Source organism: Aphelocoma coerulescens, chromosome 7, assembly GCF_041296385.1.
Source record: "Aphelocoma coerulescens isolate FSJ_1873_10779 chromosome 7, UR_Acoe_1.0, whole genome shotgun sequence".
In the NCBI taxonomy this organism is placed as follows: domain Eukaryota; kingdom Metazoa; phylum Chordata; class Aves; order Passeriformes; family Corvidae; genus Aphelocoma; species Aphelocoma coerulescens.
The window spans coordinates 15,489,883-15,561,971 of NC_091021.1; the positions used below are offsets into that span (position 1 = coordinate 15,489,883).

At 40.5% G+C, this 72,089-nt stretch overlaps 1 protein-coding gene across 4 annotated transcripts; it reads right to left on the reverse strand.

The window, feature by feature from the left end:
* Window positions 1-3,071: 3,071 nt before the first annotated feature.
* UBE2E3 (ubiquitin conjugating enzyme E2 E3) lies at window positions 3,072-57,179 on the reverse strand. Of its 4 annotated transcripts, none has more exons than XM_069020497.1 (6): window positions 56,974-57,179; window positions 55,491-55,693; window positions 53,288-53,338; window positions 6,627-6,759; window positions 4,753-4,900; window positions 3,072-3,716 (listed from the first exon to the last, which is right to left on the reverse strand). In XM_069020497.1, the coding sequence occupies exons 2-6, from the start codon at window positions 55,682-55,684 to the stop codon at window positions 3,619-3,621; spliced, it is 624 nt and encodes a 207-aa protein (XP_068876598.1). In that variant the 5' UTR covers window positions 55,685-55,693; window positions 56,974-57,179; the 3' UTR covers window positions 3,072-3,618. The 4 variants fall into 4 exon arrangements, with proteins under 4 accessions (XP_068876598.1, XP_068876599.1, XP_068876601.1 ...); XM_069020498.1 differs by lacking the exon at window positions 56,974-57,179 and adding an exon at window positions 56,517-56,583; XM_069020500.1 differs by lacking the exons at window positions 53,288-53,338; window positions 55,491-55,693; window positions 56,974-57,179 and adding an exon at window positions 31,447-31,536.
* Between the last annotated feature and the right edge of the window lie 14,910 nt (window positions 57,180-72,089).

Below are 72,089 nucleotides of genomic sequence, written 5' to 3' on the forward strand. Positions count from 1 at the left end.
TTTGCTGCTTCTGCCCACGCAGTCAAAACCCCAGGGGCAGAAGTCCACAAGCTCTATGTAGAAGCTGCTCTGGTCTCCAGCTCTCTTCCCTCCAGCTCTGTGGTGACCTAGGCAGGGCCCTGGTGAAGCCGTGCAGCCACGTCTGCCCCCTGGCTCAGAGCTGCACCCAGCCACTGGAAAGCCCCTCAGCCAGAGCCCTGCAGCTCTCCTGTCAGGGTGCAGGCAGGTGAGAACACCTCTGAGAGGCCACAAATCTGGTTCCCACACATGAAGCTGAAGAAAGGAAGAAGCTTGATCTCACTTTTTGCAATACACATGGCCACAAATAAGCCGGTACAGAGCAGGAACTGGTGTACCACAAAGCCTGAAGAGTTTCCTTTTCCCCCAAGAGGTAGGGAGGGAGCATAGCAGGAACCAGACCTGGTTCAGTTGCTGCTTTCCTTACGAGGCTGTGCAAGCCTGGCCCGTGGCTTGGGCTGCCCTGCAGTCTTGCTTTCCATGACCCCCTTCCCTTCCTGCCTATAGACTTGGAACGATCACTACTCAACATTGATCAGTGAGACTGTCTCCGCATAAGGCACACCACACATCACTGAGACATCAAGAACATGTTAGTACAGAAATAACAAGGCTGATGTCTATTAGCCTCTCCATTGTATGCAATATCTTTATTTTTAAAACACTTACCTTTACCCATCTCTTCTCATTTGCTCTGAACGTAGCCACCAGCTCAGCTGAAGAGATGTTTGCCCCCCACTGTTCCTCAGCAGTGTCACAGGCTGGGACTGCTGGTTTCCACACAAGATCTCCTTATGCCAGCTCATCCTGGAGCCCAGTTTGGGCAACTTCCCAGACAGCTGCATGCATTCCCCATTCAAATCCCAAAGACAACAGAAAAAGAAAAGCCCATCCAAAATGGAGAAGAAGAGGGCACGTGCTGTATCTTCAGCTGGTCTTTTCACAAAAATGTCATTTCAATTCACTTTTTCCCAAACACAGTAATTGGTGATAAGAAAATAGAACAGAAAATTAAAACTGTAAGAGGATCAGTGCCATTCTTTGGTAGCATCCAGTATTCACCCCAGCACAGCCGGGAAGGAAATAGTTTGAAACACCGGATGCTCTTTGCAACTTGTGTTTTGGGTGTATTTGGGTTTCTTCCCTCCCCATGAAAACAGACACACATTCTCATTTAACAACTAATTGATTTATTTAACAATACAAATTTCTTTCTACTGCATGGTTTAGCAGAGAGAACTTGAGAAACAAAATTAGCTTCTTTTCTTTTTCTTTTAAAGTTTAAATGTTTACACAAAAACAACCTTTACTTCAGTAAATATAAAATTTACACACAAAAAAAATCTACATTAAAAAAGAACAGAATCATGACAAACCAACAAAAAAAAAAAAAGAGGAAGGGAATTCAGTGTAAAGGATCCAATTGCAAGGAAGGCAATATGGGGCAACACTAACAAGGCATCCCATTTGTACACCTAGGTATCTGAAGTTGTAGGTACAATACAAACCCAAAATACATTAAAATTAGAATTAAAACCTGTATTTTTATACCATAATATTTTATGATATAAATATCTGTAAATTCTGTAGGCAACACAGTTAATGTGTGAACTCCATAGCTTGCTCCCCACTGGAAGGTCACTGGAGTAGTGTACGAGCACCATGTTGCCCACAAGTGCACTAATGGTCAGCAGGGAGCAGACTTTAAATGTGCAGCCCAGATGTGATAGCCCCTTGTTTCTTTGCCAATCTGTGCTATTTCTCACATGTTTAATGACATGACGAGAAATTCTGGTCACCTTCAGCAGTGATTTCCAGCACTTCATCTCCTGGCATTAGTCTGTTACCTGACTTGGGCATATTCACCTGCCAGATCCTGTTTCTCATTCCCTTTTGCACTTTTTAACCTGAACTGTAAAGCTATCTTGTAGCTATCAAGAGAGACTGGCTTCTAGGTTGAGATATTTGGGATACACAGTTCTTCAAGCCACCTTCAGGCATCTGTAGAAATATTTAAAGTAGGGTGGACAATTCATAGTCAAAGGTTATGTGATACAAAAACCAGGGACCTGTATAATATTGATTAACTTTAGATCTAAATTTTTAGCATTTTTTCTATTGCTTTAATATTTAAACTTAACATTCAGTTTTCATATATTAAATGAGCAGAGCATCTTACTGATGGAAGTGCTACATTATCTCCAAAAACACCATGTAGTAAGGGAGACCATAAAGTTTAAAATTAAGTGTAATTTTAAAAATCATTTAAAGGAATCAAGTCTCTTTTTTTTTTTTTTTTTATAATCAATATTGTGACTGGCAAACTATAAAAGCTTAAATTATAAAACTATTAGTGACTCTACTTTTTAAACTGTATGTACTCTAAAGCTGTATTTTTGTACTTACAGATGTTACAAAATTTTCAAGCCAGAAAGTGAAGGGGGAAAAAGGTAGTCTCTAACACTTATACAGATTTCATTTTTACTAAGAAAGGTCCATTTCCCCCACAACTGTTTCTATGTCATATAAATCTGATTAAATTTATTGTACTCCTCTCTTTTCTGGGTAGATGATACAGTGTTCAATCATGCTTTGGAAGACCTTTTTCAATGGATAACTTAGTTCTCTAGGTCAGCAAGTCCAACTTGCTTTACTCAGAAACAAAAGCACCAGACTATCTCTAACTTGGCCCTCCTCCTGCAAAAACCTTTGTAGCAAGACTGAGGCAGTCTGTTCTGAGAGCAGGACTGGCCCTGAAGCAACCAGCTACATTAACTTCTGGAGTAAGCATATGAAATGTGATCATTTCAAGTTGAAAAAGAGCTGAAAATATTAAATTTCAAAAAATTGTAGAAATTTCACTTGTTCTGTTAAAAACAAAACAGGGAAAACTTAAACAATCCACAGGTGTGCATTAAACATTTAATAGCAAGCCTTTGCTTATGAATATTAATTTAAAAATTATCCACAGGGATCTGTGATACATTAGCCTTGCCTTGTTACTATAATTAAATTTATTAAAATATTAATTTAAAATAGGAAAACAAAGAAACTACTCCTTGGGGAACATGTTTATTGTGTTTGAGATGATACACTGGGTGCTCTCTGAGCTACAAAGGGAAAAAGGAAATCCTTTCATTACAAACTGACAAAGGTAAAAGTTAAAACAGTTTTCACAACAGCATGTACCACATATTGGAAATAGATCTGGGTTTAATACAAATGACATAATTCCTAGTAATCTACAGCTACCTTTAATAACTTCATACAGATAATGAATTAGGCTAAAATGCACTATAATATTTGGTTGACTTCAGGAACAGTATCCTTAGTACATCACAAAATACATTTTGATATCCCAAAGAAGCAAGACTTGCAAGTAGGCATTTTAAACATAACTAATCTACAGCTACAAACTTCTACTCTTGATAGCATTTACCTTTTTTGGGGGGGGGCAGTATCCCAGTCTTCAAAAGGATAAAAGCAGAGTAGAATCAGTATAACATATACACAGAAGTCCGTATTGTAAAGGCTATAAAGATTTGTTGCACACTGCAAAGTTGCCTTCTGCACCTTCACACTGCACAAGTAGTTTGTCATTTATGTTGCATATCTCTTGGTCCACTGTCTGGCTATCCTGTCATGTTCTGCTCTGTTGGTCAGGTACTGAGTGGCTATGCTTCCAACCAGAGGATCAGCTGCAAAAGGCAGGAGAAAATGGAAAATGCATCACAAACCATCCCACTAATAACAAAAATCCCCAAACAAAAACACATTTTAAAACACAGCATCCATTCCAAAATATAGTTTAGACCAGAAATACAGTGGGAGCTCTTATCATATAAGACATTTCCAAGCAAGCACACATGAACAAAGCACAACCAACAGAAAAAGAAATCAGAAAAATCTATTGTTGTTATCTGCATATGAATGAATCTTGCCTCAGGCAGGTGCTCTGCTTTCATCCCTTTGGGGTGCAGGGGACATTCAGCGAGCTGCCTGGCACCCTCCAGTCAGAGAGCTGCCCAGGACTAGTGTGAGTTAGTGCCAGGGCTGCAGAACACACCGAGGGGAGCCACTTTGCTTCAGAAGACATCAAGCCTTTGTACCAAAGAGGCTGATCCATTTCTCCCTAACTGTGACCACCTTCTGTAAATGAATGGCCCCTTAGCACTATTGCTCAGTTCCTGCCCTGACTGCAGGCAATTAGCATCCACTGCCTAATGACACTGGTCACACAGTTGTTGCTGAGAATCTGTACTGCTTCCAGTGGAGCTCCTCCCCTCCCCACAGGAGCAGGAAGTCTCTTTGAAAAAGGGAGAGTTCTCTCTGAACATCACCTTCCTTACACTTGCAAGATTAAACCTTTCAACTGCTGTCTTAAGAGAAGAGACTTCCTGCGGCCCCTTCCGACAGGCAGGATTTACAACTCAGGACAATGTCGCTCCTTTCCTGGATCGAACACTCACTGGAGCTCCTGCAATACAGACCTTCATCAGCTTATTTTCTCTATCATATCTTGGAAAAAAAGGACTTAGCACTATTTACTTTCTATTGTGTCGCAGGAGTGAAAAACACATTAAATGTGGGACCACATCAATCTGGAGTGCTTCACCCCCAATTTAAAAAATATTAAATTTTATTTAATCTGCATGCAATCAAATATACAAATTACATTCCATGGCAATTAAGTCAAACAACTAAGAGTCTCTCAGTGAACTATCAGCTCCTTACCTGGGTTGCAATCTGTCAGAAGAGAACAAATAGACAGCAGAACCTTTGAAATAGTCAAAGCAGGGCTCCAGTTGTCTTTCAGGATATCCAGACAGATGACTCCCTGACTGTTGATGTTGCAGTGATAAATTCTGGTGCGGAAAGTAACCTGGAAACACAGCATAAGAGACAGAGAGAGTCATTCAGTGCTGCCCAGGGATGGTGCCCCTTGGCTCTGAGAAGCCTGTGGGACTCCCAGTTCTGCAGAGCTTCTGCAGAGGCAGCTCCTCTCTGCTCAGCTTCCAAACCACAATTGTTTAACAGAAGAGTGACTATTTTCTGTAGCCATGGCTGCCTTTAAGAAACCTACCATGATGAGATTAGGGGCATAAACTGCTTTCACACAGGCCCTTTGTATGGTATCCACAAAAATTAGGACCTACTTTATAATATGGTAGCTATGAACATACTGCATGTCAGGAACATTGTACTCACAAATGTAACTTTACTGTGGTTTCTGAAGCTGAATAAGTAGACAGAATTTGTCTGCATGTGCAGTATTAGTTAATCTTTATCTTTCTTTCCAAAGCCTAAATACAGACCATGAAAATTAGTCTTGTTAAATTAACAATGAAATCTTTGTCCTTACCCTTCATTAGGCACAATATAATATACAGCCAAAACAATGCTATTACACTAAATCCCTCCTTGTTTTTAAATTATTTCAGACTAATATTGAAAGAGCATGAGAACATTCTGCACAAATAAGAAGTGAGAAATATGTAAGTGCTTTAATTCCATAAAGCACAAGAAAATACCGAAATATTTCTTTTTCATACTGATGGGGCTGGGGGTGGGGATCCACAATGTATCCTGAAAATTCCAAAACTATCATGCTCTAAAAATATCTACAAGATTTGAATGAGGAATTTGTCTAAAACTGTGCATCACTTCAGTATAACATTCTTAATTCAGAACATATGAAATGCTGTGGGCTACAGAGAAGTGTGAAATACAGAGAGTATATTCTTTACATTGTAATCATTCTGGTAATGAAAAAAGGTATTAAATTTATAGTAACAAAGTTATAGCCCCCAAAGCTGTAAGTTATAGAATGCTGTGTGGTAGAATGCAGTGAAGTTGTGAGAGTTTTGAAGCATCTTTTCTGGTGACTTGGTCAAGAGTTGTAATATGCCATTAAGGGAGGGGAAAAGGGAATGACCTTTAAATTCTTTCATATCCATTAGTAAATTACAATTTATTAGGTGTCCATACTATTTCTGAGCAAGGAATTGACATTTTCGTTTAAGTTAAGATTAGTTTAATTTAATAAAAATAGCTTTTGCTCAAAACCATTATCAAACAAGATTGCTGGTTTTAGCAGTAGTAAATAGACATTTTAAAATAATGGAAATTCTTCACTCTAATTTACCCAGTTTTAGGTCACAATATAACACTCCAGTTTTCTATGTGAACTTATTTTAGTTGTTTTTTCTTTTGTTAAAATTACACGATAATATTTAATATAGAATCTGGTTCATAACAGAAAAGACTATTATACATGTATTTTAGTAGCTAGAACGAGAAGAAGGAAACATAAGAAATTCTTGTGTTGTCTTCTAATAGAACTACAACTTCTTGAATCTTACCTCTTGATCAGAATTTTCATCTCATTTATCACTTGGTGAAGTTTGGAAATCAGTATTGACTGGGGTAATCAAGAAATAAATTAGACAGGATTTTTCTGAGACTGCAAGCCAAGATTTTGGACCTTGTAGTTTTCAAGAGACCATAAACAAATTTGATATTCAGAAAGTGATGAGCCCTCACTTGGCTGCAAGCCACATTCTTCTCACATTAAAAAATGATAAGCACAATAAAAACCTTACCCTTACCTTTGGTGGCTTGAATGGATAGTCAGATGAAAATGTGATATCCAGGAAGAAAACCCCTCCTTCATATACAGAACCTGGAGGTCCAAGTATAGTAGACCTCCATTCATAAATGTTATCTCCTTTAGGACCGGCACTGTGTAAAGAAAAAAGAGGAGAGGGAAAGAAAGAGTCAGATGTACCTTTGCGGGAGGCATTTTATGGATTTCCTTCAGCATTCATTTTGTTTAATAAAAACCGTTTGACTATTTTTAACACCTACCCAATTTCCAACAGATTTCAGTGGACTTGGTGTTTTAAACTGGCACAAAAGCTGGGACTCTGCTGTCCCTTTGGAGAGACAGCAATGAAACAGAATGACCATGAACTGTGGGACTTTCACTGTCTGAAACCTATCCCCAGATCTATTTGCTTGAGTATGTAGTTGCTCTGAGGTTCTACATCACTTTCATCACCCTTTCTACATCACCCTCTCAATGCCATCATATTCACACACAAAAGGAGTTTTACGTCTTGACCACATTCATCTTCTCCAAGCATTTAACAGATCACATCTTTATAAAAAATGTGGTTTTCAAGCATATGGATACCCATTTATTGCTACTTGTTTTGTAGGCTAGAGTGAAGCGTTACACCCTTGGGCAGCAAAACTAGGGAAGGGAGAGAGAATCAAGTAACATGGAATTGAGCTTCTTACTGCACTGTCATTCCAAATAACTGTTTTCTTCAGGATATATTTGTGTTATGCCTCTGGGCAATCGGCAATGAGACGAGCCAAAAATACTTTATTTTAAGAAGTACAATACTGAATGCATTTCTCACTCGGGGAAGGGTTACTGCATAATTAATTACTAAAGAAAAGCTTTGAAAGAATGGATAAGGGACCAGAATTTTCTCAACTTCTGAGCTATCACTAATACTATTATCATACAATAACCATCTAACCTCCTCACAAAAAACTTTAACCAAACAATAAACCCCTTCCCCCTCCTCCCCCCCACAGAAACCACCACCAAAAAAAATTAAATCTTTAAGCAAGTCTAGATAAAAAGTAACCTAGCCTTTCACAAAGGGCCCTGAATCTGCCCTGCTGAGATCCAAACTTACTGAACTGACTGCTATGGAGAGCAACAGCACTGAGCTCATGCTGGATTGACACAGTGGATTGATCACATCTATGCAGACAAGTCAATAACACAGCACTGCAAAAGATCCTTTCAATTCTCCCCTCCTAGACAGTTTTCCAGGTACCACCTCCATTTCACAGACATGCTGAAGCAGCCCCATCCTTCTCCCTCTGTGATGCCAAGGAACAGGCCCCGAGGACTGTCACATGTGACTGCACATGGAGCGAGCGACGAGGCATGGCACCACACTGCAGCCGGGGGACTGGCGGCTCTGGAATCGCGGACACACACAGGAGCCTCCCTACAAGTGTTAAGGCTCTTCCCACACCATGTCACCCCAGGTACTCGCCATGCGTACGTTTGCAGTCTGTGACACGCCGTGCTGGACACTCGTGCTTACTGGTACTCAAACACCGAGACACTCATCAGAGACAAGGAACATGAGCAGTCTGCACTAGGGATCTGCAATCCCCCCATGAAAAATTTAGCTATTTGTACATTAACATAATTGAGAAAAAAGCAAATGCTGATTTTGATTATGAATTCTCTTTCAATTCATAATTTTCCAAGATGTTTTTTATCTTGCAGACATTTCATGTACCAAATGTTGCAGTTCTTTCACAAACAGGATAAAATAATTATGGAATTTGGATGACATCCTATTTAATTAAAAACAAAAAATTGTTTTATGAAGCTGTAGCTATTTTCCTGCTGCCAAAATGAAAGTAGGTAACAAGAGAATGATGGCCTCCAGAGCACAGCTAGGAAAGAAAGCATACAAGTGCTGTCAAAAATAAAGTTTGGGTCTAAAATCTTACTTTCTATTTGCAACGCATGCATAAAAATGGAAGAAAAATACTAGATGCATTTTAAAGAAAAAAAGGGAAATCCAGAAGGAAACAGGTCCATTTTTGGTAATGCAATGAACCATTTGTACCTTCAATCACTCCAGAAGATAATTTTATTCATGATCCCTAAAAAGCAATTAGTGTAAGAACTGAAAATATTGGGGCAATAATGACAATATTTAAAACCCACACAGGCCATTGAAATGTTTCAATTAATTCTTGACATTCATCAAGCTTACAGCTAATTAGTATTGTGCTTGAAAACCAAATTTCTGTGGAGCAATTCAATTTCAACATTATATGTCCTAATGACTGTTTTATAGTTTAATGCAGAGGTTAGTGCTCTTGCCCTGCATGTCAGGTACTTTTCTTTCATACACCTCTAACAGCTGGATGCAATTCCATCAGATTAATGAAATGGATGTATCAAATCAGTGACATATTTCAGCCCAATGAATCAGTCATGATTAAGTGCAGCACCAGTCCAGGGCCAAACTATTTGGTAATCACTTACTAAGTCAGAGCGTGGGCATCTATGAGCTGGCAGCAACAAGCCCAGTGCCATGGCCCTCTGCCTGTTACTATCTCCTCTCCTCCTCCATGCTACCACCAGAAATATAGGAAAGGATGGGGCTATAATACGAGAAGAGTTGCAAGGCCCTAACCTTGTAAGCAGAAGAAAATGCTGTTTGAAACTCATCCTAACTGCTGAGGAAACATTGCTGCAATGTCAACAGAAACACAAAGCTGCAACAATAAGTGTGCTCAGAGAAAGGAGAAAATTTTAAAATGCTGAGTTATTATATCTGATTGAGATTTGTTAAATTTGTATTTAACAGCCAAAGTTAAATCAGGGATACCTGATTCAGATAAGACAAAGGATTTATAACCATGCTGTAGCCAAGCTAGTCCACTGAACAGATTTAATTTACAAGTGTGGCTTCAGACAGTGAATTTGAAAAGACATGAGGTTAAACTTTAGAAGCCCAAGGGTTCACACCAGGTCTTTCAAACCTAACTCTGCTGAACCCTGGCTCTCAAGCTTCCTGAAGATAAATAACAGCTTTTCCAGCACCGTGTTAAGAGCATTCAAGTGGATACAGCAGCATTCACACCAGCAAGAAGCCTGTTAGACTCCCGATGCAGTAGTTACAGAAATCCAAGTTCAGCTTTCGTTACAATTCATTAAATCAAAACGCATTGAAGCTGCCCATATGGAACTAACTGCAGGACAAGAAATTTCCAATCTACATGATGTTGGTAGCATTTTGCTTTCTGCACTTGCTAAATGCACTGTCAACAGCACTCCTCTAAAACACAGGGCTCTAAATTTGGCGACAGAATGCAACTTCATAGTACTGAGACTGTGCTAAATGAGAAGAAAAAGGATGAAGACAAATGTAATTTGGTTAGATTTGTTGTTAACTCTGTGTTATGCTTTATTATGATACAGAATATGGGTCTGCAATAGCATACAATTGGGGGGCTGGGTGTGTTTGTTTTTAGAAAGCTTCCAACAGTGAAGTCTGCCAGACTCTAGAACAGTCTTACCAGAAATGTCTGTGGTATCATAAAACTAAAGGTACTGCTCTACACCTCTACATGGCACAGATTTAAGTGGTAGAATATTTTCACACATTCTCCTCTCAAAGGCTCCACCCTCAGGTGTGCAACCCAAGCAGGAAGAATCATAGAACTGTAAAGGCTGGAAAAGATCTCTACTGATGATCACACAGGGGGCAGCTAACAAACCAAATGGGGCACCTGGGGTGAGAATCAGGTAAGGAAAGAACTGCCTCCATCCTTCCTAAATGTTTATTTCAAAATGAGATTCAGCAAAATTTACTCTTGAAGTTCTTCACAGACTGCTTAACCACTGCTCTGTCACTATGTAATTTTTACAGCAGTGTAAGTGAAGTCAGTGCTCTAAGAGAGGAACAAGATATCATTTTTGGATTTTTCTTATTTCAATTGAAGGTACTAAGTAAAGAAAGAAAAATGCCCTCAAGCATGTTCCACAAACTTGTGCTTGAAAAATCCACTTCATAGTGCTACAGTAGAGTGAAGTTCTGCAAAATCTTCAACACAGCTTTGGAAATTGACCTTTACAATTCCTGCTGGAACACAGGCATACAGGATGTTACCACCACAAAAGGCTGTGTTTTGGACACCAGCGTCTCAGCTACAGCTGTTGGATGATCTAGTTCAGTGCAACACCACGAGATGCTAAAGGGGCAGAACAGATCCCATCAGCATATACAATTCAGGCAAATACACAGATCCCATCTGGAGGGAGTCTGCCTGCTTCACCATCTCAGCTTCTGAGCTTGATGAACACATTTCCAGTGAAAGAAAAATGCCCTAGGCTCAAGTAACACCAACTTATCACAGAGGTGGAGATTCATATCTACTATGCAGGATATCTAGTGTGGATGCTGATGTTTGCCCCTCAGACTACCCTGACAATCAGGGTAGAGAGAAGAGTGACGGCAGCATAAGGAACATCAAATACTCCCTAACACCAAGGTTTTCCATCTCCCTCTGGTGACACCTACTTTTCACCAGCAGCATGGGGAGCCTGGCTCCTAATTCAAGCTGCTAAACTCAGCACTTGAGAAAATCCTCCTCACCTGTCCATGCAGTGAGAAAGTGAGTGAAAACAGAGCTAGACAATGCTATCTTGTAGCACACTACCTTTTTATCTAGCTACAGATACACACTGTCATGCTGCTGGTAATCAAAGAACAAAAAATAATCTCACAAGCAACCAAATTATCTGGTGCAAGCTGTCTGAGAGTTGCTCAGTGAGAGCCTGGAGAAAGCACAAATCACTTACCAGTAGTTATGTTTTAATGTTAAGCATGGGAATAGAAAGATGCTCAAATTATTTTCTTGCTTTGATATTTTCAACATTTTGAAAAAAATTTGTCCTCTACCTTTTTTTCTTAATTCTCTTTTTCAAGTGTGGAGGCACTCTTCTGGTTTTGGTTAGAGGGCAAGAAAGGAAGTGAACTTTAATTAAAAGACATATGTTTGTGGGTGGCTTTCAGTTCTGTGACCTATGACAAGCATGGATAACAATTTCCATTTTCTTTATTTTTCAATGCCTTGTTTACAAGGCTCTCTGGAGTGCTTATTCTCAGCATTCATATTATCAGTACCAGTGCCTAAGCACCTCTACTTACAGAATCTGGGAACTACATTCTCTAGACACAGAAAGCATACTGGTTTCACTGGCAAGAGCTACAAGTATAGCCCTAATGTTAGGACTGCAGCATTTTTCTAAGGTTGGACACATGAGGGCTGCCTATAGCAATGTATCAAACCCATCCAGAAAGCACTTTTTGATAAGGTGCTCACAGTTGTTAAAGTTTACATGTTATGTGCAATTTTTTCACAACAAAAAGTTTCAGTCTATTGTCTTCTTTATATAGCTACTTATTACTACTGTCCTTATTTTACCTGCCACCAAACTACCTGCTACATTTGTTTGCTGGAAAAGGTTTTTACTGCTTCTAGTGGAAATGAGGACACAAGGATCTAGTCCAGTGTATGGGTCTTTCCTTCTGCTACTTTCCTAAAGTCTATCATGTCCTTATGAAATCTAGAAATCTTATGAAATCTAGAAATTAGTGTTAAAAAAAACCCCAACCAACCTACTTTTAACTCATGGAGCCCCTGATAACTCAGCTGGTTGTAAAGCAGTGCAGGACTTGTGCCCAAGGACATGGTTCCATGCAAAGCAAATGCAACTTGAGAGCTCCTCAAAAGCAGTGTGGCTACTCAAAGCAAAGTGCTGATCCAGCCTAAACTAACTTGGCCAAACCATACACGTTCAGAAAGCAAGTGTCATTTGCCCTCCTGCAGCCAGAGTAGGGCATGAACTTTAGTTTGCTTGCTCTGTTTTGTCTGTAAATGTAACCATGTAACCATGTGGCTGTACTTGGGTCACGTCACACTGTACCATCAGGGGATCCAAGCCTGTGCAGATCTGCTGTTAATCACCCTAAAGGGAAAGATATGTTTCAGACCAGTAGAACCTCCAGTGCTAAACTTGCCATTAGTAGAAGAATATACACTGTTGTTACCAAAGGAAGCTGAGTAACAAATCATTTGCTAATTCCAACAAAGGTGTAATATGTAGAAAACCCAAGCAATGTATTTTGGAAAGCTGACAGTTTTTCCAATGCCTAAATTGGTTCATTGCTACAACAGCTTCTTCCTCCTTGTATTCCTAGTTCCTAGGACCTTTGTTGCTGCTGTTAGAAGTTTGTGCAGGTACTTTCCATCTTCCAGAACAACCCTAGCCCATTACAGAGGCAGAATTCCTGTAATTTTTCTTCTGAAAAAATAACTAAATACCAGAACACAGTTTGGTAAATTACAACAGAAATACTTAATTTAAACCATGTAACAAAACCTATCAGATTGTCTATGCCTATGCTCTTGACAGAGGAGCTGTACCCAGGCAATACACATAAAAGTTTACCAAACATAAGTTGTTTCTGAAAACAGAAATCCCAGGACACACAGGCATGAAGAAATTCAAAATAAACCAAATGCTCAGCAGGAACTAACTTGAAATATGCACAGAAGTCCCTCTCATATGCCTACACTGGAGGAATTATCCATACTACCTAATAAAACACAGAGCAGAACAGTCAGTAAAGGGAAACACTTCCTGCTACTCCACCATGTGTTCATAATAACAAAGCTGTAATTTAGCATAAACTAAAAGATCAGCCCCCTTTCATCAGTGTTGAAAGACCAGTAGTACTAGTGTCAAAACACTATTTTCTTGCTGTTGATATAAAGCTCAATTTGTGCTAGGGCCAAATCACTTCATTGAAGAAATTTGTCTAACAGGTACACAGTTCCCATTTTTGTTCCACTCAAAATTAATGATGAACCTGGGTTTAGCAAACATGGAAAATTTTGCTTTTCTTCTATGAGAAAGGATCTTTCTCAACTCCCTAACACAAACAAAACTCATTTGGGATACAAGCATATTTTATCCATCAGTATGTTTAGCCTCCATACTGATTCTAGCAATTCACACTGAAAGAATCACATGGTACCTGAGAAGTTTTGCATCCTTAGTTTAAGGTGTCCGCCTACAAATACATCCAGAAAATGTGTGCTGTGGAGTATGACTGCAGTGCAAATCTCCCAAATCCCAGACCATCACCTTACCCTGTAGACTGGACTGAGATTACACTATTAGTAAGTCATTCAGTTGTTCTGTGGCATCAAGGTGTTTCAGACATCAGTCACCTCCACCCTTCACTGCAAAATCTTCATGTCAAAAAGCTATGTGACACTGAGAAATCCAGTTTAAGATTTCCTACCAATACTTTCAATGACACTTCTAATGTCAACAGAGATTATGATTCCCTATGATTCCCAACATCCCTTACGCACACCTTTCAGATGGAGGAAGAACAAGCAGTTAAAACAATTTCACTAAAGGACCTAATTAAACTAAAAATACAACTGTCTTAAAAAATGTACTAAACTTACAAAGACTCATGCCTATGGACAGTAAGTGGGCAATTTTCAACAGACTAAGCCTGCAAGTTAACTAATGAAATTAAATTAAATTAAATCCCCAGCTATCAACTTACATCAAATACCTAAACATTAGGCAATTCCAAATGTATTAAAAATGTGACCAGTGTATTTAAAAAATCTCCTACTGCTCTGCAGATTATATTTTCTGAGGAAGGTACCTTCATCCAAAAATTGAAAGGAACACCTATGAACACTGTTTTTAAAGATGGAAAGCACCTTGGTGAATTAGAGAATCACCACCATCTGACAATTCAAGCCTAAAGGCAGACTCTGATTAAACTTGTGACCAGTGTTAATGTTGTGGAAAAATTTGATTCTAATATCATAAAAGAATAAAGTGCAATTTATAGACCACAATTTATTCAGGTACTTCATGAAGGACCAAGAAAGATAGAATTGCTGGGAAGTCACCTTCACTGAAATGTGTGTATCCACCTGTCAAGAAGATGAACACCCAACGTGCCTGGTGCTCCCCCCAGTGGAACCTCCTCCTCTGCCTTCAGGATGTCCAGGACTGGGCTTCTTCATAGCTTCACAGCAATATAGCTAGAAGTTGCCCTTTCCCCTTCCTCTAAAAAACCAGCTTTCAACTTCAGCAAAAAAGTTCTAGCTTGCCCACACAGAAGTAAAGACAAAAACCAGCCAGTCAGATAACCCTGCCTCCATTACCACACATTAACACTCTGAAAGAGAAGCACCTATGTAGGATTTAATGACCTCTAATACATGTGTATCAGTTCTGTACTTAGAGTTGTTTCATACTAACTTCTTGAATGCTAACCTGTAGCAAGCACTGAATATTTTCGTTGAAAAGAAGTCTGTATTTTCATCATCTAAGTCAGTTCTTGGTCCAGTCTTCCTGACCTTCTAGCACAGGCTTTCTCTCAAATGTAATTCTCTTATTACTTTTAAATACTTTCTTCCTCTTGCCTCTATCCACTTCCACATCAGATTGTACAGCCTAACAAACCAAAAATGCTGTGCCATAGCTCCCCTGTGTCAGACGCCTACCTTGAAGCCATAAAAGTCTGATGGAAATCTCTGTAACTAGGAAAAAGCTGTATTTTTCAAAAAAAAAGAATTGTCCTTTCCCAGTTCATACATCAAGACCTTCCCCACCTTGCATGCTATAGGGACACCTTCTCAAGTCCAGCTCCTTTCCAAACATGCTTGGGGTCACCATGTGGACTATCTGAATTGAAAGTAGTTACTGGTTTTAAAGGGCCGTGAATCTGTTTAGCCAAAACTCAAGAACCTTGTTCAGCACGACAGTTCAATGTTCAGAGGTTTATCTTTAGTTCTGTCTCCACACTGGCTAGCAAAATTTCCTACACTGAGGGTTGATTAAATGAGCTTCTCACTTTTTTTCTTTTTCGGCAAGACTCATGATCTGAAACGAACACCAGAACTCTGGCTATGAGCTTTAAACTCTGCTTAGAGCAAAATGATGGCATTCAGCACAGAGGACAAGTTTATCATTGATGACAATTTCTATATATATCTAATTTATTATTTAATATTAATTGCTCTGTGGTGCTGAGCAGGTTGGGAAGTAACCAGTGATTGCTGCCAGGACTCCTGGAAGCAGCAGCTGGCTGCAGACTGGCTTGGATGCCATCACCAGCACAAGAATTACAGCAATGGGGCAAAAGTGGGGGCTGCAGCAGCTCAACCTGAACTGGTTTAAAACATGCTGGAATTATATTCTGCAAGTGCAATTCCAGAGCTACAGTAGGGATAAAGTAGGGGCTCAGGATCCTCTCTCTGACACCATTCTACAACGTTCATTTAGTACGTAAGTTGTAGAGTGACCCAACATTATGAGCATTAACTGCCCTGGCCCAAGACAGGGCAGGCTTGACTTGGGTTCTGAAACATTAGCCCAACAATGTCCACTTCACTGGTTAAATGAGTGTTGGAGAGTTTCAAAACAAAAGCAACTGAGGATAAGAATCTGCTTTGTATAATGTAGAGCTGGAAACAGCTGAAGTAACACTTGGTACAGAGAATATATAAATGTAATTTATGGATAAAAAGCATTAAAACACCATGGGAATACCAACTCTAGTTCCAAAAGCACAGCAATTCAAAGGAATACAGAAAGCATAATGCATAAAAATACACAGAAATCAATGTCTGATACGAGTTCATTTTACTCCACAAAGGTGTACTACACTACAGAAAAATGTGAAAATAATAATTTCAGGGGAAAGACGGGTCAATAAACATCTCAGTGAAACAAGTCTCACCTAGTAAAATCTGTTTATTGAAAAGCCAGATCCAGCCCAACTATTGCTTCCTCTACCAATAATAATTTAATATTCCAAATGTTCTCTGTGGAGATAGCTGCAGTGTAAGGAGCAGAGGCTGTTTGGGTTAGCCTTGGGAGCAACGCTTTGTACCCCTCCTCTAAGGGAGCTGCCACTGCTCAGGACAAGCTAAGGAATCTGCGACCCCCACAGAAGTCTGCTGTTGAGCTTGGACCACTGGTACCACTAGACTAAGATATGCTGCAACTCCATTGTAAGAAAAGTCATTTTCTCCCACAGCCCAGATTCGAGGCAGCTGTTGGGAAGCGGCAGTTTACTGCCTGCAGTAGGATACAGCAGCTCAGACCCTGGGCAAATCAAAAGCACATGGACAGCACCAACACTGGGCGCTAAATCCCGCTTTCCATAGCTCAGGTAACTGCACCAGTTGCACTGCATTCAGGAATTAGATACTGCCACAACACAAACATGGAATGGCTGTGAACTTAGGAAGAAAAGGCTCACACTGTGTATGGTTTTTATTTGAGGCTATAAGCATGATTTATCAGTGGAGAGAATAAGCTTAATGTCTACTGCTGCAAAATTCATCAGGTTATATACAAATTAAGTATAATCTCTTCCAACATGTCCTAATATTATATATTCACACATAACTCTACTTCCTTCATATTCTCAGTCAGTATAATTTAGTGAACACCATTAACCACACATTGGCTTACATTTGCAGTCTAGGAAAAATAATTTTCTTTCTGAGAACAAATCTCAATAAAGCTTTTTCTCTGCTGCAAATGCCTAATTTTGAAGTAGTGCACTGCTATAAAAATTAAGACAGGCTGTCTGCTCATTGCACTTTATAGACTCAGAGCTGAAAAATAAACATTTTTACTAGTAACTACTGTGCTGGGACTGATTACTGATGTTTAGGTGGTAAAATATTTGTAACAAAAAAAAAGAACTAGTAAATATATCATTTTGTTCTTAACCATTTTTAGTGCAGATATCTAAGACAAGATCAATATTCTGTTTTATACACAAAATAATAAACATGACAGGTCAATGACTTGATAAAAGTGACTGCACAGGTAAGGGGCAGAACAGGGTACAGAAGCAGTCTCCCAAGTCTCTGCCAAGTAACCAAAGCACCAGGTCTCAGCAATTCTTCCCATTCAGTGCTTGAAGGTTTATACACCTGAACTTCAGAAACCCCAGAACCACAACTTATCCTATAACCAGGGTATAGGTAAGTGCTCCCAAGAGACAGCTTATAAAAATAACTCAAATGGCAAGTTTCCTTTCTTCCTTAAATCTTCCTTAATGAAACTAAAAAACACCAGTGCTGGAAAATAACAATAGTAGTGGTAATAATGATAGCAACAACAACAATGGTAATAATTACCAAAGGATTGAGCTCTGGCCTGGCTCTGGGTCCCTTGCACCCGAGTGTGCTACCTTACTTCCATGGAGAAGGTTGCCAGGTGCCAGCTCTGACAGCAGTGCCAAGCCTCTCTGGCATTTTGGGCCAGGCAGGGGAGGTAACCAGTCAGTCATGCTCCAGCAACTCCCAGCTGTGGTGCAGCCCCTGGGGAGCGCAGCAAGCTGCTGTGGGGCAGACTGACACATTGGCTCAGGCAGGAAAAGCCATAAAGAGCTCTTTGACAGCTTCTTCCCTCTCCCCATCACACAAGGCAAATGCCAGAACAGAAGACAATCCTGCAATGGGAGAAATGCTGGACAGGTTTTTTTGTAGGAGTTGATTTTCCAAAGGGGTACTTGGACATTCTTCAATAGCCCACTGATAATTTGCGAACACAAAGATCCAGCTTTTCAGAGTTATGCTTCATCTCACCCCTATTTTCCCCTCATCACAAGCAGCAGCAGCATTCACAGGGCAGGACTCCATAAGAACTGGAAGCTAATTACCAGATATCTTGGAAATCTTTCCAATCTGCACAACTTCATCCAGTTTCCAATGCTTAGCATTAGCTCTTTTGGAACCTCTTCATCCTTATTTTTGTGTAACAAATTTTCAACAAGGCAGGAGTTCTTTGTTCTCCCCTAATAAAACAACCTAAAATGTTAACACTTCAGCATGAAACTAATGAACTAAATGCACTTTTCTGGAGATCTGAGCAGACGTACAGGCATTTCCAGATTTATGTGAAAACATACTAATTCTGGAAGAAGTCCTTTAGGCCGTGTTTTTAAAATAACTTCAGAACTACAAAAATGAATACAAACAACAGTTGTAAATTATCTGTGTTTTGCCAAGCATATGGCCACTCAATTGCTGCACTTATTGAGGATAATCTAAAATAAAATCTTATAGGAGGATGAAAAGAGAAGTGGACCAAGTCAGACATTTACTTAGATGCAACATCTTTGTCCATAACATTTTATTCCATAGAAACGCTAGTGGCAATGTAGAGATACACTCTGCAGAGTATTGAGCGTCCAAGTCTGCAATTTACAGGGATGGAAATGATTTTCAAATGTCTCCTCTTGGGGGATATAGTGAAAAATATGAAGAGTTGGTTGAGTATTTCTGCTCCTGCAGTACTGCTGACATGGGAGACTGTCAGTCTGATACAACCTGTTTCAGTGGGATACTTACCAAGTACCTGTATGGATTTAGTATGAAGTGGGAATATAGACCCCAATATAGACCCCATTCACATGAATCCTCCAGCTGGCAGAGTTGGGGGGGGTTGAAACACCACAGAAGACAGCATCTCTGTATGTGCAGCTGATTGCAAAGCAAATGCCTGATGATGCTCTGACTGCACTATGGAAGGGAAGACAGCCCTGAACTACCTAGGAAATGTATCGTATGCCCAGGGCCAAGAGGAATGGATGACATACAGATTTTTGGTAGCTGTGCAGTGGGAATGTCCTGTTTAACATCAGCATTGCTTTATTTAAACCTCTTTGGACAAAAGAATTCTCACTTTGGGCAAAACACCAAGACTGCTGGATGCCACCTGCTCTGGAAAGACTGTCATGACTAAAACTCGAAGCAGTACTTTCACTTTTATTTTGTACAAATTCTACCCTGTGGATGTTGTCGATTTCATGCTATAAAAATAAGTAATCTTTATCAGCACTCAGTTTTAAATGTATTTAGATGCATGCATTTTAGGTAATAAGCCTAAAATATTCTGTACTCCTTGCTAGTTGGAGGTCATCTGTTACAAGTATCATCTTACCTCCCTTCTCCAAAATACTAACTTAAGTACCTAAAATATAGTTCTCAGTAAATGGTATTCGAAAGCATTCAGGAACATCAATTTTATAAGAACTGACACTACAGAAGGAACATGTCCCAGACCAAGTGACAGCTAAATCACAGCCTTCATTTGAGCTGCTTCTTCAAGCAAACACTAGTATTCACTACAAAACCTCCGTGGCTAAAAAGAAAAGTGGCAAACATAGAATTAGTGGCTGTGTTCACACGTGGATGACTATCCAGGAAGACTGTGGTGACATGAAGCTGCCCTTTTAGAAGGCACAGAATGACATGATCCCTCTGTTGCTGGTACGGCCACAGCCCCCAAGCAGCAAAACTTGGAAATGACTGGCCCCTTCTACTACAGGTTACATCCCCTGTGCCTTTGGAAGAAAGGCAGCAAGAAGCCTCATTCATTCAAGGCAGTGCTGCTCCTGAACTGCATGGCTGTGATGAACTTGGGGCCCACATGGGCTTGCCACATGGGAGACAAAAGTGTAATGCTAAGGCAGCAACACCGTTTTTTTTTTTTACAGTCAGACTAAAAGTAAAAAACTGTTTAGAATATATTCTAAGAAGAGAAGTACTGCAAGATGTGGTACCATTCTCCTGCTGACAGTCAATGCTGAACTGATCTATAAGTAATTTCTGACTTTTTCCAGAAGCTTTCCTTGTCACTCTTAGCAGCACTAGGGAGCCCACCCTAAGTTTTTGTGTATTAAAGATAAATATTTACTCTGTTTTCCTCCAGGGCACTTGGCTCCCCATGCTATCCTGAATGCCTTAAACACTTACGAGTCTTTTTTTCTTTAAATGTTAACAAATTTCAGTCATTATTAAGGCAGTTTTATGAGTGTGGCTTTTTGAAAAGATAGATCATCTAACATGTTCTGAAGCAGTCAACCTATAACACTTTCAACATGCCTCCCAAACACTTCAGAGCTGGCACCTCCCTTTCAAGATCTGCCCTGGAGAGACCTCCAGCACCCAGCATGACCTCATTAACCACTGACTCAGCTGAGCCATGGAAGATGCAGCAATCCATGTCTTATACAAGGCACTAAATCACTCAAGGTATAAAGACAGCGACTAGCAGTATGAAGTGAAACATATAATGATGATATATTTTTGATGATGATGATATATGTTGTTTCTTTGCTTTCCTCTTTCTGTTTTGAAAGCTTTATATATACTCTGCAGACTGGCATTTCTGTACTTCTCGGATCAACTAAGTGGTTATGCCAAGCCTTCCTACGAACAAGAATTAACATTAGTCATTTAAAGAATTACATTAGTCACTTAAAAATCAACTGCCTACACAGTCATAAACTAATCCACTCGGCTCAATCATATTGGAGCTACAAATCCTGACCAGACCTGCCGTGTGATGTAGGAAGAACTTTGTGGAGCACTGAAAAGGGTGAACCTGCCCGGCTCTGGAGAGACAGTGCCATTGGGATGCCTCCTGGAAACCCTCCCCAGACGTATGGCGCACCAAGGACCCACCTTGCAAATATCCCAGCCTTGAAAATCTCTAATGCTCTGAAGGTCAAGCTCCACCCTCAAACCCATATAAAAGCCAGGAGGCAATTTTGCTGGCACTTCCAATAAAGTGCTGCCTAAAAAACAGGCACAGGCTGGATTTTAGCTTCTGAATGGTCTCTGGGCTCAGCTCCAAGCAGCAGATCAGAGATTCAGGGAACAAGGTAAAGCAGGAATGGCTAAGGGTTGTATCCAAACATGGTACATTTGATATGCCAAGCACAAATAAACTAAACATAGCTGTCTATTTGGCATCAGAAAGCAGCCAACAGAAGAATAAATCCCAGCTTTCAAACACTGACTTCCCTCCAGCTTTATCTACTTGTTGTTTGATTAATTTTGACAAGTGTGGTCCACAAAACTAATGTATCACTTCTGCAGACCGTACATTTCCAGCCTCCTTACAGTTCAAATTTTCAAGCTCTTTACACCTTCCCACTCCATTCACAGCCTTCTTAACCTCCCTTAGAAATGCAAGAAAAGTACGTCTTCACTAAAAACTCACCCAGCAGAGACTGACTGCGGTTCTCCCAAAATGTGCATACGTTTGCTCTACCTCTCTTCCTCCATCTGGCTCACTTGAATGCCACCCATCCCTTCTCAAAGAGATCTTCTTCCCCTTCCTTGAATATGCCCCTAGTAATCCTTCTGTTACTCTTCTCACAATGAAGGCAATCCTCATCCCATGAAGACAAAATTCCTTTTCCTAGGCAATCTCTCAGATTCAAGGACGAAATATTAATTATAAATGACATAGTTTTGTCATTCCTATCTGTTGAACATATATATCAGACACACAGCAATACCGAAGTGTCATTCACCATCACTGATTCCAACTCGAATTACTCACCTTAGACTCATATTCAAACTGGAGGAGTTTCGTTTACAAAACTTTACTTCTGAGAACGCCATATAACTAACAGCAACTACTGAAAACTAGAGGGGTTTTCTTCCTGAATTTCTAGTCAAATGACCCTCTTTTTATGTGGTTGTGTGAATCAACACACACAGCTGATTGAGGACAACCAAAAAAACCACAGCTGAAATGCAAAGAGTAAACTTATTTTGTTACCTTGCTGACTGGAGCATCCCAAAACCACATTGGCCTACAGACACCCAAAAGGAGAATGCAGGCACTGTCAGGCTCAGCCCAGTCGCAGGCAGGGCATCGGGGCTGCTGTTTGCACCCATTTATCAAAGGGCCACGCACGCGTGGTGTAACACCATGCTGTGATTTTCCTCTGGGCTTTTTATGATCTCTGCTTTGATCTCTCTCTCTCCCAAGACAGGGAGCACAAGCATGTCTGGGAGAGGGACTCCAAGTTTTTGTAAACACCTCTGTTATCTCTACACAGAAATTCTACTTCTCAAACAGGCAAAGGATAAACAGCAGTAGGCATAATAAATGGTTTCCCACACTGTTATTCTCCAGGCCTTGGAATTCTCAGCTGCAAGGTCACTTGATGGAATCTACCATCCTCCTCACCATTCTTCTGTGTTCAACCCTTCCCTCCCCACACTGGCAAAATACTTCTTCATTGGTTTATGTCTGTTGCATAATAATATAAAAACAATAATGTTTTTACTATAAATTAAGTCTAAAGAGCATGATACACTGCCTCTAGCTGTTTGCATCTTAATCTCAAAACTGTATCAATGCAAATCTGCTGTAGCTACCTGAAATACTTTGATCTGCTAACAGTGCTTATATTCCTCCTGTCAACATTTATTTCTCCTTAAAAATCTTTCTTTTTAATCTAGAAATATTTCAATAGTAAGGAATAGAAAAGTAAAAGGAAAATGACAAGGAAATATTAGAGGAGATGATTAAATATTCATAAACTAGGTAATGCTAAATTCAAAGTTACACATGACAACTTTAATTCTAAACTCTCCTAGAAGTTCCTGACATTCCCTTTAACTACCTGTCTATACACTCTCTTAAATAAATTTTCACAACTTCAGAGACACCACGTTTTAGTTAGACAAATATTTTGTATCTATAACCCATACATTTTGTATCTATAACTGTCTATACCCAGCTTCCTGCCAGTCAAAATACTAAAATACCAGAGAACATCTATGGCTCACATGCTGAGTTGAGTTCATCACCAACATCCTTGAGAGAGTTACAAGGATGACAGTTCCACTGCTAAAAGGAGTTACATGTTATACAACCATTAACTTTGATAAGGAAGAAAACGTCTTGGAAAATAGTGGGGCTTTTTTTCTACAAAAGACTTCAAACTCATGCCAGTGTCATAACAGGCAAATTAGGCAAATATACAAGAAATTAAACATTACAGGATGTATTAAGTGCACATGAAAATAGGCAAAACCAGCATCCTCAATTTGAGAAACAAACAAATTTAAAGCAACTGTACAGTACAGGGCAGCTGTACGTACAATTTTAGAGATACCGCAATTAGTCTGTTTACCATGAAAATACATACGTGTGTTCAGATTTGCAATTGTTTTACACTTGGGTATTTGTAAAGTTATCCAAGCAGCAGCAGCAGCTGCATTCCTTCTGAGCTCACTATTCCAAATCTGCATTTTTTTGTAAGAAATCCTAAAAATGGTAAGGCATAAAAAATCCTCTGATTTCTTCACAGTCAGTTCTCAGCCAAATATGCTGAGAGTTTCCCTGCTTGCTCTCAGTGCCCTGGCCATGACATCTTGTACACTTGCCATGCACAAGGCTGTTTCCCTGCCTCCTGCTTTCTTTCAGCTACAAGACACTGAGGCTACTTTTCTGCAGCTTGTATCTAAATCAGAGTTTAAGATGATACTCAGATGTTAATATTCAAATACTCACAAAAAAGACAAAGGATTGAATAATTTATTCTGCAGACCCCCATGTGTAAGAATGGCTTTCATCTGTAAAGATATTATCTCATTCACCCTCTATCTCAATAAATAAAACTGTAAACAGTTCTTTTTTTTTTTTTAAACACATAAACAACGTTTTATTTATTTTGATTTCGTTTTCTCAAATACTTTACTTTTACTTTAGCTGAGGACTTAGACTCAAAATATACCTGCATTACTGAAGAAGACAAAAAATGATCCCAGCAGCAGCACATCTGAACTAAACCAGCTCTCCCTGAAGGACAAAAAAAGTTCTTCACCAGCCGGAGGCTGGATATCCCAGTCTTGCAGCACAGACACACGCACAGAAGACACACTGGCAAAAGCACACACAACACAGTCAAAACCTACAGAAACATTCTCAGGGATTTCTGCACAGCTACTGAATCATGACCAGATTCTTCAAGAATCATCAGGCTTCAGCAGCAGAAACAAGCAACCAGAGTAAGGAGGAAAGAGCAGCAGGAAAACTCCATCAGCGTGTGGTGCACACAAATAATATGGAAAAATATTAAAGCTGCTTTTCCCAAAACTCACCTCAGTGCCACACTCTGCTCTGGGAATATATGACACACCAGTGCTGAGGGAGGCAGGAGCCGGCCTTGTTCATGGTGACTCCATGAATGAAGCCTGGAAACATGCCAGCTGAGTGTGGCATCAATCCATTTCCCTGCCTGGCATAAGACAGATAATGCTGAGAAGTTAAAGCTATCTGTATGACTTTTGTTGGCCTCTGGGCTGTGCCCTACTCTGTAACTGAGAGGTGTTTTCCAGGTCAAATGCCACCTCCAGACTTCAACAGGTCCCACGGGTGTTGTAACAACAACAAACCAGAAAGACCCAATGCCCAAAAACTAAACCTTCAAACTCTATGTGGTTGGTTTTTTTTAATCACAGAAACACCAAAAATAAACTCTGCTAAGGTAGAGACTAATTTGGTTATTTCTTGAAGTAAACTAGACTCTATCAGCTAACTCACTGCATTCCAAGGAACTGTCATCAAATGAAGGTAGTCACACAGGATTTTAAGGAAAGAAAGTCCGGCTGGAAAGGGGTCGGTACTGTTCCCTCAGCATTTGAGGGCCCACCTCTGTATGTCCTGCAGCAAAAGGATGGACAAGATGCCCTACACTAGATCTGTTACTCGTCTTAGATGGGAATACCTGTTGAAGAAGAGGTTACAGAAGTCATTGTCCTGGTAGATGTACCACCCACACAGGAACTAGTGACACCAAGTCTGAAATTTGACTCCATGGCAACATACAACTTCTCTTCTATATGCTGACACAACGTTAACTTTTGAAGCCTAATTATGATCATTGAGATTTCAATAAACTTACTCTGCTGTTGAACAACAAACAGAAACATGTTATCAGGCAGGATTTGCTCAGAGCTGCCAAGGAGACACTTGGCATGTCCCACTCCTCTGTTCCTTTCAGTGGGGCTGTTCCAGGACAAACATGCTTTCAGAAAAATTTAAATAAGCTGGAGTAGCTGGATGCAATCTTGATTCTTACTTAGAGGAGCAGCATATAAAGGCACGTCCAAAAACGAAACAAAAGCTGTGTGCTCAGGTCCAGACTTGGAGGGAGAATTCACAAGTGCTGAAGAGCTGTCAGCAGAGGGTCTGCTGGAGTGCAGTGGAGTGAAGCGGGGAGGACCCTTTTCCCAGTGGTTACAGAAAGTCAGACAGGCTCAGTTTTATTATCTGGGAAATGTAACAAATGCCAGCAGCAAGAAGTCAATTAAACAGAGCCTTGAAATGATAAATGAGATCAGCAAAATACACAGTATTATCTTCTGTTCCTAGAGAGGTAAGAGTTTATGTTGGCTGGAACAATTTTAGAAACATTCCATGCAGAACAACACTACAGGAGGAGATCGTACTGTCCCCTTTCCTGAAGATTTACCAGAGACCTCGACTAGCCTCAGGGAACTGTGGGGATCTAGGTAGAACAGCTGATTTCTCAGCCTGAAGCTGGACTAGTCACTGCCTGTGTCAGTGTGATGAGCAGGTTTAGCTCTTGAGCTGTTAATGGCTTTTAGTGGCAAATCCAAGCAACATGCAACAGGACAGGAGAGAGGGAGGCAATAAAGGCCAATAAAGATCCAAAACTGAGGACATTTTCCTATTTAAAGGCTTTCTGGGTAGATGCTCCTCCCAAATTTAATGGAGGAGGTTGAAAAGATTTCAGCAGAACTATTTTAATCTGTAGCTTTTCACAGGACACATGCAGGGTACATAATGGTTGGTATATTTAGTTGGCATAGAAATATTTTGCTGGCATTGGCTATGCAGAGCATTATTAAGATGAACAAGTGTATTCAGTCCCTTTGATCAAACTCTGTTCTCAATCTTGTCTGAGGCTTGACTAATATTACTGATGTCAGTGTAGTTGCTTTAAACCAATACACTGTATTACACTTTAGACACTAAGAAATGCTAGTAAGAATTAATTTACTTAATTCAGAATTCATTGTGCTTTTATCTAAAGCATAAAGTATATTTTAATGTATAGCTAATGAATCAACAATAATTAACATTTAACAATAATTATTAACATGAATAATGTATAACTAAAGAATTAGTCAATGAATTAATGAAAAATGTAAGAGACAAAACTGAAAGTGAAACCAACCTCCAGTGCTTTAGATAAAAATCTATTTATAATTCCTTCAGATTTAATATCTATTTTACAAAAAAAAAAATCTGTCAGAACCTCTACAATCTCTCCAAATAAGATACAAAGTCTCTTAATATAAGATACAATTCCTTGGCATAAGAAACGAAATCTCTTCAGGTTAATTCACTGTTCTGAGCAAGGGCAAACCCCACAATCTTTTTATTTGCTTTCTTGGTAAACAGATTAGATCCATATTCAGCTACAGTGTTACATATGCATGTGACAATCACTGGCATATTGCTTTGCCAGCGCTCAAGAACATTTCTCTACCAGTTAAACAATCTTTCCCGAAATAAACACATCTTTTCTGTTATCACAAGCTATAAAGCAGTTCAAGAGCCCTGAAATGATCTTTTCATTAGTTTGAGATGCTTAAGCATCTCAGTACTGAAACATCCCTTATAAGCCTTATGAGACAGGAAGTGAATAAATCCTGCTCTCCCATTCCCTTAATGAGAATGCCTAATAAAAATGTAAACTAATTCTCTTGACTGCCACTATCCTGTCTACTGAATGAAATCTTCCTTTGCCTTATCATATATTTCTATAACTTTAAAGCTACAATATATTTATGGCTGTTCGAGATTACTCAGCCAATGCCACCAGTTCACACTAGTTTCTTAACTTCCCTCATTTTTCTTTCCTTGGCTGAGGCCAGACAAGATCACCCGCCCTGTTAGCAAATCCATCCTCTTCAAGTCAATACTATAATAACCTCACCAAAGTCCATCCTCCATCAACAAAGCAATCACAAAGCCCTTAGCTTGCAGTATTTTCTTGTTGAAGGTATACTTCAAGTAAATTTGAATTATCTACTTGATTATAAACATCTATGGGCTTTTAAGCTCAAATGAATATTAAATATACTTAAACTGTGCTTTCCTTCCTCTCTCTCTGTAAATGTCTCCTTGTCCTCCTAATGCAAACAAACACAGACAGTGCTTCTCCCCACAACATTTGTCACTGTTAGCAGCTGGGTGGACACTTCTGTTCCCTGTTCTACCTAGACAGAGGTCCTTGCTCAGCCCTTTTCCTGCATCTCCAGGGTCTCTGCAGGGAAATAAGAGCTCAGGCAAGCAACAATCTGCCTGTTCAGCAACAAAAAGAAAAGAGCAGAGAATATGGATATTTCAGCTCATTTTTATGACAGACCTGAAAACCAGCCAAGAATTCCAGCAGGATCTCTGGACAATCTGAAAAGCTATAAAGGAAAAAATAATCCTAAAGCCCACAGCTAAAAGCCAGGGGTTATAAGAGAGATTCCAGAAACCCTGGGATGATGCAGAAAAGCAAGTTGCCTGAAGAATGGGTCAGGAAAGAGCTGAAACATGGGCTATTCTCAGATGTGGCCAGTAAGTGCAGGTAACTGCAGAGCAGAGCCATGCCACCTGCACCAGCCTTTTACCACTCTCCGGTCAAAAGCAGGATCACAAGGTGTGTTTCAAGGCAGAGGCACCACGGTGGTAGCTGCCAGACAGAACATGAAGAAGATGAGACTGTTGGAGAGGTGGGCTGCCTTTCACCACACAGTGCTGGAAAAAAAAGCAGGTTCATTTGGTCCTGATTAGCCATTTAAATTGCTGTCAAGCCTTCTGCTAGGGAAGCATTTCTCCAAGCTCACTCCTGAAAGCACTGATCTTGCCAAGGGCCAAACAGGGAGAAGGCTGCCAGTTTGCTCTTTCCTTCTACAGTAGATGGCTGCTCCTGCAGCGTGGTCAGCACATGAAAAGAAGTGCTTGGGCCCCAGCTAGCCATGGACACAGAGGACACAGCTGGACAAACTGATCTTTCAGGTGTGCTTCTCCACACTCTTGTTGGGTGCTCTCCCTCCTCCTGCCTCACATTTGCCAAATCACAGGTTCAGAATGGACTGGCAGGTTCCCAAGCTTTTTCCTGGCTCTCACAGGTAAACACTCACTGCCAAAAGTTCTTTCCCTGGAAACAATGATCCTGCTCCTCCTTGTCTCACATCTAACAGGGTGAGTGTCTCCCTGGCCACAGAGAAGGCTTCAAGGCAGAGAAGATGCTTGGGAGAGGTCCCATGAACATCAAGGGAAAGCAGGAAGTGAACACCACTACTCCTTTGTGGGTTTGTACAATAGGAATTAGACCACTTAGGAGAAAGCCTCCAGCTTATTTGTTTACTGTAAGGGGCCTAATGCATAATTAGGCAGAGGGCCCTGTCCTTCAAAGTCCCTCTTTTTTCAGCCTGTGCTCTAACCTTTTAGGTGAAAAACACACAGAAGAAGAGAAATGAGCATGTTTTGCCCATGTAATATAAGCAGGTCTAGTGGCATGCTGATACTTCCCTGTCTCCAAGGAGAGGATAGCAGCTGTCTTGCTGCTTCAACCTCCTGCTCCTAAGTTGACTCACACAGAGTCTGAAAAAAATAAAGCTACAACACAGTGGGTCCGAGCTGGGAGACAGGCAGAGCATCTTGTGCAAGTGCCATTACACCGTTCTACACACAAAATGTCCTGCACCAACTTCTCTGTCCCTGCATAGCTTGAGTGTTTCCTCCTGACAAGCTCCAGTTGAACCTTCTGTTTTAAGTAACACTTTTTTTTAATGAAAAAAAGAAAAATAAAAATAGAAAAAGAAAATTTACTTGAATATTGATGTTTTCCTGGAGCACTGGAAGATACAAGGCAAGGGAAGAGCTTCTTCTGAGAAACACTCTGCCAGTCTTCCTGCTCCAGGATGCGCCTGTTGTCTTCTCCACACAAGTGCAGGGTGTGGAGGGGGTCCCTCTCAGGGGCACTGGCCATCTTGCCTTTGCTGTGTTAGACTTTGTTGTATTCACACAGCTCCTCACAGGCTCCACTGGCAGCCTTCAAGATGAAGTTAGGCCAGCTGATGTTCCCTTACAGTGTTCATGCCTCTGTGGAGCTCTGCCTTTTGGCACTCTCTGTCAGGCCTGGCAGCTCACCTGTGCCTCACGCTCCTCACCTCCCTCCCAGCATCACAGCAAGGGGAGCTCACTGCAGCACCGCCTCAGTCCCGCTCTGTGTTTCCTAATGCTGCCAGCCACACCTCCCAGTCCATGTGGAGAGCAGCTCCCAGAGGAGGCAGGAAACCAAGACAGACCCCCGGTAGATGCCCACTGCCTGCAAGTCTGGTCTATACTTTTCAAATATGCACATGACTCCACGTAACAGCTCGCTGACACCACAGTGACCCTCAACACAGCCCTGCCTGCACAAGGGCTGAGGCCTTTCTCAGCTCCCAGCTTCTGGCACTTAGCATGACTTTCTTCCATGTTCACAGAACAGACACAACAAAAGTCATCCAAACTTTTTGATCTGAAAAAACACAAATGGGATGAAATCACCTACAATCATAAAGGTGTGTTTCAGGTGCTGAGGACAAGCCAAAGTGTTTTTCTACTATTGCAACTGATTTAAAGCAAACAGAGAAATTTGCATGTCTGGCACTGAGGTAGGACATCAGATCTACTTTATATGATTTCCTGCAATGCTGACTTTACACTGGGAAGCTCAGCTCTGTACAGAGGAAGACAACTTCTGCAGTGATGGCAGCCATGTGTAACAGAGATCCTCAAGTCTGCTTCTCACAACCAGTAAAAACTACACTTGCTTCCATCTGGCATTTTTCCCACCTTCCTGGAAATGCCATGGTTAAACAGTTGGGTTTTCTTCCAAAAAGTTGTGATTTAAAATAAACACACACAGTTTCTTTAAGAAATGAGAACCTAATCCCGATTTCAGCAATCACACAACTGCTAGAGGAACAGCACTCAGCACCCAGGCCCAGCAGACAGACAGACACACAGAACAGTGGCAGCTGGGTAGCCACCTCCAGACACTGCCCATTCCTGCCTGGTGCCTGCAAGGGACTGAGGATCTTCTGGGGTGAGACACCCTAATTCTCATCTCCTCCCATCACCACAGATATGCAGACATTGCCTATTCAAACACAGGAGCTGCCAAGGAAGGGAGTGGATGAGGAGGGTCTGCAGCAGCAGGGGTTATAACCTGCTCCTGTGACGGAAGAGGACAGCTCAGAAAGACGCTGACTCCTGCTCTGACTTTTTATTCTACCACCCATCCAGATTACAGCCCAAAGCATTCACAGTGTACTGTGAATTTGAACCCCCTTTGGGTCATTTCCCATTTATGCGCACTGCTAATGAATTCAACAGCTGCAAATCAGGGAGGGGAAAAGGGGGTTTGAGATCTATGACTGCTTCATCTGGCCTACACCTGCATTTCTGGCACATGTGCAAAGTGCATCCAGATCATGCTCTCTTCACTGTAGATAGGGACCACAGGAATTGCCTGCATCGTGTGGAAAATCTACTTAATTGACTTCTACCAAGGACAAAGTTCCTCCGTAAGACACTGAAAGGGGTATGTGCTGCCTCCCTATGCAGAGTAGCAGCCTGAGCCCTGTTTCCTAATTATGTCTGACCTGGAGGACATCAAGACAAGCTATCCAGATCTCTTTTTCAATCAAGCAGGAGAACCATTAGCTATTGCAGATAAACTGCTCAGTGCAAAAACTGTCCTTCTGGACTTGTCTTTGTCAGGATTAGCACAACAGAGCCCCTAAGAAGTATCCCAAGTAAAAAACCAAAAGGAAGTATTTGTAGTGTTGAGGAAGCCTGTACAAACAGACAGTGCAAATGAACAAGAGCCCATGATGCCTTTCAACCCTCTTACTTACTGGGTAGTGCTAGGGTTTGCCCATCCTTCTCCCACATGTGAGCCCAGAGACACTCCTGCCCTGAGCATTACACCCTTCAGCACTTACTGATGACAAAAGAAGGCGCAGTTTACACTTACTTTTACAGCTCCATTAAAAGGTGACCTGCAAATAAAAAAAAATCAAGCACATTTAGTATTATGTGCTGAATGCCCCCAAATAAACAGGATTAAATGAGCATTCAGCCCTCATGTAAAATTTAGGTGAAAAGACTGGCACTGAATGTCTACTTTGATTTTATGCTCATGAAACAGAGTCCTTCCTAACAGCAATGTTCTGAGCAGTTCCTCACAACTACTGGCTCCACATTTCTGCCTCTCCCTGCTTGCAGACAGCACACTGGGATGGAAGTGTGGCAGAAATATTATTCCTCTGAACGGCATATTTCTGAAACTGCCACAAGAAAGCTGGCAAATCGAGGGGACAGCAGGCAGGCCCCAGTTCCCCTGCTTTCTCTCTCCTCACCCTGCTCAGGCACCAAAGCCTGTGCTTTCCAAATGCACTGACCTGACACTGGGCTACACCCCGTGTGGACGCACTGGGGGATCAGACATATTTGAAGATGAGGTTTAGAGATTTGGTACAAATATTAGCAGTGAATTGCACAGCTACAGGTAGAGCTTTTTCCTGTGAAATAATGAACATGATAGCTATTTCCCACTTGCAGTCACCACGCTGGTTTCCCCTCTTTTTTCTGTATTTGGCCCTGCTAAACGGACTCCCCTCCCTCAGACCCAGCTCAGGAAAGTGTTTCTGCATGTGCTTAAAACCCAGTGACTTCAATGGGAGATAAGCATATGCTTCAGTCTTTTACTGGCTGGGGTGTTCAAATGAATGTATACCTTTCCCACCAGTGCTCTTTTGCACCAAATTTTGTACCTTTATTATCAATTACCTGGTATAAAGTGATGAAAAATTAGCCCATTAGTGATTTATCACTTTATAGCTACTCACATTATTCTGATTCAAAAACATATGGACATGTAAAAGAAGATTAAAAGTTTTCCTGTCCTGGTATTCTTACACCACTTCCCCAGCACACGAGGAGGCTGTTAAACATTGTGCTGCACTTCTCAAACAACCTTGCTCTCTCCCCAGATCTTATTTCCCATTTCTCTGAAGTGAGGCTTTGCAAAGAACTACCTTAACCTACAGAAATACACTGCAGAGGTTTCCAGATAGTTGTTCAAATAAGGTCTAGCACTTAATTTTAAATCTCTTTTATAAACAGAAGTGACCAACTTGCATCAAAATAGAGTCAGGTAACATTCTTACTCTTTGTTGGTTTCTTTACCTTGGCTTTTTTATTCCTCATTCTTTTGTGAAATGTGATACTGCTTTTATAGGTGTCCAAATGGTTAATATAAATCCTCAACATTATCCTACAACTAAGATTCCACCATAAAGTCTTTAAAAATACTGCTTTGTAAATACAAGTGCTAAAACAACTAGAGGTGTGCACACTCTCTACATCTAAATGTATAATTACAGGCAAACTGATTGACATTATCTAGAAATATTATTTAAACTAAGAAACTAAACAAATTAGTTATGCCAATTCCTGCCAACAACAATTCTTTGATTTTTAGTAGACTGATAAAGACAGCTGCAATGGGTTAAGAAAGAATTTAAAAATAACTATAATATCAAGCAGGAGATCTTGAAATTAAAAGTGCTAGTGAACTAAGAAAAGGGAGTAGGTTATGCCAAATTCTCACAGTTTAAAAGAGGGAGATGATGGAGCTAAACTGAAAGCACTGAACAAAAGCTGCTTGGTTCATCATTTCTCCTTACCATCCTCCCTAAATAAACCCACCTACCTGATGTCTTTTTGCTTTCAGCTAAAAACACTACTGATATGGTAGGCAGGTTTCCTGTAGCCTTGCCTGGGAAAAAGCACACCAGACAACAGTGTGCAGGCATAGTTATCACCCACGTGCAGGCACAGCAGTGTCATGCCAGTGCTGCTGCCAGAGCATGACTGACCACTGACAAAATAGAGGAAACCAGCCAGGAAAAAAAAAATGGCATGGTGTCTAAACAACAAAATAAACAACAGAATAAAACCCCCAAACAACAGCTTTGTTTTATTTCATGTCATCTGTAATAACAGTGCACATCATACTTCAGAAAAACCTGCTATACCAGGAGCCTTCTATAAAGTAATAATGGCAGAGATTTTTGTTGCCTGTCTGCTCTAGCATCCTCCAAGCACCTTCTGCTAATATTTCAGCATACCATTAAAAGAGGCTAATTGTGTACAGAGAGAACTGTGCATGAAACAGCAGCACAAGCTCTGGCTGAGCTTGGTCCTTCAGCACACGACTTCCAGGAGTGTTCAAGTAAGCCAAGGAAGAGCAGGACCACAGCAGAAACTATAGCACACTCACTATTTGCTAAAGAGCTGCAACAGGCAGAAGCAATACTTAAATGCAACACCCTCTCTTGAACAATTAGAAACATGATTGAAAAGGAAAAAAATACCTAAAACATACACACTGAAAGATTTAAATGTTTCTAATTCTCTATAGATTTACATTAATTTCATCTATTTTCAGACTCTCAGCTGTTAGACTACTAGGCAACGCCATCTAGTGATCCTCGCTGAAAAAAAATCACGCTCCATTCTTTGTTGAAAGGTTCATTCTTGAAAAGGATCACTCTTGCAAAATTTGTTTTTGTGGAACCACAGTATCAGGAGGTGCAAATATTTCAGTACCTATGAGCATTTTCAAACCTGCAGCATTAACTTAGCAAAAAGGTCTGAGCCATTTTAGTTATCCTGAAGTAATTTACAGAACTGACAACACAGAAAGCGAGCTGGGTTAATCACATCTAATCACATCACAATTTAAAACTGCACACACCATGTAGTGTTGAAACGATACAGGGATACAGTGCAAAGCCTAATAAATGACCTCCAGATTGGGAAAGACCCAGAGATAGTATTTTTATGATAAAATAATTTACCTAATTTTTGAAGATTTCTGTTTGTGTGTGTAAAATACCCGCTTGAAAAATGTTACCCCAGTCCTACAATTTCAAGGAAAAGAAACCCTGTGCAGGTTTAAAGTTTCTTTTTTTGAGAGGTGGAACCAGTCAGTCATCTGCTGGTGATAGCTGTGAGATGTAATTAGCTTCTGGTGGAAATTGCCAGCAGATGCAACTAAAAGTTTAAGTCAATTGGCTCTGCTTCCTCCTTACAAGAAAATTGGTGTTTCAGGGCTGCATTCCAGCATGATGGATCTAAGAAACCAAAGCTAATTTGACAAGAAAGGGAAGTGTCCCTTTTCCTGGTCTGCTTTAACCCTGAACATGCTGCATGCTCCTGCCAAGGATGTGCAATTTTTTCTTTTCTTTCTTTTTCTTTTTTTTTTTTTAATCTCTGAAGAAAGTAACTATGATTATAAAAGAGATATTCCACTGAAGAAAGGCCAGTGTTTAGTCCCAATTATTGAAATGACAGCTGAGGAGATGGGAGAGGGAGAAGATGTAAAAGTTAGAAATGGTGAACAAAGGCAGCATGTGAAATAGGAGTTGGAATAGGAAGCACAGCAAGCTTAGGTGCATGAAAAGTCAAGCAAAACCCTGAAGCACCAGTACTGCAGCTGGTTAACACTCAGTCTGAACCATTGGCTTGTGATAGTTCTGCACTCTGGCTGCACCACACTGCACCTTTCAATAGTTCCACAGCAAATGAAGCACAGGTATCACTTTGCTCTCACCCTGCTCTGCTGCACAGATCTGCAAATTTTCTGCATTTGATCAATATTTCATTATTTCAACATTCAGGGCTTGATCAGCTTGTAGTGGTGTATGGGCTGTGCATTCTTGTGACCTGTCCTCATCATGTCCTTCATATCCGTTGTTGAGTAGATAGTGAATGTCCAACCATGACAAGTAAGTGGCATCATTGTTTTTCCAGCTGGGCTTTGTACAAGCCTTGCTGGGATTTAACTTCCTTGTATCTAACTCCCAGGGATATTTGAAGACCTCAAACAGTAAAGAAATTTCACTTCCCCAAAGCTACCATTAATTTGTAATGACCACATCTAACACGAAAGCATTTTTCAGTGGGAGGGCATCTATTAACTGAGTGTTTAATTACTCTTCAGAAATAACAAGTTCTTAACAAATCAAGTAAACATCTACAGCTCCATGTCAATGGCACATGTGCACACCTGCCTTATCGAACCAGGCAGCATGAAGAGCAGAAGGGTTTCTGGCAAGCTGCCTTTCAGCACCCACTTTATCTGTACACTACAAAACTCATTTGATTATGTCTTCAGACTCACCAGAAACTAAAGTGATTTGAGATACGTAAGAAACTCACACATAAAACATACTAAATACAGCACTTACACAAAAGCTTAATGGAACAATGAGGAGTTTTGTCAAGCAGAAACTCAAGCAAAGCGGCCTTTGTTTTTGACACTGGATAGACTAGTCACATTGTAAACTACTGGAATTAGGCAGATCTTGCTACAAAAAAATCATACTAGCAACTGTTTCAATGCATTTCCTGAAGAGACACCCAGTGACAGCACAGCAGAACTGCCACAACCACTCTCACTCCAGCTGCCCCATATATGTATAACTCTCTCCCAAATACCTTTGAATCCTCACTTTGTAACCATACTTTAACAGGTCAGCTTCTCAAAAAAATATGTTAAAAGGGGGTTATTTACCACAATTTTTCTAGCAGATTAACCAGAAAAAAACGTATGTGTACATGGTTGAGCATATTATCCTCACACAGTATTGGACTTTTCAGAAGGTTTAAGAGCAATCTTAAAGATTTTATTTCCTTTTTAAAAAGCCTGTTTTAATAGCAAACCTCTTTCAGCATGCTAGATGGCTTTAGCTAGATGGGAGCCTTTCCCCTCCAATTAAGAAGAAAAAAATCCTGTAGATCTAATCCTGCCTACAGGATATTTTGTTCTTTCTCGTTTTTAAAGCTAATCCTTACAACTTAATTATAAATTTAGTGTTTTGCACAAAAGTGGAATCTTTCTTAAGCACTCTCCGTCTTCCTCTGAACTGCTTGGGAAAGCTTCCCAAGACTTTTATCATGTCTTTCTTGTTAAACAGTTATTCTTCCTATTAAACAAGCAATAGAACAAATCCCGACTTCCTCTTAAAGCAGTGGAAAAGCAAAGTTTCTTCCAAAAGATCTACATAGCCAAGATTGTTAGCTAATGACCTTCACTGCTCTTAAGGCTAAAGCAGTTTGCACCACATAGGAATGTCATCCAGGAGCAGAAACAAAGATAGGAGCTCTTCAGAGAAAAAATGAGCAAGATACTAAAATCTGTACAAAGAGAAGCAGGTAAACCTGGACTCAGGCTTAGCCCAAGGATTCCTTACACACTTAAGTGCTGTGGAGTGCTTAGCCCTCCAGTATCCTGGTTTCACACTGTATAGCTCTATCCCCCAGGTGGGGTGAGGTGGCAGGACACAGATCCAGCTCTGCCTTAGGTCTTTCCTGATGGAAAGCAGGTGGCTGCCAAATCAAATGTGCTGTGTACAACACCTGCACCATTCTCTGCCTCTTTGAGACACCATTCACTCAAACCCCAACATCATCTTCACCCAAAATATCTATTTGGGCAGAAATATGGCTCACAGGCTTTGCTATTCCTTTTGAGATCTCACCTCAGTTTCTGTACGCTTGCTCTTTTCTAAAGGCAGAACAAAGAGAATATTTGGCTTTAAAAATGTCTTGGAAACTACAAATGAAAAATTGCACGACAAGTGTACAGCTTTAATTACATCTCTCAAGGGGATGAGATAGCATTTCTGCGTCCCCATCTTGTCTTCTCTGCCCTGGAAATTTGTAAGATGATCAGAGGTACAAATGTTCGTATTTGTAGGGGGAAAAATGACCTACATTACAGTCCTAGCAGATCATGTAAATAGCAGGATGTAAAGTCTCACAGAATTAGTTTACATTTGAAACATTTTCAAAATATTGTTTTAGCTGGGTATAATAGACCACCATAAGATGTGACACACAGCAAACACAGGGCTGCAATTAAACAGCTGGCAAACAGCCAGAAAGAGATAAAGGCCCAGGCTGTCACTTGCTAGACAATATACATGGCTATTTTGGCAGCCAAAATGAATGTGATAATTGAGCCATGACACATTAAAAAGGCACACAATTTCCAAGGAAAGAGTTCCTGAGCACTAAACAGGGAGCATCTATAGTGTGCTTACAGCGAGCCAAGGTTTATGAGTAATAACAAGACCGGACTGATGACAATTCAGCGGTGCCAAGCCAACCTTGTCTCGTGCACTGCACCACTGTGTGCACTTATTTACCACCAGACACAGAAATACAGGAGTGAAGCCCACAGTGGCCATCAAAAATAAAGGGAACCCGAAAAGTGTGTGGCACTGACTTAAATTGTTTCCCTGCATGTTTTTTATATTAATAAAAAATTTTATACAGTAGCATTTCTATATCCAGAAGGCACAGTACACTTGATTTGACTTCCCAACATCCAGAAAAGGCCCAATCTATATAATTCAGTTTTAAAATAAAAATACACAGTAACACAAGAAGAGTGAATAACTCTTCAAAATCATAATTTTGCTATAAAGAAAAACTACACTTTTGTTTAAGACATGAAGAACTTTAACACTGACAAGAATAGCTGTTTGGAAGACAAAGTCTAGGTTTCCTAGTGTTTCACTGCATGTTTTATTAAATAACCTAAGGACACAACAAAGAAACAAATGTAGCAAATGAAGACATGGTTTTAAATTAACACCCAACAGCTATATAAAGGCTCCTATAAATGCACTCCATCAAATTAACATGCTGACATCAATTGCATTTCCTTCATTTCCTTGAGTAAAGGACTTGAAAGCCAATACACTGTCAGCCCTTAGTCCATTCATTCCCTAACCTCCCACAAAGTGTAGGTACTTATATAAAAGAAGGCAAACTTTAGGCTCTGTTACAGGAAAATCCCTATGAAGAGTTAACTTCCTAATCTTAGTCTAAACTCAACCACATTAAAGACATATTCAAATAAAGAAATTGCATGTGTAGCTTCCCCAATCAGAAAGTGCAGTGCATCAAGAGAGCTTACAAAAAGTGTAAGAAGCCACTTGTAGATCCATTTGCTCCAGCGATATCTAGAAGACAATTGCACAGCTCTCCATAACATCAGTAACAGTGAACCACAACTGACTTGAGGATACTGGCAAAACTTTTGTAAATGATCCCCTGTACTAAGTATCAAAGAAACAGAGGAAGAACTTTCAAGACATTAAAACAGGATCTCTTAAATGTAAATAATTTCTTTTCTCAAACAGAAGTATCAAAGTGCTCTAAACCACGCAGATTTCCCCAGAACAAACTCCCTTATCCACCTCAAACAACCAACACAGGCTTCCAAATCCAACAACCAGAGCAAACTGGCATTACCATACTGGGCCAAAATGAAGAATCAGCATCAATACTTGACTTCATACTAAAACCAGTACAACTGCAATAATTACATAATCACTTTTACAAAATTATCTTTAATGACAGTGATAGTAACTTCATTAAGTGTCAGTAAAGGAAATGGAAACGCTTAAAGATGAGGTCAAAACATGCACTTTTGGCTGCTTCCTCAGAAGATGCATCAAATATGTTATTCATGTCTCAGGAAGAGCAGACTCTTGAGGGTAGCTGCAGCCCCCAAAAGAAAAACGAAATCATGACATGCATTTTTCTGACCCACAAATTAGAAGAAGCATAAGGGGACAATTGCAAGAATAAATTAGTTGACCCTAATCTGAAAATTTCATACAATTGCATGAATAAATGGCAATATTAGTGAAATATATTAAAGAAGTATAGTCTTCAATTTTTTTTTGTCCCCAATACTGCAGCAGACACACAGGCATATTATTCCATAGGCTCTGTCAAGTGGTACTTTAGGGGCAGCTGAAACAAGGCCAATTCACACTCCCTTCAGAAAAGCATTTAAACGCACACAGTTTCCTGGGAAAGGTGAGAAAGGTGTGCTTTCTCTGACTCGGGGCCACAAAGCAGAAAGGCAGTAATTAAAAATGTAGAAACAAAAGAGTAATGAAAAAAAGTAAGTCCCAGTTACTTAACATACCTCATATACTTTTCCCTTGCCCAAATACCCTACGAAATCTCAGCAAAAATAGTTTTTCATAGATCTTGTAACCGGCCTGATTGTGCACAGACAGTTATGAAAAGAGTTTTATGGAATTAAATTGCAATGAAAAAGTAAATTTTCATATAGATTAGGAGAAAGTAGGATGGAAAACTGGTTTAGGACAAGAAACAAACACACTTAAGTAGCTTTGCAGTATGAGAACAAAACTGTCAGGAAGAAAAGCAAAGACTGAGTAACACAGATGCACAGGAATACTACAAGTAGGTAGTTTATTTACACCTACCAGGGAATCAGAGAGTTTCTCATTATGGCTATATTAACTCCAATCAACCTTTGGCCACTAGTAATCAGCAGTAATTGCAAAAGAAAATTTGGAAATAAAAGGAATGAGAGTAAAACTTTTTAATCTTCTGCTGCATGGAGTAGTAGCTGTAAAAAGGTGTGTCCCAGTATAATGCAGAGCACTAATCCTCCCCACAAAGCAGAATACCCTGGAGTAGATAATAACATTCTCTCCAAAGTAAATCCTCTCTTTATTTATACCCTGGCACAGTTTCCAAGTGTTTACATTTATTCAGTAAGCCAAAAAATTACTCACTTATTTTTTCTCTATATTTAACATATAGAAGAACAGCAAAGCTCTGAGCACCTGGACCATAATTAAATCTATAATTCATACAGCAGCATGAAGACTAATACATAAATTAACTCTTCTTGCCAGAAGAATTAATAATATCAGGAGCAATTTACTGCAGATTCCAAAAATGAGAATAGAAAGGTTTTATAGTAAAGCTTCCATCTTTCAAACTTCCCTTAGGAAAATCTTTTTCCCCAAATTTCTATTCCAGTGGTGATCCAGACTCCAACATTAAAACTTTAGAGGCTAGAAAAAAGCTCAGAGAAGCTACAGACAGACTAAGAGGTGCAGTGCCCATTCGCACGGTCACTGGAGCTCCAGGCAGAGCACGGCCGCAGCTGCAGTGCACCGGGCCCAGCACTGCTCCTTGCCAGGAGAAAGAGGTGCCCTGGCTTAGTGCTGCACTGCCGGCTCTGGAGCGCTGCCGGGGTGCCCCAGGAACACGTTCACTCCTAATGGAGCCTTCAGCCTCCCGAGAGCACATGCAGCTGGTGCAATTTCAAACTGCACCCAACATACTGCAGTTTATCCACCCACCCTAAGACAGAACAGCACAATGGGATGTTTCTGTGTCCTGCTCTGCATCCAGACTGGATAAAAGCCAGGCTCTGGCTTGCACCTAGCTAAGAGACTGTAGTTACACACTCCAGCAGTGCCAGGATGACTCATGGTGCTTTGCACTCTGCCAGATGACTTTGAAGGGAACAGAGAGCTGCATATGGAAAGCACAAGCAGACGTAGCACAGCATCTCTGAGGCACTCTTGTCAAGCATTCATTGCTTATGGCATCTACTGCAAAGCTAACCAGAACTGACCCCTCAGTTTGTGATCAGCGACCGACTTCAGAAAAAGATCAACAGAATTACTTTCAGAAATAATATTCAGTGCACTGCATGGACTGCTCACTGCACAATTTAATGTTGCCTTTTTTTTTTTTTTTTTTCATTCAGGCTTCAAAAGTCAATGCTCTTTCAAAGTTAACAAACATGGAACTCTTCCATGCATAAATGGATTTGGACTAAGACCTGGGGGCAATACAGTGTCTCATGATTACCTGTTCTTCACACACTTTCAAGAAGCAGAAAACCAAAGTGATATTTCTATTGGTGCAGCAATTTTTTTTCAAAGAGCACTCTTATCTTCCCACCTCCTGAAACCAGCTGCTATCACACTGGGGGGAACGTGTCATCTTTACTGGAAAGATCCCCAGCCTGGATGGATGATTTTAGTGGGGAGGTATCCAGCTTATTTCAGGTGTAGGGAGAGATGTGTTCACTGTCATTCCTGTCTCCTTACTCCCATGTTTGAAAACAAAAAGAGAGTGCAAGCACAGCTGAGTCTGACAATCCAGATAAGAGGTTTTATTTATATTTATTTTTCCAAGGTCAGAATCCGTGAGTAAAGAAAAATTAAGCACACCAACTTGCATTTGTCAGAAAAAAAGCAGAGTTACCAAAATCTCTTACAGTCCTTCCTGAATGAAAACTAGGCAGTAGCTGTCTACAGCACAAATGTACAGCCTGCAGAGAAATTCAGAGGCAATGGAAACAGCATAAATAGCATCCAGAAGGATGAAAAGTCATTTATCATAGTACAGTTCACATCTCTATTTCCTCCATCCCTGATCCCCTCCTCTCTAATTTCTAGTAAGGCCCACTGGTCATTGTACAAGAATTTTGCCCAGAATGCCCTTTATATCTGGGAGAACCACATGGTGCTCAGCCTACAGTAGCTGTTTTAGTGTCAACAGCCACCACTGTTTGCCTTCTAACTGATAAGAAATTAAATCGCTTCTTCTATTCTTAAAACAAAAAAACCCAAGCAGGTTTAACAGAAAACAAAGACTTTAAAGAATGCTAGTCTGTGGTATTACCATGAAAAATAAACCAAACAAAATACTTTAAAGTCAAATGTTTTCACTGCATTTGTTTTCAGAGAACCTCGAAAGTAACTGATTTCTCCACATATGGATCTATTTAAGGTTGTTACTCTGTATTATCAAACAAATCACTGCTTTGTTTTGATGATGTCCCTTTCACTTCAGACACTTGTTTCTCTTCTAAAAAAGCAAGTTGTGGTGTGTTTGTTCTGGTATGACCAAGTACACCACCTGGAATTCCGGCTTATAAAAAAAAGGAAGAAGCAAACCAAACTCAAAATACACAGCAGCCAGGTTGCTACTGCAACTCTTCCCACTACCTCAGCAATCCAAGACTCTGCGGAGGAAGGGGAATGTGGAGCTAGGCACTACCTGGCTGTATAAAGCTTATATGGGTATCGTACAAAATCTCTACTCCAGACAAGAAACACTTTTGCAGCCACTGACTGTGCCTCAAATAGTTTATCATGTGAAGACCACTCTCTCAGATTAATGTTTAATCATACTTGTAGAATTTTAGGTTCTATAGTATTTCTACCTTTTACATAAGAATCTGTATCACTCAAGCAATGCTTAAGGTGCAGTAGGCTGTGCTGTGTAACTTAGATCATTTGGATTTGCTTCCATATGAATATAGCCTTAGAGTGTTCAGCACAAGTTGATTTCAGACTCTTAAGACCTCTCTTTGCATTAGCTTTATAGAAATCAAACCAAAACTCATAATATTTCTTTTAAGTCCAAAGCTCTGAACAGAAAACCAGGTATTTGCCATAAGGGTGTTGGTTCTCTGAGCCCTCAGGGTGTCTGTAGAGGGAGAGGTTGCTAAATCTGTAATGTCCAACCACAGCTTCTGCCATTGGTATTAATGAAGTAGATACAGATATGCCCTAGGTTATCTAAGAACAAGTTAGGACAAGCACTATGCACAATGACAACACAGAGCTCTGTGTCAACTAACCATCACTGCACCACTTCACTTGCTCCTCGGATCCTCCAGCCTGGATGAAGTCTTTGATGTTAGGATACCAGGGGGAAGGACAAACACCAGCTAAAGCATTAGCAAAGCCCAAGCAGTGACCACAGAGTAGACAGGTCCTTTGTCAGAAAAGGTGTATTTGGGGAAGAATCTGCCCAGTCTGCCACAAAAGCAGCCTTCACAGCAAGAACCACCATCAGCTGAACATCTCTCCTATTGCATAGCTACTGATATATTGAAACACTTCCCCACCCCCCAAAACCCACTCTGCTCAAAGCATTTACAGTGTAAATACTTTACTGAAATTGCAAACAAAAAAGCTTTCTGCTGCTAACCTTCCCTTACAGAAAGGAAAACACCCATGTTTCCATTTGTCCAATGAAATCTGACCAGCTCTACTGATTCACTCTGTCACATTTTGGTGACTTTCATGTCTCAGCTTCAGAGTGAAGTGATAACCTGCGTTCAAACCTAAACCACCTCACTGCAGCTCCAAGCTCAATGAACTGAGCCAGCACTGCTTGAGAACCCTTGGGTTTCTACAGCACCATACTGCTAATCCAGTCACAGGGTGGCCTGTGTGCTGGGCACAGCTACCTTTGCTCAAGCTATGTTAAACAAGCACCCAAAAGGCAGGCTGGCTGTGCACTGAATGAGTACCTTAATTTGCTTACTGATTTCCAGCCCTGCCACTGAAGCTACATGAAGGGTTTCTGGCAAGGGAGGAACTCACCTCCAAGACAATTTGTTGTGAATCCCTGAGGCTGGCCTTCAGCTTTGCCGTCTGTTCTTTGACTTTGCTGGCTACTTTCCCAGTGCCTGCACCCTTCTTCATGCCTCAGAGAGGAACTACTCAAGTTTATAGCAGCATTAACTCATCAGCTGGAAACCTGCCAGGCTGCTTACATTTTCACTACAATCGTCTGAGCTCTGATTCCAGAGGGTGCTTTGAGACAGGATCCATGGTCACAGACAGTACTATGCAACTGCTTTCTGATGTGCTTGCATCCATTTGGGGCACTGTGCAAGATGCATTAGTGCTTGCATATCTACTGCAAACTGCCTCTGTGAAAGGAAAAAAACGCCCCTTGCTTTTGTTTAGCTCAGTGTTGGAGATACCCATGTACCTGTGGAACAAACACAGAGAATCCAAGCACAGAGCACATGAATTATCAAAAATCAAGATCTACTGCACAGCCAGTGTTATCTGTTTCTCACAAAGGTGACACACTTCTGGAGAACTGAAGACATGTGACTAGTTTATTTCTAGTTGGCAGACGGTGACAACTTTGTGCAATTAAAGTAGGATTAGGTAAAAAATTAAAACAAAGCCAAAATTGGGGGGGAGGGGGGGGAGGGAAGGGGGACAAAGTGGAATAATAAATCAACAGCAAAATCACAAGACATTTGCTTTTTTTGACTGACAACAGGACAAAATCTGTGCACCTTTAGTGACTTTTTAAATAAATGTTGCTGCTGCTTGGAATCATAGTACCTGTATATGTTCCAGGATGATTACACTACAAAACCCGGACTAAAATACAGTCTTTAAATGAAGTGAAAATCACTTCCCCACAAGCTTTCCTTTAGCATTATCATTTAAATCCAGTATAAAAGCTAGTTTGGTCAAACTGGTCTTTAAGAGGTCACTTGGTCTATTTCCTGCTTGAAGTAGAATCAACTGTATCTAAACTGCTCCTGTCAGCCATTTGTTTCTTAAAAACCTCTGGCAATGCAGACCCACCACCTTTTGCATGCTGTCTTTATGTCCAGCTACACCGATATTAGGTCTTCATTGTGGCAATTGAAGTTGCTTTCCTTAACTACCAACTCTGGACGAGCAACAATCGCCTTATTTCCTTTGCAGCAACTTTCTTCTATATTCAAAGATCTTTTCCTTTCTTTCCTCCTTCCTTCAAAGCACATAATCCTCAAAGTGGTTACATCTACTGTGAGGAACTGCTCCTCATCCAGTCTTTTTTTCCCCATGGATTTGTGCAGCTGATTATGCCTACTAAAGTGCTGTACCTTGCAGTTCTCATTATTAAATTACATGGTATTTTTAAGGTCACTTCCCATATTTGCCCCCATCATTTAGCAATCTACTCCTGTCCTCCAATGTGCCTACAACCCCTTCCTCCCCACTGTTAACTCCAAATGCAGTATTTATATGCTCTAGGCCAGTATCCTCATCAATAAGGAAAAGATCAATTACTAGGGACTGTCAGATGGTCCTCTACAGATTCTTCCAGCCTGAAAGTGACTCACTGCTAACTACAGGTCACTTTGGTGTTTCATCAAAAAAATCCTTTTTTTTTTACCCCTCCTTTGTTTCTGAAAGCAATGCTTACAATGGTAGTTTAATCATTGTCAACTAAACTTGTATCTGAGCTCCTAAAAGGTCTGGCCAGTCTGTTTTACATAAGTGCTATAAAATTAACAACTGCTTCAGCCATAGTTCTGAACTAGGTAACAGTATAGTGCACTCTCTGCACAGGGAAAATTAATCCAAATTAACACAAGCAGGCTAGGACTCATTTATCACCAGCAGTTACTGGCTCAAAGTAAGGCATCAAGGTGAAGTAACAGCATAGCTCCTGGCACACATGCCCCTGTCCGAGATGGCAGCTAGATATCCTTGCTCCTGCCTACCCAGCCCTGCACTCAGAAGATATGCTCAAGGTATTTTTTCATGATCTGTGTATTACCTGTCTCAGAATGTTCCACATCTATGCAAACCCGAGTTACACCAGCTCCAGGAAATCTGCACACGAGTTTTATAGGAAGTAGTTAATTTTACATAAAGGGTTTAGTGCACTTTAGCTGATTCTCTTGTATTTATACTTTGTCAAATTGAATTTGAAATAGGTGTCCCAAGTCTGTAATAGTAAAGAAACTGATACACAGAGACAAGTCAGTCTGAGGAGGAAGCATTTAGTGCTAGGACCTTGCCACACATACTGTTCACCACAAACTAAGTATGACAGGCTGGCAGTGGTGAGCAACACACAGTTTGAATGTAAAAAGAAAAAAATATATATATGTGGCATATTTTAGTCAGTTTTATCACAGAGCCTGAAGGGCCTGTACCGTTATACAAATGGATATCCAAAAAGCAGATTTGTCCTTAAGTCTAAGAGCCATTACTTGGCATTTTTTTACAAATTTTTGCACAACAATGCCTAAAGAATTGTTTAAAAAACTGGTCTGTCAGGCTTTTCTATTGTTCCCAGATAAAACTTAAGACATAATGAGCATCAGTTCTTTAACACCAGCAGCTGAATCAAAAGTGTTTGAACTATTTCTGCAACTTTAAAGTAGATAGACAACCATGATTTTTTTTTTTTTTAAATTTTGACAGTAGTGCTATTGAAAACTAGTGAAATATCTATATAATCTTTGGACTAGCACACAGACACTTCAGAGCAGGTAGGACAGTACTGTGGACACTGCTCACACAGAGTCAAACCTGCAAATTTGCAGGCATGAAAACTTACTCCCATAAGTAGGTATGTTGATTTGTGTTGCATAACCCTCTCTTAATTATGCCACTGAGAATATTTGCATGAGAAATTCACTGTGTGGGGGCTGATAAAAAACCTTGGTTTATAGCTTCCAAGAGGTCAATACTAGCACAGGGGAAAAAAACCCCAAAACTTGAGGCATTTTGAGTTAGTGGATCTGTCATCTAGTCTCAACTGAAAATAATTTAAATATTCTCACAATTCAAAATGCTCAGGAGTTACACAATCTTTCACTATTGCATTTGTTTAATAAAATTATATTAAATAACAGGGTACTCTAGCTCTACTTAACACTTAAATGTTTTACTGAAATGCCTTTCTAAATTTGCATCCTCCCTCTTCCTTAAGCAGCTTCACTGACTGCCAGCAAATTAGGTAAAAGCCATTCTGCAACATAAAGGTTATTACTACACCTGGACAGAAATACAAAAATACCAAGACTTCTGACTGCTGTGCTAATTTATACCACTCTTTCCTACTCTGACCTGGACTACAGCCTTCTGGTTAGAAAAAAGGAGGGAAGAACAAAAATGGAAGAAAATGCTTAGGAGAAATGATTTTAGGTAAATCAGAGATGGACAATAGTAACAAGTAGAATTTCAATATTCATTTGAGAATTTCTTCAAGCATGTTTTTACAGGAGCCATGAACCCTCTTCATTGTATTTTTTTAACAGTAAACTTCTATATAGAGAAGGAAGTGTTAGAAATAATTGTGTGGGTTTGTATTCATGGAACCATTCTGCAAACTTCAGCTTTCTTTTCATATAGAATGCATTTATTGCACTCAGTGGTGACAAAGTGCTGGGCACTGGAGAGACAATAAAAAGCATAATGTCAGTGTCAGAAGATACATTATCAAGTAGAGTTTGGGTGACTTTTTAAAAATTTTGCTCATTCAGCTTCACCACAAGCATTTATGCACATACTCTTAACTATCTTTTACATAACTTAATCAACTTCTTTTCTATAGGGAACCATTTAGTGTTCACAACTGGGTTTTCACTGCAGAGGTGAAAACCAGAAAAACTGACCATTTTATTTTGTCACTGAGGTTCAGTACTTAGTAACATGAAGACATTTGCCCAACAAGAAACTAACAGAATAAACACAAAACTGGAGAACTTACACTGATCTGAAAAGTCAACAGCTTGAGTGGAAGAAAAAAACATACACATGTGAAGATGGGCACACACTTGTGAAACTGTGTAGAGGCCTGCTATTTGACTGCATGCAAAATATTCTTTCTCCTCCTGATTTCATAAAAGCAACAGAATGCCTGGTTTTGACAAAGGGGAGATGGAAACTTACTACATTTGAGAGACAAAGGAATGGATTGACTTATTCATGTCCTGGTGCTTGTGGTAAAAAGCTTCGTGTGAACAATGCCTACTCTGAGAGGAGAGAGGAAAAATCCAGCAGAGTTCATTTGAATCACCTATTTAAACCATTTAAACAAACTTGGACGATGTTTTTTCCTTTTTTTTTTTTTTTTTAACACCCTTCCCTGGGGAGCATGACAGAGTAATCACATGAATCTGCTTCACTTTCTGACTGGAGTAGTCACCTCCGTGGCAGAACTGGAGCAAACCACAGCTGTGCAGTAACATCTTCAACAGGCACAACTGTTTGCAGAGTAAACATTTGCCTATAACCTTACTGTAGACAGAGTATGTTAACAAAAGGAATGCTCCTACAAGCTTAACTGCAGCACCTTCCTCACAAACACAAGGCTGCATTAGCTCAAATCCTGCACTACCTCTGCACGTGGACGAGCCTGCACCACCAGCACAATTGTTCATTGCTCCTCATTGTTTCAGACAGCTCAACTGAAAGAGCTTAAATTGCTGCTCTGAAGAATAACTTCACAATATTGCTTTAAACACACACTGCAGTGCTTCCACACTGATGGAATAACAAGCACAGTCCGACAGTTACAAACATCTGGATTCATGGGTCCATAACTGAAGCAGTAATAGTGTTCACCTGCCGGGGTTTTGCAGGCATTCTTCTTTGTGTCAAACTCCAGACCCTGGCATTGGCAACACTGCAGTGTAGAATTAGCCCAAGATGTGGCAGTAATGAACGGGACAAATGCAGTTCTTAGGAAGCAGAAGAATCCTGTATTAAAACAAACCCCCTACGTGTCTTGCTTCCATTTGTTCTTAGTCCCCATACTTTGGAGTGTTATTTTAAAATAAATAATTTCAAAATGAGCTACTCATAAACCATCAACCTCCTTGCAAGTCTAAGAGAGCCTACAAACAGCAAAATCATCAACTGCTACCTTTTGTTGTACTGCTCAAGAAATCACATTAGTACATATTAGCATACCAGGCCTGAAAATAAATAGGAATCAATACAGTAATCCCTATTAAGGAAAATCTTTCCAACAGACATATAAAGTCAGGCACTCACTGGCTACAGCATGAGAGAGCAGGGAGCTTTTGGGATGATCCAAACAGCTTCCCTTAGTAATAAGCCCCATTTCCCAGAAGCTACGAAGAAAGCAAGTTGTTTCTCTGACCAGTACTCCAAGGCATGTTTTGTCTGGCCTTTCCTCTTTACTTTTTTCTTTTTAACCACTTGCTTTCAAATATCTACTTTTTAATTTAACAAAGAGAAGAGTTTAAAGCCAATTTACAGTACAGAATACAAAAGACTTACATTCTCCTGCCTGCCTGGGAAAGATACACTATTTCAACTCACCACTTTTTAAACCACATGAATTAAGCTCTGAGTGAATACACTAAATCTGGTGTTTGCGTTCATTTTCTGCAAAGTTTATACTAAAGTGGATTTGTTGTAAAATGGGCTGTAAACTATAAACTAAGCTGACATGAGTCTTATTAAATTGTACTTCAAAAACTTTTCCACAAAGAAGAACAATGATCAGTTTAGGAATGGAAATGAGGAAAAGGGAGCAAAGAAAACTGGTACACATTTTTGTTATTGTAGATCATCAGGGCAGCCAGGAACAGCTAAAGGAAGCTGCTATAAATCACAGCACCCCTGGGAACAGCCCCACTTGTGCCAGTCCTAAAATCCAGGAAATACAATGAGCATTGGAGCTAGCAGTGCTCTGCTCCACCTGAGCTGCAGCCTCCAAGTTGGGCAGGTCACAACAGCAGCCTCAGACATAACCTTAACTACAGAGCAGTGACCTCTGATCCAAACAGTTTTATGCTATGAGCTGAAAATAGTTATTCCAGATATGTCAAACCTATTTAAGAGCATCTCTGCAGCCCAGACTTGCCATGCACTACATGTAAAATCTTTGCAGCATTTACCTGAGAGTCTGTAACAGTGGGGTTTGGCACACTTCCATACCTTGAAGTATGTGTAAGTGCTTGGCCATGGTTTGAAACTGAGCTGCCTAGGAGCAATAGGGCCAAGATCTTTTTTAGCTTTGCTTTATGCTATTAAAAGCACAAAAGAAATTAAATACAGCACACTGCACCAAGTAGCACAGCTTTGAGTTAAGCCAGAAAAAGCAAGAAAAAATGGAATCAGATACCTGTGTCCTCAGTATACCTATGTATCCCAGTGCTATGGTGTATGTTGGACAGAAATTGAGTTGTTTCAGGCTTTTCTGTTGAACAGGAGAAAACCTGAGTAGAAAGCAGCACTTAATTTTTCTCCAACATCTTTAGTGGCCTAAGACTGAATTTAATTTTATTGCTTTTGATGTTTTATCTTTCTTGACGATCACACCAAAATCCCAGGAATCTAGTACTATTGCACGTTAAAGAGTAAAGCTATCAGCACAAACATATTAAGTTCTATAGTTGGTACCCCCAAGATGCAGCTCATATTCACTGCTCACAAACATGACAGCATGATACATGACAACATGATTTTTTCAACAGTTCATTGTCGAATTAACAGAATCAGAAATCAATCTTTACTGTTGAGACAGGCAAGCAAAAAACTACCATTTAGTCAGTTTTACTGTGCCTGTCATCCTGCCATCCCAGTGCCTAAAACAGAAGTTAACGTGCAGCCCAGGCCTGCTCAGCACACCCAGGAACAGGGCTTTCTTTGGGGCTCTGGGATTTTTATAAAGCAGGTGTTATAGCAATAGATGTGACTGGAGGAAAAATAACTGCTGGGGCAATCTACACTTCTTTTGCATGAGAATCACAGTGCAGCCAGTCAGTGTCATTCTAAAGTCGCTAAATCAGCCTTGGGTCACTCCCATGGGGTGACTCTGGGCAGTTGCACTGGCAGGTGAGAAGTGGCAGTGTTTAACATGATATGAGAGAGGTCAACATAATCTTCAGTATCTGTACTCTATCCTGGTAAAGTAATGTTTAATGTTTTACATGTGCCATTACTGCATTTTAAAAATTGCTAATTTTTCATTACTTATGTAACTGAGTAACCAGAAGGACTATCAGCATCCAAGAGCATTAGTTGCCAGATGTATTCTTGTGAAGCTTGCAACATGTGGACTGCAAATGATAAAGGTGGGCTCTAGAACTGGAGGAGAAACAACTGTGCATGAAAACTTGTTTTTGGGAGAACATAGACACAAAGCTTTTATTTTTAAAGCACATACGAATATGCCTAAGTTATACAGGCTTTTAAATGTTTTGGGGGTTTTTTTTACACATTCTTTTTCTTTCACAAGAAATGTAATAAGTAGAATTCTGCTGCTCGTTGCATGACGAGCAATGCGGAGGTGTCACCAGCCTGCTGTGTTGGTCTGTAGCCTAATCTGTGCTACTACACCCTACTGTCAACTGTTTCTGCACATAACACACAGCTGCATTTACCTCTTAGTACCAGAAAGGTTACTTCTAACAAGTCAGTTTCAGTGGAACAGTAAATACTTTGGGCACTGAAACTCTGTTCAAATTGTTCATTATGAAAACCCAGATCTTCTGTTACAGAAGCTTCTCTTTAAATATTTTTTTTTATTTTGCAAAAGGTAAAAATGCACTCATCATAAAGTTGTTACTGAGTAAATCCACTAAATTCCTCTTAAAAATACCTATGGGAACAGAAGCATTGACTTCCTCACTGGCAAAAAATAACCTATTTTCCTACTCTCTGTAGGAAAGAAACTTGAATAATTTTAGACACATTGGGGTGTTTTCATCATTCTCAACAGAATTCCTGGCATCAGACTGTACCAGCTCACAAGCAAAATGATCTCTTGCGCTAATATGAGAGGAACATGATTTCCCAAGGAGCCGAGTATCAGACCGTACTGCAGAGTGTGAACAGGGAAGCTTCTCTTTCTAAAAGCTGTAACTTGCTGTACCCGAAACTGCTACAATTATCTTTTTGGCAACTGTAAGCAGTGTCAGTGTTCTATTTCATTTAAATACTTTCTCTTCTACCATGCCCCTTTGATGGTCCAAATATAAAGTGCAGGACTAACACAGAACTAGATCGCAGTGATTTATTAAAACTTATCTAAAGCAGTTATTTAAAACCAAACCAAAACCACCTCCCCACAAAAAAAAACCCTCAAACAAACAAAAAACCAAAAGAAACAGACTGCTCTCTCAAAAGAGCTCCCCTTTACTGAAGAGGGAGAGCCACCGACCAACCCTGCATGCAAATACATCACATTGCCATAGGCAATCTACAGCACAGTCCTCAGGACAAGACACCTTCGCCACAAATTCAATAAAACACTGCTCTGGTTTAGCCCCTGCACTCATGGATTAGTGAGATAGAAGAAAGCTCATATTTTATCAAATTCACAAAACACCCACCAAACCTTTCCAACTATTCAAAAGCCAAACAATTCCAACACAGAATCAGAAAGCATTTCCAGCATTTCTTTAAAAACGTACATGGCTCACTGTTACACGAGTTATTAAGATACCTTCCAGTCAGAAATCTTACTGAGATGCCTCAAATGAAAGCAACATTATTTAAATTTAGCTTTACTGCAAATGTGAACACTGGATGCACATACCTAATGAGAATTTTTATGCATCCTTTAAACAAAAGTAAAACATGCAAAAGATATAAAGAAATCAACTAACTGTGCTACTGTCTAACTTTTTTACAAATCAAGCGCTTCAGTTCCAAACCATCATTTTAAGACTAAATCACTCAGTCTTCCACGCTTAACATTTCATTTTCGAAAACCTAACAGAAGTACCTCCCAAGCTGGGAACTTCCCTAAAAATATTCTTTATCAAGAGACTACAACTTTGACCAACAGACACGTAAATTTAGAGGCAATACTTCAGTTTATCTGTTAAACAACACACTAAGAGAAAGCATATAAAAATCACACACGGTTCTTTACTTCAGAATGAAAAGATCACTCTATAAACTCAGCACTCAAAAACCCAGTTCAAACTACATGCAGACATTAAGTTGAAAGCTTCAGCGTATTTTGACGTTCATATAATTAATGTTTCGCAAAGGCAGTGACCTGCTATGAACAACAAACTGAATAGATTTTACTGTGTACATCAATCACTCATGACTACATCTCCAACATGCAGACAAAATATCAAACTTCAGTTTCAAACGTTTTTTATGTTTGTTCAATCTGCTGTATGCAATTTCTGTCTAACAGTCACCTGTCGTAAACACTAAGTTTCCCTTTTGTTAACCTGAGCACATTAATTTCCTACCACCGAACACAATTTAAGAAGCCATTACATACCTGCAGTTAGGAGGAGGATCAAGGGTTATTTCAGCTAGCTCCTTCTGGATTCTGTTGGTGAAATGAGAACAGACACAAAGCATTTGAGATAGTCTATAGAATAAATCAGGGAATTACACTGCCCTCTACCACCATGCAGTTAAATGCAAGATTGGCTTTGCCTTCAGTAATGCTAACATGGCTGCTTCCTCTTTGTTCTCAGAGGCATAACCCAAATCCCACAGCTGAGAAACTTTGCAGCTTTTTTCCTGCTCCACACTGTATGTAAACAGAACACTTACAGCTGAGTTGGGTAGAAATTTCCCACAACTATTCAGAAAAGTAACTCTTTTTCACATCCGAGCACTTTTTACTAGGGAGATTTTCTTTTCAAGCTAATATGCAAATGAGGCGGGGGGGGGGGGGGAAGCCTGCACAGGCAGATTTGACAATGACTTTAAACCAGAGCTACAGGACCTGTGACTGAGGCTCAAGTGAACTGCGCTGGCAGCAGACACACTCTTTTCACAATATTTTACCTACTACTTTGCAGTATGTTTAAAAAGTGGATTTGCAGATCTGCCAGGCTGTCTCTGTTACTGGAATAATCTCTCTGGATCAACTTTGCTTCTCTCCATACCTTCTGCTGCCTTTCTCCCGCAACCCTATACAGTAGCTGTATTTACATGACAAAAAGTGATACAATAACTTGAAATAATCTGTGCTTAGCTTTATTCTATCCCAGCCATTCACAAGGAGTTAAAATCTGAAAAATGAGTACTGAAAACTTCCTGTCAATTTAAGTTTATTCAGGTACATGAGAGGTGCAATTTCAAAATACGCATGTTAAACTTCTCTTAAAAATATCGAGTAAGACTTCACAAAAGGACCAATATGAGCAATACTGTGAATTTCATGCAAAATAGCAGGTGTTAATATATGAGCTAGCAGAAACTGCTCTGGAGGTCCTTGCACGAATATCAATAAGTTCAGTCAGCCTGCTGAACTATCTGAGATGCATGGAATTAGACTTGCAACTATTAAGGGAAATAAAGACAAGATGGGAAAACTCAGTTCCAAAACCCTGTATCTCAAGCTTGTCAAATAAAGACAAGTAACAACAAATTACAAAGGCTACATAGTAATTGCAAAACTTTTTTTTCTTTAGCCAGTCCTATTTCAAAGGATTTCCTTAACAACCTCAAAAGTCACCAAAGCCACCCAGTAATTCTCTGCAACAATTTTAACATATTTCAAAAAGAATTTACTTAGTTCAAGTCCAATACAAAATTACCAAAGTGTTCCCAAAAGTCAGAGCTACAGCACTCATGCTGAATAAGCAAAATTTGAAGCTACTACAGCTATTTTACAACTTTTCTTTCTACAGGATACTTGTAAATGTTTGCAAAGAAAAGCAACTCCAAAGAAAGGACTGGAAAGTTATGCTTTATCTCCAAAGACTGATGGAATTAAAGAATTTAAAGTTTGAGTATTTTACACAGCTGATCTTTGAGAAAATTACCAGAGTACACAGCTTGAGAGCCAGACTGCCAATAACCTTATATGCAAATGCAAGTGCAACCAATGTAACTAAACAAGGTTTCTGAAGATTCTCATATTTAAAGGTAGAGGCTACCTGTAGAACGTGATGGTTTAAATCCACAGATCCTAAGGGACAAAACTCACCTAAGTTTCTCCCAAAGGAACCCCATTCCTTTGGGGTGTGTAAGGTTCTCCTGTGCATCATTATGAAAAGCTCTCATAAGGCTCAGAGAAGCCACTGGGGTTTTTATGACTTCTTTAATTAGACAGCATTGCCTGTCATCAGTCTACAGACCATAATAAAATACTCCAGGAGGACTCCACCCTATACCCTAATCAGGCATGGAAACCTAACTCAGAAAAAAAGTGCCAAAGCTCTCTCACGCATTTTTGCAAATACAAAACGTATCTAGGTGTCCCCCTCCCAGTCAGCCTGTAAGTTACCAAACTCTGTAACAACTCCTCAAAAGATATAGGACGTGTCTGTGCAAGTGTTACCCCAACAAGACTTGGATTAATTAAGGCACTGCTTAGCAGGCCCCTGTATTACCAAAGTTTATCATTCACTCCCTTCCACATAGCTTTACAAGCAGAATCCCTCTGCCCTGACAAGTGCAGTGCAGGTACGGAGACTCCAAATACTGTGTAAAAATACCACAGGATGTTTCACTCTTCCCTTTACCTTTTTGCACTAGTAGATAGCTTAGCAGTAGTTTTGCTGGATAGTTTGGTGTTCTTCTTCTGCTGGGTGGCAGAGGGTTTTCGCTCTTCTTGCTCTTCAGGTTCAGGTGCAGGCGGATCCCTCTGATCGGCATCTGAACTACCACTGCTGGTACTTGGACTTTCATCGTCTGACCTCTGCCTATCACTGGACATCGTGGGGAACTTTTTGGGGAAGGAAAAGAGGCAGAGTTAATACAACAGGAAGGACTCTCTCTTGTCATTCCCAAAGTTCCACTGACCTCTGCCTCTCACTGGACATCATGAAGAACTTTTTTGGGGAAGAGGCAGAGCTCGTACAACAGGCAGGACTCTCTCTTGGCATTCCCCAAGTTCCAGAAAACTTTGAATAGGTGACAAGTCGGTTTCACTGAGAAATTAATCAAAATATACTCCTTTGTCTCATACCCAAGGGCTGGAGTTTGACAGCTACAAAGCAATATTTACACTTCTGAAAATACAGATATTTCCAATTTTTAAACCCACTCGCATTTTTTTCATACTTTAAACAATATGCCAATTGTCGACTTTGTTCTAAGGCATGAGACAGATTTAGCAGGGTACTTAGGCAATGAACATTAATAACTTATGACACATTGTAAATAACAGACCTCACTGAAAATGTTTTTTAAAAAGTCACTAATAACCTGTAAATATTTACACTGGAGCAGAGCATTTTATTGGGTCCAAACGCCAGATCCCCCCCTCTTCTCCTCTCTCCGTGAAAATACATTGCCAGTAACACTCGGGTTGATTTCAGATGGAAATGTACACTTGCTCTGAGCATTAAAAGGGCTGGCACGGGGGGGGAACGAGGTTCGTTTTTTTGTTGGTGGTAGGGCTTTTTGTAGGAAGAGGAAAAGCCCCGCGATGCATTTAAAGCCACTGGGGTAGCAGCAGCCCCGGTTATTTACATGGCCAGCAGCGAGAACTGCATTTGGCCACCACAGAGCTGCCGGAGGGGGAAGAAGCATAATTCAAACTGCACCTTCTGCACAGCTCTCCCCGCCGCCGCTCCCCGCGCAGCTCCGCCAGGCAGACCGACATTTTTCCGCCGATCGGGAAAGGCGGGGGGGGGGGGGGGGGGGGGAAGAAGGAGGGGGCTGCCCCGGCGGCCGGGGGGGCCCGAGGAGGAGCGGCGGGAGCTGCGGCAGGGCTGGATCCAGGCGGCCGCCCGGCCGCGCTTTGTGGGGAGCGCCAGCCCGGCACGGCTCGGCTCGGCTCGGCGGGCGGCGGCGGCGGCTCGCCCGGCCCCGCTCCGCACCGTGCGTGTGCACCAAGTGAGGCGTGAACTCGGGCCGGCCCTGCGCCCCCGGCCGCCGCCAGGCAGCGAGCGCCGAAAACAAGAACAAAGCTCCTCTACCAGCCCCCCCGCCTCCTCCCCGCCTCCCCCCACCGCGCTCGCCCAGCCGCCGCGGCGGCCGCCTCGCCCGCCGCTCCCTTACCTTCGCCGGCGTCCTGTCCCGCTGCTGGGTCGGAGGGGCGGGATGGCGGGGGGCCGGGCCGGGCCCGCGGCGCCCGAGGAGGGGACGGAGGCGGCCGGGGGGCTCTACGGCGGCGGCGGCGGCTCTGTGGCCGGGCAGTGTGGAACATTGAGAGCCGGAGCAGGGGGGGACGGGGGGAGGCGCGGTGCGGCCCCGCGGCCGGCGGGTGGCGCTGGCGGGCCCCGCTCTGCGGCGCGGGCTCCCGCGGCGGGCCGGGGGGCCGGGGCGGGGGGCGGCGGGCGCGCGCCGCGGAGCGGAGGCGGGGAGGGGGCTTGGCCGCCCCCGGCCTCCCCCCGCCCCGCCCGGGCTCCCCCCGCCCGCCCGCGGCCGCCGGCGGAGCTCCCGGCGAGCGGGGGAGGGGAGAGGGGGCGCTCGCTCCCGCCTGCCGGCCGCCGGGGTGCGCGCAGGCGCGCTCCCTGCGCGGCCGGGGGCGCGCGTGCTCCGGGCCGGGCAAGGACAAAGCGGCGGCCCGGGCAAGGGGGGATTTCCCCTCGACGGCCGCTCGACCCGGCCGGGCGCCACCCGCAGCCCTCAACTGAGCCCGGCTCTCGGGGGGCTCCAGCCTCCAGCCCGCCGCGGGACTCCCCGGGCCGGTGCTCAGCAACGCTGATGCCCGGTGGGTCGTGGGGTCTCCACAGCCCTCGGCCTCGTCAGCCTCACACCTCACACGCCTCGGCTCGTGCCTTGCGCCCGGTGTCAGGGCAGGGACACACAGTGATTTCTTACCCCGCCATCCCAAATGCCTACCCTTGTAACCCCATGGAGCTGGAGTAACACGGGCCACCCTGCAGCCTCACCATTCTGAATATGAGTATTCAGCATCCAACCCAGAGTTAGTTGTTCCACAAGCAGCCAGCTTGCCAAATCATAAATGTTTTAAAGAGGAAAGGAGGTAAGTGATAGCAACTGTGGTAGGTGCCACAGGAAGGTGATACAGCATGGAGATGTAGTTTATTTTCTGGCCCGTCACAAATGCTGGGTGGTGGTGGTGTGCACTGGAACAGCTTCTCACACCATCTGCCCAAAACAATCTACCAATTTAGAGAATGCAAACATTCCAATCTTAGAGCCTGATCATACTGGCAGTAAAATCCAGTTTCTTTATAGAAGATCTTGTCTATCTGTAAAAAGTAAATGAGGTTGAGGTGGTGGATAACTGGCTTCTGCAGAGAAGTTAACAATTACTAAAAATGTTTGTGCAATTTACATGAAATCTCAAGACTAACAGTTGCTGTCCAGCACAAGGGCTTTCGCCTAGATGGCTTTTACCTCAAGGGCTTTCATTATCAACAGCCTAATGACTTAAAACTACTGTGTTTTCTTAGTTTGTGCAAGATCAAGGGGTCAGAGAGCATTTACCATGCTCTAGACATACCAATAAACAATTGGTGTGTCAAGGTATACCCTTCTTTGGGTAGTTGAAGTTAGCTCAGTTGAAAAGTATGCTGAAGATTCGGCACGAAAGTTGAATGATATGGAGGAATACTGGAGGTTTGTTTGTTAAAGTAGGCTATAGAGAATTCCCAGCTCACCACTACAAGCAATTTGCCCCTGAGGTATGCTGTAGAAAATTCCTAGCATAAACAGTATCTGGCATGATGAGCAATCTGGGCATAATTAGTAAAAGGGAAGCACGGCATTATCAAAAATCTATCAGTCAGCACTGAGAGTCTTTCCCCCTTTCCCCCCTCTCATTCTGTTGATGATGCTCAAGATGAAGCTTGCTGGAACTTTGAAAGTCAGGATTAAGTCTTTACAAATTTATTTTATTTCAGGTGAAAATTTGCAGTCATCCCAAAAAAGTAGTAGAAGAATGTGCATCTACAGAATGAAAGTAAGTAGATTGGCTGAGAGGTGCACACCACATCAGCTACTACATGTGGGGCTTTTGTGGCTTTCAGAATACAAAGAGAAAGTTAAGAAAGCTCATTTAATGGAGACTAATAGAAAAAGTATTCTAGATTTTATTTTTTCCCAGCATTTTGTACTGTATTAAAATGAATTTAGTACAGCAATGTGGACATAACAGATATTTATTTGATTGAATATTCATTCATTTGACATCAGGTCTCAAAGGATGACACTTTATTTTTGTGAGGTTTTATATTCCTTGAGTATGTTTGTTATGTTGCCGTCCACAGAAAGAGGGCTGCGCTGGAAGGTACAGTACAGTTTGAAGGAGAGGGAGAAATGCCAATTTTAATAGCCATTGTTACAAATCTACGTATAATCATCTCTGTGACTTTTTGTATCCTCATAATTTGACTTCAGTGTAATTTTAACTGATGTACCCATCATGAATGGTTTTTCTCTGTCAGTTTATTGTGTGCTCAAATTGTGGAAGTGCAGCTGGCCTTGCAGAGCCTTCCTAAGGAAGTCCTGGACACTTAGGGTGAGGCCTACATTTTTTTCCCAATCAGTTGCCTTTGTTGTTGTTTGTGTTTTATTGCTTTTGTGTTCTTTGGTTTGTTTTTTTTTTTTTTTGGAAGCCCTGTTTGCAAAGGTGGTAGATTGGTAGATTTTTTTTGAGAAGCCCTGTGCCTTTTTGGGTCTGTCTCCCTCCCTGTTCTGTCAGAGCACATGTATGAAATGTCTGTTAGCACACAGAAGTGAACAGCTGCCTTGGGGTGCACAGACATCAGAAAATATTTTTCTAGGTTTAGGAACTCACAGTTGAGTCTCCTCCATCTGCCATGAAGTCCTTAGACAGCAAACAAAGCATTGCCTGGGACCAGAACTAGGTGAAAAGCATTTTGATCTCCTGGCCTCAATCATTTTAAGGGTGTACAGATGGTAAAATAAGGCCAGCAAAATTTTTTCATGATTAAGGAGCAGCTCAACTGAAAATACTACTTAATGTTTAGAGTTGTTTACTTCATCTTCTTTGTCCCAAAATCATTGTTTCCTGACAGTAAATTCACGTCCACCTAGCAGTGCATCTCTCTGTCCTAAGTGTATTCCCATTCTGGGTTGTGTTAAAGCCCCTGTTGGAGCCCTACTACAGCTCCCTCCTACAGTGCTACAGATAGATTGGCACAAGCTGCAGAACCAGGAAATTAACAAAAAGGTGTTGTTTTTTTTTTAGAAGTGGATGGGGTAAAATTTAGATTGTGTTTTATTAGTAATTAGTGTCATAGTAGCAAGTAGTGCTCCTTGTAAGGTAGCTCTTGTACAAACATCCTGTGTATCTTTTCCCAAGATAATTACCAGTTTTAACAGAGAGTTCTAGGAAAGCAGATTAGGCAGAAATCTTGGGCCAAGAAGGGATGTAGTGACTTACAGAAGGGAGTACAGGAAGCCTGCAGTAGCTGCAGCTCATCCTGTTGTGCCTTTGCCATAAATGGGATTATTCTTACGTTGTGATGCTGTGGATTCTTTGGGGTTTATGAAGGAAAAATAATCCCCTAAAGAACAATGTCCCTACTATGTTTCATTTGTGTTCTCAAGAATTCACAAGAACAGTGGAGGTAATTTTTTCTGAGAAATAAAGTCAGTGTGGCAGTGGACAGGAACCAGCCATTAGGAAACCACCTCCTGGTCCCTTTGTCACCTGGTGTTTGGCCCATCTGTTGGTTTTGTATTGCCACCTTACCAATTTTGGCATGGGAATATGGTGGAGGAAGGATGGGAAGGGGGCTGGGAGGAAGAGATGAAGGCAAGAGCCAGAACACTGCTGTGCTTCAATTGTTCTTGTTTGAAGGATGACTTTTTGGAGGCTGCTGCAGCTCAGCAATAATCTTGAGACTGCTGTAATGCAGCCTGTCACGAGGCCTGGAACTTGGGATGCTTAGAGGACTTTTCAGGATATCTTTCCTTCTCTGAATCTTTATGTGCTTCAATAGTATCAGGAGGAGAATTTTACCAACTTTATTTAACACAGGAGTTAGCTGTTTAGCTAGGATTCTGTATAACGTTGAATAGTGGTGTATCTAAATCCATAGAAAAATACTTAGCATGCACTAAAGTACTACAGATATGAATTAATTTTCATCATAATCCTAAGAAGTGGACAGTAAGTCCTACTGTTTGGTATACATTGTATTTGACAGCTGTATTTTACACACTGAAAGACTAAATGGTCAGTTGGGTACTGTTTTTTAATGGCCAGATTGGCATTAAGTACTTAAAAACATAACAGATAAATGCATGTTTTCGAAGCACAAAGTCATGTGGAGATGTTTGTATTACAGTGTTCCCATGGAGTTCTTGTGTTCTGTTGTGTAAATTCTTTCCTTGTGTGTGGATTATTGATGCAAGAAAAAAAACACAGTGGCCCCTTTGGATTTACTGTAGTCATTCGTATGAATCCAGTGTCAGTGCATTTCACATGAGTATCAGTGCTTTAAAATATCCATACTTTATTTTTTGTTGAAAGCAGCTTGTACTGACTAGCTTTTAATCGCTATAGTTTTCATTTTACTTGGAAAGATTTAGGAGAAACAAGAAAAATTAGAGAAAATTCAGGTGGAATTGGTCTTGGCTGCTGGACAATAGTAATTCATATTTTATAAGGGTATTTCCCTCAATAAATAAGCATTATTTTATCTGTAACCAGAGGATTTTCTTCCCTTGAAATTTTAATTGTAAATTTCTCCTTGATGTATAGATATGTGTAGTTACAGTTGTTTTAACGAATTTAATTTTTAGTACAGAGTCTTGAATATTTGACTACAGTAGCGTAAAATGTAAATACTGGCAGACTTTTACCTGTACCAGTGAGAGAACAATAGGTCTATAAGCAACTTCATAATTTCCATAAAATGATTCTGTGGTGTACATTCAGCAGTATAGTGTGTAAATCATAAGTTAGGGAGAACACGGCTCTACAGATACAACCCTGGCAGACCAGCATTTCTGGAAAACTTTCAGTATGAAATCTGCCCCTTTTCTGCACATGAGGTGTAGTAAAATAGTGTTGTCATTCTTATTGTGTGTGATAATCTCCTATGAAAACTGTTATAGTGAATAATGTTGAAGACCCAGTAAAAATTACATTTCCCTATTACAAATAGATACATTCCACCCCTAAACCATCTCAGATTGAACTATCTGAAAGTCTACACACAAGCATATCTCTTAGTGCTATCCACAGACTGCTTAGATTGGAAACCTTTGGCTCCATAAAAGCTCTGGCTCCAAAAGACCAAAGTCTGAGTGAAAGCAAAAAGTGAATAGGCTGGTGGTAATCGAGCTGATCTCCTCATTCATGCTGGCCAAGGGAAGGCAAGGTAATTATAAAGCCAAATTCGCTTGACCAAGCTGAGGTCAGAAAGAAACATACACATGAGGCAGATATTATTCATAAGCTGATGGATGTTTTTATTAAAAAGTAATAATTAAAAAGTACATGACTAAATTGGTCCATCCTGAGTGTGTTATTAAGAAAAAGGATCCTGGACAGCTCCTTACTGCCTCAGTCTGACTAACCTATTTATTTCCCTGGGGTTAGGTGAGTAAAAGATTTCCTTCATAGCCTTTAGGGCTGGTGACAATTGGCACAAATAGCTTTATCTGGCTTATCAGCATTTTGGCACTTCAGTCCCCATCAGGCTCTTCAAATTCTGACATCCCATCAAAGAAAGAACCTGTCAGCATTTAAAGAAAATCTTACAAATTTCCCGAGAGCCATCACACCTTCTAGTGATGAGTCACAGTGCTTTACATTTGCCTGCCTGGAAAGCCAGGGACACTTCTGAATGCACCCTAATTATAGGGTAAGGCCTGTACATATTTCCCATTTTCATGTCTGCACTGGATAAAGACTGGCTTGACTGATGCTGTTTTGCAATAAAGAAAATCAATACCTTTTTTAGTTTATGAAGGTCAGGATTACCCAAAACTCCTGTGGAGTAGCTTTGTGGCATCCTGCTTTTTGACTAGGAACAAAAAATTAGCTGCATTTATCCACTCCCTTCATGTCCAGGAGCCCTAACCTCCCACAAAGGGACAGGAAAGTCAAATCAGGGCCCTATCATGGTAAATCACCTCTGCAAATAACTTGGCAGGGCTGACTCTAGCGTGCTGAGCAGTCTCTACAATAGAAGAAGGTGTTGCAACTCCCAGCAGTTTCTTTTGTGCCCTGGTCAGTGGGACTTGTGTCCAGTGTTTCCAGCTGCAGTGGGAGAACAGACCTCCACCCACAGTGCTGGTGAGGGTTGAGAGGGGAGGGACCCCAGCTAAAGACCTTCCACATATTTGATCTGTTATCTCCTATGCTGGAGCAGTCACATCCAAGTGGCAAGCCCAAGTGGTGAGGTCTTAAATAATTGCAGCTAAAGCCATCTAAGATGAAAAGTCAGGCCCTGGAAATACATTGGCAAAACTTGAGAGCAAGAAAGGATTGGATCCTCAGGGCAAGTGGAGGCCTTCTGTTTATCATTCAGCATGTTGAAATGTTTCTCTGAAGCATTTGAGTGCTGAAGTGGTGCAAACTTAGAAATGAGCTGCTTTAATGTTACAGTCATTTTTATCACCCCCATCTGTGTGGTGTCAAGATGTGACTATCTTCAAGTAGCTCATTTAGTATCACCAGCCAGAAATTTTTGCACAGGAAAGAAGTTATGGTTAGCAGGTGTGAGACTAGTCTGATTTTAGTCTTGTCCCATGGTTTCAAGAGCAAACTCTTCTTTGAGCTTTTGTTTCCTTTTGTAATGAGAATTTCTGTTTTACAGTTTGGAGCAGCATTCTCTTTCTGAGAGGGAACTGAACCAGGCTCTCTCTGGAGTCCCTCATTACTGCTCGGCTGGCTGGGTAGCAGCTGATGGATCAATGTCCTTCCTGGCCAGCCATTGTGCTGTTTCTCCTGCACTCCCAGCAGAGAATGAGAGACCAAGGATGTCCTCTGTGCCCGTGCAGAGCACAGCTGCACTGCCAAACAAAGTTATTTTTGAATTTTTTTTTGTCTTAAATACCCATTGTGTCATTTCCCTACCTTTATGCACATGTATGTCAACAGACTGACTGTTGTGTGTTTTCCAGTGCAGCAATCCCAATTGCCACTGGAGCCCTCCTTCACAGTGTGGTGTGGCACTGCAGTTTGTGCTTTTACTTACAATGTTTAATAAATATGTAAATTAACCTATTCCATCTCTTCATGTAGGAGACTTGTATGACTGCACTTGTATATCACAGAATATGCCATCCATGAAGATGGCACAGTGGGGCAGGAGCTTGAGGTGGAGTTTTAAAATATAATTAGCACAATGAAAGTGTGAGTTCAAGCCTAAGTCTAAAGTGTTTTAATGTCTCCAACTGGAGTTGAGCTGAAATGATGCTCCTGTGTTCTGTGCAACACTGGTGAGAAAGTGTAGGAAATGCAAGCTTAATTCATGCCAGTTCTGCTTGGATCAGACTAACTACAGTATTGCCTATTCATACTGGAATTTCTAACAGTTATCATTTACTACCATTTACTGTGTTTTCAGTAATATTTAATGTGAATATTAACGCAGTGTGGTTTTAAGAGTGCTTTTTGGCGAAATAAAAATAGAGAGGACTGCTATGACAGAACAAATAAGAACATGGTGCTAACTTCAAAACAGCAGAAAAAAATATGCCAGTGAAGCTGCTTCCACTCATCTAACATCAAAAGATGACTTTACTTTGTACTGTATCCATGATCTTGAAAGCCACGAGAAAAATCTCTCAGGGGTATTCTTATTCCTAAGTTACCTTACGTTGTTTTAATTAATTAGCTAAATGGAGATCATTATTCCTGAGGTCTGCTTATTTTTGTCTCTCTTTCAGCTATGTGTGAGAATGAACTTCTGGCCTTTGCTGTCAGGCTGATCATGATTTTAAATAGTAATGTTCTTGCTAGTAGACTATATTAATCCTACTGGTGGAAATGTTAAGAGAGAACATCTTGATCAATCAAATTAATCGAATTTAATGTTGAACTGGAACACAGGTTAAAGGTAAGTGTTTAAATGCCAACATATAAACAGATGGCAAGGTTGTTATGAAAAAAGCTAGTCACTCCCATCAATGTTTTACAGATGGTATCTCCTAATATCCAGTATATAGTTATCTGATGTATTGGTGTGGTACTTTACTGTCTCAGCATCTAATCTAAGGATAAAGAAGATATAGAACCAAAATGGTTCAATTAATCAGATGTATCAGCATATCCATTTAATAATTTTGCAATGTTCATTTTAAGTCTCCAGAAAATAAAGATTTTTTTTTTCCTATTTACTTCTCTTTCTCAATCTTCACATTGATGTATTATGGTGATAGTATAGCTCTGGCTAAAACAGTTGTTTGATACCTCCTTCAATGAAGAAATCCTGAACAAACAAAACTCTTTTTATTAGACATTATTTTTCATTGGTTTCTTGTACCAAGGAAGCAGCCAAGTCAGTCTTTACATTCACAAATTTATCTTTCACAGAATTCCACCCAACAAGTAAACATGTACATGGAAAAAGAGTTAAAAGTGCAATGGACCTTCTTTTCATTGCATTATTTCTTAGCAGTTACTATGCTACTGATGGGGTCATTCTGAGCTATCTAAAAGCACAGTCCATACAAGTAATGTCCAGCAGAATAGGAAGTGCTTTTGGGCCTGAGTCTCAGGGCTAACAAGTGATGATCTCTGGTTCTGCCCCCTTTAAAACAAAAATGAGAAATGAATGGGAGAACTTGCAGTGAATGTGCAAGGACTGTACTGCAAGGAGACCTGAGCATATTTACCACAATAGGTCAACCTTCTTTGGTGAGCAGTAACCATGCAGCAGTCACAGGGCTTAATATCTTTCAGAGAAATTGACAGATTTCTGGGAAAAGGCACTCTCTAGAAATGTACAAAATGCCTATTTCTGATCTGGGATGGTGCCTGTCCACCTTTGCTACAGAATGCTTCAGCACCTGGCAAAGAAGCTGAGAGATTGCCAAGATCACATCTGAAGAAGCAAATTTTTATTTTGTTCAGGACTGTGCTCAAGTTAGAAATATTTCCTCATACAACAGAACTTCCAGCTAAAAAATAAATAACTCTTTTCTGCCAAGCATTAGAAAGGGGAGATTTCTGCTCTGTCTTCAGGTGTACCTGTCCACTAATAGTTATTCTGCTGCTTGGAATCTAAGAGGTTTGCTTCCCTCTGTAAGCTGGCCCTCCAAAGAATTTGGGTCAGTTTCAGAATATCGTTATTCAATTTAAAAGCTCTGTTTTCTAGTCACTACCTGGAACAGCTTATTTTCAGACAATGTTCTCTCCTGCCATCTACTTTACATCATGAACAGTGTTTCTCCTAAACTCAAGGGTAAGTCTCAAGACAGTAGAAGACATAGAAGGCTTCTGAGCCCCTTGCAGGAACAGAGAGGAATGATCACAACATTCAAACCTTTCAGGGTAAAGTATAACGTTATTTTAGCTCTGCTATCCTCACAATGTACTCAGCTTAAAGCATCAATGAAGAAAAGAGGGAAGCAGAAAAGGTCAGAATGGAGAGTGAGAAGAGGAAATAAGTCAGGTAAACCCTGTCTGGGGAAAGGAAAGAGCAAATTTAGAATTGTGGCCTGTTGTAATATTGGTTATTAATTTGTGAGAGAAGATCATATACTGTGGGAAAGGGCAGCAGAGACTGACAGATGAGATAGATAGCATTGCTACACTCTGACCCCAGAGTCACAGAACCGTTCTGTGTCTGAGTTTCCTCATCTGTAAAATGAAAATTGTTCCTATTTATGTTTCAGGGTCCTTGGAACCATTAATCATATTGTTAAGGCTTATTGAGACCACCAGTTGGAAATACATAATAACCTGTGTCTTCTGGGTTGTCTTTTTCATGGCTATATAATCTAGCCAAAGTAATTTAAGAAACGGGTACTGTCAATTCAGAGTTTGTTGGAAAATAATCAGTTTTAAAAATTAGGAGAAGAAAGGGTTGTTGTGAAATACCTAATTTTAAGGCAAGGGAGCACTGCTAATGCCCTCCCTCCCCATTTCCATGAAACACAGTCAGGCCTGAGACTTGAATCTTCAGGCTCCTTGTGGGACTGTTCTTTGGAAATAAAATTGACATTTTCTTTTGAAGGAAAGAGTTCATTTCTTTGCAAGAGTTGAAAATGAGATGCCAACCTTGCCTCTTCTCTTCTTACCATATACTTTTCCTGCCACCAAAAGAGAGGGCTGTACGACTGTTCAATAGCAGCTGCTATAGGAAAGGTCAAACTATGGCATTTTTTTCTGGAAAAGATGCAATAGAGAAATTGAGAGATCTCAGCTCTGTAGGGGTAGATGATGCAAATAGAGCTGTAGCCCTTGTGCTCCTCTCTTTATGTCTGCCTTTCCACATTTATGCAGGATGGGATTTGCACCAGCAACGTGGTTGTGAGAGTGTGGTGGGCATGGGCAGTTATGGAGAGGATTGCTTTTACATCATGTTCAGCACTACTCACCACAATGCTCTTAATAGCAAGGAGAGTACAAGAGCTGAGCCTGGCCCTCATTAAACCAATGTCAGGAAGGAATTAAAAATCATTCGGTTGCATTTTTAAGTTTCAAATTAACATTAAACTCACAATAAATTGCTAAATAAAACCAAAGACCTTTTCATCCTCAGATCAGATTAATTGAAATCTTTAAAATTATTCCCATTTCTATAACATTTCCAAACTAGTTATAGTGTCAGTGACTACATACATTTACTGATTATTAGTTACTCATTGGCTGTCGCAGAGCTCCGTAACTTCTCTCACCATGATCTCTTTCCCAAGGCAATCCTGGAGCATGAGCCTTCTTTTACTGGAGATTATTTTCCAGCATCATTCATATATCTATTCTGAACAGCTTCTCATTCTTGTAGCTTCAGTATGCAACATTCTTTCTTTTTGCCCTCTCTGCTCCATCTTGGAGAATATCAATGACATCCAGAGCCTCTGATCACTGCCATCTCTTATGTCACCTGAAATATATAGATTTTTCTTCCTTTTGTAGGTTCCATTGCTTGCATCATTCCTCTGTGCTCCCACAATAGCTATTCTCCACAGGAGCATTCTTCAAACTGTTTGTTACAGCCCCCAACAAGCTTCCAGTGGATCACAGGAGCTGTGAATTTTTAGACTCTTGAAGAAGCAATGAACTACTTTGACTTCCTGGCAGTCTACATCTGCAGCTGTTATATAAAGCTAGTTTTCACTTCCTTGCCTTGGAAGTGCTGAGCAGATGCTGTTTCCTCAGAGAAGTGGAAGGACTGAGTGAATAACATCTTCTCTGAGATGCCCTCCTCTTTTTCCTCACATAATTTGTGTGAAAATGAATGAATGTTCTCGCAAATAATTTGAGATGGTCTTGTCCAGAGGGTCTAGTTGTTAAGTAGAGTCAGTCTTTACTCTCCCAAAAGCTAGTATTTAATCTCCATATTCTCATCCATTCTCCATTTATTTCTTTTCATCTTCTTTCTTTCTTTCTTTCTTTCTTTCTTTCTTTCTTTCTTTCTTTCTTTCTTTCTTTCTTTCTTTCTTTCTTTCTTTCTTTCTTTCTTTCTTTCTTTCTTTCTTTCTTTCTTTCTTTCTTTCTTTCTTTCTTTCTTTCTTTCTTTCTTTCTTTCTTTCTCTCTCTCTCTCTCTCTCTCTCTCTCTCTCTTCTCTCTTTCTCTCTTTCTCTCTTTCTCTCTTTCTCTCTTTCTCTCTTTCTCTCTTTCTCTCTTTCTCTCTTTCTCTCTCTCTTTCTCTCTCTCTCTCTCTCTCTCTCTCTCTCTTTCTCTCTTTCTTTCTCTCTTTCTTTCTCTTTCTTTTCTTTTCTTTTCTTTTCTTTTCTTTTCTTTTCTTTTCTTTTCTTTTCTTTTCTTTTCTTTTCTTTTCTTTTCTTTTCTTTTCTTTTCTTTTCTTTTCTTTTCTTTTCTTTTCTTTTCTTTTCTTTTCTTTTCTTTTCTTTTCTTTTCTTTTCTTTTCTTTTCTTTTCTTTTCTTTTCTTTTCTTTTCTTTTCTTTTCTTTTCTTTTCTTTTCTTTTCTTTTCTTTTCTTTTCTTTTCTTTTCTTTTCTTTTCTTTTCTTTTCTTTTCTTTTCTTTTTCTTTGTTTGCTTTCATGCTCTTAAATTCTCACGTGTCAGGGTGGCCACCCACCTCACTGCCTCATTTGATCTTTCATTCCAGATTAGCTCTTCCCATTTGAATGCCTGCCTGTCCAGCCTTGTCACCTCTCACCATAATAAACCAACTGCTCCTTGTTAGCTCTTCTGTCATCTGGTTTTAGGACTGCTTTCTTGAGGAAACAAAATGTCTGTGATTATACTGTACAAATGCATTTTAAGCCTTTGGCAAAACTTGGAAGAGGAGTAAAGGATTTAAAGTGTCTTTAAGTTTTATCAAAGAAGATGGCCACACAGAAAAAAAAAGGAATTTATTTTGTATTCATCTGAAAAGAAAGAATGCAGTCTGATCTTATTTTTACTAGACAGTAGAAAATCCCTGCAGAGAACTGAAGGACTCGAGGTATTAGGTATTACAGAGATTACATTCTTAGTGTGGGTTTCTCTCCTCTGTGGTCTCTCCATAAGCAAAGTTTGATTTTAGGTTTTCCCACAGGTGCAGACTTGAAATTATTTTTCTCCTGTGTGTATTCTTTGGTGTCCAATAAGAAGTGAACTTATGGTGTATCATTAATGTTATTGAGTATGAAAACCAGTCAGTCATAATGTGCAACTCTAATAGAAAGAAGACTTCATGGGCTCAGATATTCATAAAATTGCTAGAACTTGTTTCTTAATCTATTGTATTGTTTAGACAATAAATATCTTGGATAAGGCATCATCTTTGGGGTTTTTTGACCACTATATTGTACTGGAATAGTAAGCAATGGTTATAGTTAGAAAAATGTTTTGAAACATTTCTATATGTTACATATGTTTTAGGAAGATTAAAGAAAACACATGCTTTCAGTTGCACTGCCTTTTGACAGTAGTAAATTGAAGATTCCTTAACACATTCTTGGAATATTTCAGTTTTAACTTAGTACTATGAAATTCTTAATACAGGCATTTCACAGGAATAAAGAACTTACAAGTGTGAAACATGTTTTAAGAAATAATGAGCAAAGATAAGTAATATACCAGTTGAAATCAAAGCAGAAAATACCTAAATAATTTGAAAAGACATAAATTGCAATAAAGTAGCTGTGCAGTGTATAATGATGAGAAATGACTGTGGTCTACAGTAGAATGGACTCATCTTGCAGTGAATGAGCCCAGGTCCTACAAAAATGGCAGGGAATCACTCCTAGCCAGGAATGTGTACTGGACAAGACCAGAAAATATGTTAAAAAATAAAAATCTGGGGTTTTGTAAAGATAATTTTTTACAAATATTCCTGAAGGACTCTTGATGCACCTGTGAAAGTCACCTTATTTTGCTTTATGTATATAGGAGCAGTGAGTACATGTGAGATATTTTCACACACAGACACAGAAACTAAACTAAACCCAAGGATATGGAAATAATGGAAATTGTACTTAGGTGGATTTAGTGAAAGTTAAATATTAATCTGAGTAAAAATGGGAACTTATTTTGCATCCTGTGCAGTCTGTTGTACACTCTGTGTCCTGCGTGTAATTATTCATTTACACAGAATGTCACAGTTCTTATTTCGTAACATTTTACACTGGCTTAAGTTATACCATTGCTGTGGGGGTTTGGCAAATAAATGACTTTTCTTATTTAGTTATTTGTTTTCCTCATATAGAATATATTAAACATGTTTCAGACCTGATCTGGTTCCAAATATGAATAGGTTTTCAGTAGCAACATCATATATCTTGAAGGAGTGAAAAAAGGGAAGAAATGAAAATGTTTTAACTCCAGTGCACTGTTTTCATGCTTCAGCATACTTGTGTTCCCTAGGTGTCATGCAAGTGATAAATTAACACTTTTGACAGCAAGCATATTTCTATATAACCTTCTTCACAATAAGTGACTAGTTATTAATTTTAACTGCTATCTGTTGTCTGACTTTGCAAAAATTCTTCAACACCATAGAATTTCATGGACAGGTTTGCAGGGAAAAAGGCCTGACTAGATCCTAAGAGGGGGACAACAGTGAGTTGTATTTTGAGTCAGTGTTAAGTGGTTAATAAAAATCTTTTCAATTAAAACCAGTTTGTTTTTACAAACATGCTCCTTGTCAGCCAACATCTTCAGTCATTAATTTGCTTTTCCTTTGAAGATTCTTTCTCTAGGTAAAAAGCTGTATGAAGTATTCCATGAGGAAAATTAACCCAGAACATATTCCTATTTTATGGAGCTCTGTGTAGATTACTGTGAAAGCTGAATCCCTAGGACTTTTCATTTTAGCCAGGAAAAAAAGTAATGATGATACCAGTTGACTCACCAGCTGATGATCTGAGGGCTGGAGCTCCTGTCCTTTAAAGACAAGATGAGAGATTTGGGGTTGTTCACCCTGGAGAAGAGAAGGCTCCAAGCAGACCTTAGAGCACCTTCCAGTACCTAAAGGAGACTACAAGAAAGCTGGAGTGGGACTTTTTACAGAAAGAGACAGGACATGGGGTAATGGCTTCAGACTGATAGAGGGTAGATTTAGGTTAGATATGAGGAAGAAATTTTCACTATGAGGGTGGTGAGGCACTGGAACAGCTTTCCCAAAGAAACTGTGGATACCCCATTCCTGAAAGTGTTCAAGGCCAGGTTGGAGGGGGCTCTGAGCTGCTTGGTCTAGTGGATCCCCCAAGTGGGGTTGACCTAGATGATCTTTAAGGTCCCTTCAAACCCAAACCGTTCTACAATTCTATGAATTTAGCACTTCCTTGAGCACAGAAGAACCATGAAGAATCCCAAATTTGCTGTTACTGTCATCATTCCATACTGTTGGTAGCACTTAGACCAAATATTGTTATCCTGGAAAAAAACATTGAGAAGACTCCTTTAAAATTGGTATAAAACCCAAAAGATTTAATTCAGACACAATTTGCACAGTTTAAATGTTTGATTTCCATGGAGTTGCAATTACACTTCAGCAGGTCTGGATCTGGATATACATTCCCTGCCAGGAGCAGTTGTACTGCCAATGGTTCTCTGTGTCAGTGTGTGTCAGTTGCCTCTCCTGCTTTGTCAGCTTTTGGTGT

Bases quoted from the DNA above. Each gene is read 5' to 3' on its own strand.
- UBE2E3 (XM_069020497.1), bottom strand. From the start codon at position 55,684: ATGTCCAGTGATAGGCAGAGGTCAGACGATGAAAGTCCAAGTACCAGC. The intron at 6,760-53,287 runs GTATGTAATGGC...TTCTTTACACAG, and splicing joins GATCCTCCTCCTAACTGCAG to TGCCGGTCCTAAAGGAGATA. The intron at 4,901-6,626 runs GTAAGGGTAAGG...CTGTGTTTCCAG, and splicing joins ATCCATTCAAGCCACCAAAG to GTTACTTTCCGCACCAGAAT.